We start from the raw sequence: 72089 nt of genomic DNA on the forward strand, positions 1-72089 counted from the left end.
CTAAATAAAATAAACATTAAAAAATAATAATACATAAATAAACAAACAAACAAACTGAGATCTCTTGGGTTTTGTGCCTTGTTCTTGGGCCCCTGGAGAACACGATCTAATTTCTTCCTTGCTTTTGACTGTCGGCACTGGGCATGCACTAATCCTGAAGCTTCCCTGTACCACACCCAGCATTTGGGCACCACTGAGCCCCTCCACTGGGCAGGTTCTAGTTTCTTACATAGAGGGTTGGACAGAAATGGAAGACGAGTCAGTTATGACAACCAGAAAGAACAGTTACTGGACCTTTCCTAGAATCCCAGCTTGTTCAGATATCCAACTATAACAGAGAACCAGAAGTAGCCAACCTGTTTTACCCGTCAGGTCTCAGAGACTAAGAAGCCACGCTAAGGCAGGTCTGCCTTTTGAAAACAGCTGCAGACCTGGTATAAACATGTGCTCTGGCTAAGAGAGACCGTATGCACCTGTCTGTGACTTTATGTGTGGCTGCCCACACGGACTATTTCATTTTGCAGCTTCACCCACTGGAAGGAAGACATCCACCTCACTGCACTCTAAATCTTCAGAAGGTGCTCATTGGTCCACTTTGTGACATGGCGGCTTCCACTGTGGCCCTTTGATGCGGGTGAGGGCATGGCGTGTCACAGGAAGACATGCCAGCCCCCCAAGAAGGGAAATCTCACAGTTGGTCAGACGAAGTAGGGGCTATCACCCTGTCTTGTTCCTGAGCTCTACCAATCTCCCAGTCCCACTTAGCAAAACAAGCATTTCCCTGGTGCATCCCAGCCGTGTCAAAAGATAGAGGCGGCAGTCTGTTTTAGATCAGCCACTTGTGGAATCCTTACCAATTATTGCCTTGTGTTACAGAAGATCCCTTTTCTGTCACTGTATAATAGAGAAAAAAACAATTGAGCTGCCCTGTCTGAAGAGGCCCTGTGTCTTAGACAAAGACCTCGTTCGGTATTCTGGATGAGGCCAGTCCTCAACAAAAGGCAGTTATCATGGAGGAGTTAGGCTCACAGTTTCTGGAGTTAATTAAGGACTGAGTTCAAACACCTGCTCCAATATTGATAGCTGTGTGACATGCAGCCTCAGGTTTATCATCTGTAAACGAGGGTAGTTGACACGCACTTCCTGGTGTTAATGTGACAATGATTTGAGACAATGCATGATGAGCACCTAGTATGGCACACAGAGGCCTTGTCATGATGCTGGCTCGACTTTGTCTTCCGTGATGTCCCTTTGCGATGCCTTCCCCATTTCCTCCTCCTGCCTGCACCCTGGGTCATCCAGGGCTCTTTATCCAGGCTTGCTCCCCAACTCTTCCTCCTCCATATGATTTCCCAAGGGGACTTTATGAAATATACACCCCATCTGAATTTAAAATCCTTCATGACTGATTAAAACAGTCAAGACAAAGTTGAACTGTTTATCAGGGCCCCAAGGCCACTCTCAGTTTGGACCCCGCCCACCTCTCCCACCTCACCTTGTCTATGCCAAGTTCTCACCATGCTAGAACATTTGCTGTTGCCCAGATATGCCATGCTGTTTCACTACAATGCACATCTGCACGAGCTGTCCCCTCTTCTTGTCATGCCTTTCTCCGGCTGCCTCCAACTAGGCTAGCTAACTAGTGTCCAAGATTTGTGCGGTCAGAAGATTCCTGGAAACTCTTACCAACACCAACCCCCATTCTGAATTAGAGATGCTTCACCTGGCTCTATCAAAGTCCTTATCACATTGTATTTACTTGTCTTTGCTATTAAAGTTTGAGTTTGGGGGTGCCTGGGTGGCTCAGTAGGTTAAGCATCCAACTCTTGATTTGGGCTCAGGTCATGATCTCATGGTTGTGAGATCCAGCCCTGTGTCGGGCTCTGCACTGGGTGCCCACACATGCTCTCTCTCTCTAAAAAAAAAAAGACAGAAAGAAAGAAAAGAAGAGAAAAAAGAAAAAAAGTCTGAGTTTCTTGAGGGCAAGACTGCATTTCTGGCACCAAGCACAGAGCTTGGCATAAAAGAGACATTCAGTAAACTTTGATTGTCTGAAACACCTGAAACACCAATGATACATTTTTGAAACCACGTGTACTGGAAGGGATGATGAAACATATAGTCCTTTTTTCCATGTGGCTAAGTGAACCAGTTGGGCATATAGCCCATGACCTTGGCCACAGCAGTTCGCTTGGCACGTCTGGCTGCTCCACCAACAGAATCCCACACTGTGTAGAAAATATTAAAGTTTAGAGCTGGAAACCTACTTGCAACGTCCACGTTTCTTGTGATCTTGGCCAAAATGCTTAACTTTATTTTCGTTGCCTACCAACAGAGTTTATAATACCTGGCTATAGAGATTCAATGAGACAATGCCTATAAAATGAAAAGGTATCATTAAAGTTGTTTCTGCATGGAATTGTGCTTACTTTAAAGAAATGGGGAATAGTGGCACCTGGTCAGCTCAGTTGGTTAAGTGTCTGACTCTTGATTTCAGCTCAGGTCACGATCCCAGGATCAGGGAGGGTGGATCCTGCTTAGGATTCTCTCTCTCCCTCTCTCTTTGCCCCTCCCCTGCTCGTGCGCACTCTGTCTCTCCAAAATACGTAAGTAAACATTTGTTTAATGGAGAATATTCCAATTTCTAAGCAACAGTTAGTCCTTGTCACTAAATATCCAGTTAGTGTCTGGTACCAGATAATGCTGGTCATCATTTGTGTTTTTCTCATGTTTGTACTGCATCTCAAGTGGAGAGGTGGGCATACATTTTACACCCCTCATGACTTTTTTTTTTTAAGTTTATTTATTTTGAGAAAGAGAGAGAGAGAGAGGTGCAGGGAGGGACAGAGAGAGAGATAGAGAGAGAGAATCCCAAGTAGGCTCCATGCCCCGAGGTGAGCCCAACTCGGGCTTGATCTCACAACCCTGGGATCGACCTGAGACGAAATCAGGAGTCGGCTGCTTAACCCACTGAGCCACCCAGCCACCCCCACCCCTCATGACTTTTAAAAGTTACAGAATCCACTGGAGCCTGACTATAGCCCAGCACTGTCCTTAGAGGCCATGCTGTGGGACCAGGTCACAGCAAAACTCCTATAATGAGCTCTTCCCAGCCCAGCCAGCAAAAACAACCCTCGGATAAACTATAACCTGTCCTAACACAGATCTATACTTTCACAGGTCAGCCTCCAGTGAGGTGAGTAATAAAACGAAAAAGCTGAAATTCACTGTGAGAATAAGGGTTGCATTATTTATCTGTTAGGATTACGTACTGGGTTTTAACAATACATATATGAAGCATTGCTAAGCTTCTCCCTGCTTATAATTATTAACAAGTTGCAGAGGGACTCGGGTTAATTTTCATCTGGGACTACCACTCAGTGCACAACTCTCAGAAGGTGAACTAATTCCTAAGGTTGGGTGATGTGGAGCAGGAGTGTCAAAGTGTGCAGGACATAGAGCAATTAATCCTGGAGCAATAAAGCCATAAATTCACCTAAGGGATCTGAATGACCCAGCCCAGGAAGGAAGACGCACAGCCCGATTAGGATTGGCGCATTTCTTTTTTTTCTTTTTTTTTTTTTCTTTTTTTTTTTTTTCAACGTTTATTTTATTTTTGGGACAGAGAGAGACAGAGCATGAACGGGGGAGGGGCAGAGAGAGAGGGAAACACAGAATCGGAAACAGGCTCCAGGCTCTGAGCCATCAGCCCAGAGCCTGACGCGGGGCTCGAACTCACGGACCGAGAGATCGTGACCTGGCTGAAGTCGGACGCTTAACCGACTGCGCCACCCAGGCGCCCCTAGATCGGCGCATTTCTATACTTTGTTGTTACTGATGTGCAATTTGTGGTTAGCATTCCCTAGGTAGCCAGCACCCGGAGCTCAGAATGTAAACCTGAGGCAGAGGAGAAGTCAGAAAGCCTTTGTTCATTGTGCAAATATTTAAGAAGCACTCACTGAAGATCCGGCACAGCAGCGGGTCCATTAAGATAAGTTCCCGGCCTCAAGGAGTGGTAGGTCAGCAAGAGTGTGATAAGGATAGTTCCAAGTGTGCCCAGAGTCCCCGGAGAGTCCAGAGAAAGAAGCCACTCATTCTTCCTGGGAACACTGGAAAGCGTATCTATGCGGATGTGGCTTTGGAGCGAAGTCTTGAGAAGCTCCGCTGGCCAAGAAGTGAGGAAAGGGCATTCCAGGTGAAAAGCAAATGTGTTTGAATCCCTGCTCACCCGAGCCAAAATGGGCCCCTCCAGGGCATGGGCCAGGCAAGCTGGCCGTGATCCTAAGAGTCAAGCGAAACAAGGAGAAGGGAGAGCCAGAGAGGAGGGCCAGCCAAGCCCGTTAGAAAGCTGGGAGGTCATCACCGACAAAGGCCAGGTCAGTTGACAACAGAGTCAAAGGGTCAGAAGCTGGCAGAACAGAGGGAGAGAGGAGATTGAGAAGAGACAGAGCTTCCTGTTTATTGGAGGCAGCCGCGAGGTGGGGTGGTCTGGTTTAAAATGAGGGACTAGGGGTGCCTGGTTGGCTTAGTCCTTTAAGCGTCTGACTTCAGCTCAGGTCATGATCTCGTGGTTCATGAGTTTGAGCCCCGTGTCGGGCTCTTGGCTGTCAGCACAGAGCCAGCTTCGGATTCTCCGTGCCCCTCTCTCTCTCTGCCCCTGCCCTTTCTCTCTCTCTCTCTCTCCCCTTCTCTCTCTCTTTCAAAATAAATAAACTAAAAAAATAAATAAATAAAATAAAAGTTTAAAAAAAAAAAAAAGGGACTAGAACAGACAAGTTTCCAGGCACAGAGGTGGGTGTTTGGGGAACAGCGAGTACTCAGCAGAACAGAAACACAGGTTCCTGGAGACGTGAACAGACAGAAGGACAACCCAAAAAGCGGGGCAGAGCTGATCACAACGGGTGATTCCTGTTAACTGAGGAATATGGCTCCATCGTACAGTCCATGGGAGGACATTCCGGTATCTTAAACTGGGGAGTGACACAGAATTACATTTTAGAAAGATCGCTCTGCCAGCGCTATGGAAGACAAACACCCTGCCTGTCTCAGAACACCCCGGAGGCTTATTTAGAATGAATAGCATCAGTTTAGCTGCGTCCTCTATCTACTAAATTCAAACTCAATGAAGAGACCTAGGAATCTGCCTTTTTTATCTCTCCCTGGTAATTTGGGGGCACATAGAGTCTGTAAGCACTCACTTGGGCAAAACACTGAAAAGGAGACTAGTAAAGACACATGGCAGCCAAGACCCTTTCACACAAAGTAGGCGCACAATACGTACTTATGGGACAGATAGACGAATAAGTAGGATAGAAACAGGTTTTGGAGACTGATGGGCTGGAGAGAGGTCAACTCCAAAGCATAAGGTAGAACCATATGACACATAGTGTCTGCCCTCCATGGTGTAGTAAGTGTTGAATGTGAAAAAAAAAAAAAGATTCACGAGAGCATATTCAACATCTGTGAATTATTTTTGTACAAGGGCAGACCAAGCTCCACACTGCTCAGCCCAGTGGTCCTCACCGTGACTGTGCATTAGGATCACCTCGGGAACTTTTCAAAGTTATAGGAGCCCGGAGCCCACCCTAGGCAGTTAAATCCAAATCTTGGAAAGATGGGGGCCGCCCTGGCATCAGGACATTCCCAAAGCTCCCCAGAAAATTAATGCACAGCCAGGGTTAGGAACTGATGACCCTTAAAAGGGGCAGATAAGTGAGAAAGGAAAAGTGATTTTATTCCTCCTCCCTAATCATCACGAAGGACACAAAATAGTCAAAATGGGAAAACCCGGCAATTTGGGGACTATACAGACCCAAGGCTGATTTCATGGTATGTAATCCGGGAGACCCAGTATAAAATCCTTTGAAGGCAGTGTGTTTTCCTCCGCACCCACAGAGCCAGGCTTTCAAGAAAGCCCTATCTTTCCGTTATCCCGAAATGGAAACCGGGACACAACAGATGGCAGGATAATGGATGGTGTCTGCTCAAGTTAGAGCTGCTTTTATTTGCGAGACATCAAATTCATACTGACTGTGGGGACAGGCTGACGAGATTTATTTCTAATGAAAATGGAGGCGTCGTGGGCTCGGTCTTTGCTTATTACCATACGACACAGTCTCGTCTGTGATCGGGACACACCGGATTGCCGATGATAGAAATTGTTTGCAGGGGCTGCAAGAGGCCGTTCTTCTGCTCAGGGACTAACTGTTGGAGAATCTCCATACGCCCAGCGGAGAAGCCCGAGTTTCACAAGCAGTGACCTTCCCCACCCAGAGTCCCGCTCCTCCGGATCCCTCAGCTAAGTACCAGGGAAACACCATTTATATTTGTAGTTCACTGTTAATTATATCCTTGTACATGTGCTCTCCAAAGAGAAGCCTGAGATTTTGAAAAGAAAAAGTGGTGTGTGAAGCACACTTATTCCTGAAAGAAATCATCTCCGGTGATTTGAAAGTGGCCCCGGCCCATGGCTCCCGAGATCCCGCTTCAGCTCAGCGGTGTCAAACGGGCTGGGAGCCCACCTGCGGCCCCAACTGCTCCTAGCTGCTTCCTGAGGCTGGGGACCGCCAGAAAGGAAGGGCAGAAGGACACGTGGTGGAGGGAAAAACGGGAAAGGCTGAGGGATGAGCAGTCTTCCCCTCACCGGTCAGGACAAGAGCAGAACCAAGCCAGGTGCCCAGCACGCGCCCTAACCTGGGAAGGCCTAATGATGTTTCAGGAAACGTCAGTGATGTGGAACGGGTCTTGGGAAGCCTTTGCTTTGGAACTCCCAATTTACAGATGAGAAAACGAGGCCAGAGGAATAACTGACTTGCCCAAGATCGCAGGATGACTCAGTGGTGGTCCAGGCTTCTGGTCTCCTGATCCCCAGATTCCTCCTCTTTGCCTCACCGGTAGCTCTCAAGCTTGGCTTCACGGGAGCTTTAAAAAAACAGAAAACCAAACCACGCTCCCCCCCCCCCCCCCACCAGAGATCCTGGTTGCAGGATGGGGTGGGGCCAGGACATGGGCATTTTACAGTTCCTCAGGTGATAGGCAGTGCACCCACAGCAGAGGGCCCCTGCACCCCGGTGTAACTTGACTCAGCAATCTGTTCCATTTTGTTCCAGGATGAGCCCAGCCCTGTGCTAGGGGCCCGAGCTGGGAAAAGGCATCAGACTCAGTTCTTGCCCTAAAGATGTTCAGCGTCTGGCAGAAGATCCTACTGTGAGGGGCTCATTCCAGCCACAGAGTTGATAAGAGTAACAATATAAACAGAGATGAGTAATGGCAATGATTAAGTCTTCATGGGAAGGCTGAGGGAGGTGGTATCTGAGTCCACGTTAAAGGATGAATAGGAGTTTGCTGAGAGGACAAGATGTGGAAGGGCTTTCCAGGGAGAGGGAACAGCATGTGCAGAGGCCTGAAGGCATGAGGCGACACAGCCCATGTAGTTGGGTGTATCTAAAGCAGGGTGCCAGGTGGGAGCAGTGGATACAGAGCTAGGGAGCAGGCAGGGGCTGGATCCCAAAGGGCCTTATGATACAAGGCATTCTAAGGCTTGGGGATTACCCCAAAATGATGGGGAAACACTGAGATAGCTCTACGCAGAAGAATGGCAAAGAACAACTTGCATTTTGAGGAAAGCAACCCTAATGGGGGTGTGGGTCATGGATGGGAAGGGAAAGAAGCCAGAGGCAGGACAGCAGTTGAGAGGGAAGGCAGAGCAATGATGAGGGTCTGGGGAGGGGCCGCAAGGACTGAGAGCAGAGGACAGACAAGACCTGAGTGCTCATCTCTGCCCCGACTCACTGCATTTAGAGATGGAATGGATAGGACGAGGCGGTTGATTGGCCGAGGGGTGAGAAGTTCCAATTCCAACCCCACTCCTCCCTATGCCTTTTCTTATACTCAGAACCAAATGGCCCATTCCCCACCACCCTTGATGCTGCTGGCACCTCAGCCTAGGACGCCCATCCCTCCCCCATGTCCAAATGTCCGAAGATCCATCTAAGGATAGATCTCAGACTGGGTCTCAACCCGATGCTGCTCCCTTCAAAAATCTGGCTTCTGAACGAAGGAGTAAAAAGTTCAGCAACTTTCTCTGACGTGTTCCCAGAAATAGGTCTTGGCATGGTGCCTCCTGGGAAGTCTTCCTTCTCGTCTGCGTGGTAAACTACCGTTGCTTCACAAGTCTGCTGAAAGCCGCCTGCTCAGGGAAGATCTTTGGTAAGCTCTGCAGACATGGGTTGGGTCCCACAGCACTTTTGCGTTCCTCTGTCAGAATGCAGAGAACTGTAAAGAGGCTCTTTTGAAAGGCAAGGGCACTGTCTTCTTATTCTGTCTCCTGCCCTAACCCAGCACACGGAGAAACGATACCTGGTGAAAGTTGGCCGAATGAATGCGTGTCAAGGCTGAATTCATGAATCATGGGAATGTTCTGTGATGATGCTGATGACGATGCTTACAGGATGCCGGGACCCCTCTCCCCGCTTACCCTAGGGCACCTCAGATTTGACGCCACGGCGACGGGTGATGCCGGAGGGTGGACTGTTGTACTCGGGAAGTACACGCGTGCATTTTGAACCGGTCTGCAGACTGCGCAGAAGACTTCCCGAACAAAGCTGGGAACCGCACTTTGAGAATGGCTTCTAGGGCGTTCCCTCAGAGGGGCCTGGAGCCATGGCGGGGAGTGAAAGGTAGAGACAAGACTTGCCCTGCCCAGGAAAAGTGAGGCTTATCCTTGTCATCTGGGCAACTCCCCCTGGGGTGAGGCCCTCTCCCCACCTCCTCAGGCAACCAGTATCTTTCAGAAGCACCTCTCCCCTCCAGGAATCTCTCTTAGCTGGGTGTTAGGAAGAAACTTCTGATGAGTGGATACGTTCGTGCACCAGTGGGGGGTGGGGGGTTGCTATCCTAATCCTCCCGCAGGGTTACCTTTGAAAGTGCTGGAAGATTCATAGCAGTTTCGGGGGCTGTGGCAACTTGAAGGGAAAACACGTAGGCCTCAGCGGTGTCCTCCAGCCCCCCTACTGTGAGAGAGCTGGTATATCTGAGAGTCACCCCGGCTCCCCTTAAGCCACACGGCCAGGCAAGAAGTCTGGATTTTGAGCCTGAGCTGGCAGCTGAAGGAAGAGAGCTTGACTCAGCACAGCAGTCAGATCTCTGCTTGAGGGCAGCCTTGCTGAAACTAGAAGGAATAATTGTATCCGGAACAGTCTGTCTGCACGCTTGTTCCCCTGTGGCAGGTATGGTGTTCAAGTTAAGGCTATGTATCCAGGGGCTGAGGGGGACAGAGGAGGGGGTAAGGAGAATCATGGGAAAGAGGGGGAAGGGAAAAGCCCCTCTTGGATGCACATACGTCAGTGGGTCAGTGGGAGATTTACTGAGGTCTCTGCTGATGCCTGGACAGCAAACACCTTCCAAACAAGCTACATTCCTCCCTGGGAACCTGAGAGCGTGTAACCGCATGGCAAAAATCCCCTTAAGGCTTTGGCTCTGCAGGAAGCTCCTGGCTGTTCTCTAGAAGATGCAATTACTGTAGGAGAAGATATACAGGTTGGACAAGGGCAAGCAGGTGGGGCTGGCCCAGCCCGTCATCACTCTCAGGCAGGTTCAGATTTGGAGGGCCTACATTCAGGACTGTCACCCGCTTGAAAATGAGGTCTGGTGGAAAGCCCCAGATAGGAAAGCCTTTCTTCCTCGGAGACCGTCAACTTGAAGTCACCCAGAGGAATTGTGGAGGGGCAGCCCGGCTTGAAACCCTGAAAGCCACGGCAGATATAGGGTGCCGTGAAATCATACTAAGGGCAGGTTAAAAAGAAGTTAGCCAAAATTGAGAACATGATGCCGGCATCCAGAGTGTTTCTATAGCACCCATTGCTCAGATGGGTGGATGTGTTCTTCAGGATGATGCTTGGAAGCCTCCAGAATTCATTCTCTATCCGGCTGCCTGGCCTGATACTATTCTTTTAAGGCCAGCTTCTTTCTGCCCTAGCCCTTAAGTTCAATCTCCAGCATTGCTGGATTGGGTCCTCAATATACACCATTTTAGTTTTCAGTGAAAAATATCAGCCATCTCTTCAGATTGTACTCCTTCCACTCTGATTTTAGAAGGAGGTTCTTACCTCCGTCCCTCCGGATCTAGCTGTAGAATTTCTCTACCTCAGCATGAAGTCCTTGCAGACTCCAGCTCCAAAACATTCTGAGCCCACATTGGGCCTCCCCTGAGGCCTGACACCATGGTAGGATTTGGGGTGCATCTAAGGTCCCGTCCAGCAGTTCCTCCCTTCTCTAGGACATGCTCCATCCTACGCAAAGCCTCCCCCAATGCCTCCTTCTGGATGGATTTGCCATTAACTAAATTCCTATTATGTGGCAGGCACTTTACCAGGAACTGGGAAAACACAGAGTAAGACTAGAGACAGGAAATGGCAAGCCAGAAGGTCCTTTTCCCTGCTGAGAGCAGGGGACTGACCAGAAGGTATGACATTAGCCCTATGAGACAGGATTTACTGGAAGCTCTCAAATTAATTTATATCATCAGATTTTTCTAGGCCTCACTTGCTGCCTTTACTGCAGTTTGTCTTTTATGTGTTGCCACAGTGACAACTAAGCCAAACTATATTGCAATTTTCATCTCAGCACAGGACACATCTTTGAGCCTGGGAAAGAGGGTGCACAACAGGAGGGCCCAGGAGGCAGGAGGGCAGGGTCACTCCATGCCTTCTGCCCATGACTGGCAGTGCCGCCATCTTGGTTGGTTCATCTGTCCAAAGCCTGCAACTGCGGTCTTCATGACCTGCCCTCTCCCTGCAGAAGGGGGTTAGGAATAACACCCATTCCAAAACCAGACTGAAGGTCTTGGCCCACTTTTGAGGGTTTCCAAACCAATGCAGCTCAAGCTATCCTGCAGCTGTGCCTTTAAGAGAACGATGCAGGTAGCTGAGCTCATAGTTTATGAGTTCATCATGCAGAAGGTGTGGTCTCTTCTCCTTGCTTTTTCTTGGGCTGCCAGAGTCTGAAGACTTAGAGGAATTACTACAAAACGGCTCACCTTTGCTTTCCCCCAAGAAACACAAAAACACGGCAGTAAATATCAAAGTCTAAAGAGTCATTATATTTCAAGTGAGAGTACTGAATAGACACATTGCTCCCGTCCGTTACAGTTGTTTCTAGTCCTCAGGTCCTCAGCCCCTGGCTTAGGACACCTATTCTGGGCAGTTCCAGAGACCAACAACATTCATCAGTAGTGTTTGAACTACAGATTGTTATCCACCGCTCTTTACTGTGACTATGTTTGCAATGATGAAGAATTAGACCACCAACGGCTAATCCTCAGAACTTGGTCTTGGACCCAGTTGTAAATATCGCTTCTGCAATACACAGTCATGTGATCCTGGGCAAATTACTTAATTTCTCTGAGTCTCGGTTTCCTCATCTGTAAAATGAAGTTAACAATAGTACTCGCTTCCTACAATCGATGTGACAATCGAATGAGAGAGCGTATATAAACACTGTAGCACATGCGTGGCACATAGCTGGTACCCAACACATGGCCCACTAATGTGCTCTGACTCTGGGATGGGACGGGCATAATATCCCTTTGACAGCCATTATCTACTGACAAGGAAAATCAAGAAAGGAACATTTTTGCTTATTAAAATTCCCCCGGGATACCTTGGTGGCTCAGTTGGTTGAGTATCTGACTCTTGGTTTTTAGCTCAGATCATGATCTGTTTCATGACTTCAAGTCCCACATCTGGTTCTGTGCTGGCAGCACAGAACCTGCTTGGGATTCTCTCTCTGCCCTCTCTCTTTGCCCCTTCCCTGCTCATACTGTCTGTCTCTCTCAAAATAAATAAATAAATTTAAAAAAAGAAAAAAGAAAAAAAATAATTAAAAGGTTCCCACACTTCTTCCTCCTCTATTTTGCCCTTACTTCATTCTGTTGGTTGTCTGCCTGCTGCTCCCACCAAAATGTCAAGCTCCTTGAGGACACCAATTACGAGCCAGTGGTCAGCACAGTCTTTCTACATTCTTAGATAGTCAGTAAATATTTGTGCGTGGATGCATGGATATTTTTTTCAACTTACTAGCTGAATATGACTTCTACTGCTTATGGGTATCAGTACCCAAGAAATATATATAGTCTAAGATTGGAGAGACATGGGTTTAATACTTACTCATTTCCCATACCTGCCACCTATTGTTTTTGAGGCATTAAATCCAAATTCTTTAGATCTTGCTGCTTTGCAGGACTGGGTTAGATTGCATATAGGAATTTTGCAAAGCAAAAAAGATGCATCACACCTATTTGCATCTCAATTTTTATTCCTTTCAAAAGGCTCTCGAAAGCCACATAGTCCCCCCGGCAATAACCATGTGCAAGGCAAAGAAATTAAGAACTTTGGCAGGGAAGACATTAAATTAGTCTCTGGAATGTAGTAAAAGACATATCCAGGGGTGTATTCTTTTTTTGCAATCTCTCTGACCCCCATCACAGACTCCGAGGAGAGCGAGTACTCATGGGGAAGGTTCCTCTTGGATAATGAGAGAAAATACATTAAAATCTTATTACAAATCGCTGCTTGGTACTTTGGATTTGTTATACCATAGGTCAGACCGTGTTTCCGTGCACAGTGGTGTGTAAAAAGCATCACTCCTGACAGCAACAAAAGCCTACGATATAGAGTTTCTAAGGCACAGAATACAGAATCCCTTAGTAATAAAAGGCTGCAAGGCCCCAATAACCCCGCAATTCTCTTTATTCCCTTCCATCGGCATCCCGGGGAAATCTACTGTGCTTCTCCCTTATAGTTTCGTGGTCTCTTAGGAATCATAGTGATAATGAGAGCTTGGGGAAGAGGTTGCGGGGGGGGGGGGGGGGGGGGGGGGCGGGGAGCGGTGGATGAATATGAGCGGGCTATTATAGCCCAGGGTTGTTGTATTAAAAAGAGGAGTTTGGTTGGAAAGGAAGTAAAAGGCCCAGCCTGGCTTGTAAGGACTCTGAGGGAATCAGAATTCCAGATGGAGAATCCAGAGTGGGGCTTTGTTTGTTTGTATTTGTATTTAATTTGTTTTAATTGTTTGTTTGTTTGTTGTTTTAAGACTGGGTACATTTTCTCAGGGCCACGTGTAGATTTACTGCTTGGGGCAGAAAGACTGATGCAAAGATGAGTCTTCCTCTCTCATCAGGAAGGGTATCTGCCTTCAGTAAAGCCCCAGAGCCTATCAACAGGGTTTTGCCTGCCAACTGGACGGGACTGGGGGATTGTCATTCCTATTTTCGGAAGTCATTTCCTTGGGGAAGCCCTGTCCAGCTGACCCCTCTCAGCTTGGTGGCCCAGGGCACCCGAGGAAGCTCTTAACCTCTACCCACCAGAGCATGAGGCACTCACAATGGCCTGGAATTTCCTTCCCGTGTTTCGCCTAAAGTCCCCACAATTAGGTTGTGTCTGACAGGTATTTTCAGTGGGGAGAAGGGGAGGGTTGGAATGCACAGCATCATAAACACCCCCTTAGTAATAACTGATCTCTTACCAAGCCCCTCGCTACCTTCATGCCCCCGTCTTAGGGAAGCCTTCTTGGACATGGTAACCAAATGTATGCTTTCCCCAATCCCAGCCCCCCAGTATTCCCTAGCTCTTGTCCCTGCTTTATTTTTCCCCACAGAACACTCTACCTTTGGACATAACTTACTTTTTATTTATGTGTTTATAGTCTTCTCCCACTAGGTCGTAAGCTCCAGGAAGGCAGGATTTTCGTCCACCTTGTTCACTGTATGCCCAGTACCTAGAGCAGTGGGTGGCACATGGCAGGCACTCAATACGTATTTTTTTTAATCAGGACCTACAGATGGCCAAGTGTATTGCATCGATTACAGCCCCAAGCCAACCCTGCAGGTGAATGTTGGTCTCTGAGGGAACATGAGTGTCCTTTTCATGGAGAGGTAGGGTCACTCTCTGCCTTCAGAGGAGTGCTGCTCTCCCAGAGGGTGTTTTATCGGCCACTGTGTTAGTCTATTAGTGGGAAGAGCCACTCTGCCTGGTTACAAGTCTCAGAATATCAGAATAAGTGGCATTTTCTTCTGTTTCTTAAGTCCAAATTGGGAAAGAAAAAATTAAAAAAAGCCAGATCCAGCTCTCCTCCTTTTCTTACTTTCTCCCGGTTCGACTTGCTTTGGTCAAGAAGTCATTCCTGGGGGCGCCTGGGAGACTCAGTCAGTCATTTAAACATTCAACTTCAGCTCAGGTCATGATCTTGCAGTCCGTGAGTTCAAGCCGGGCATTGGGCTCTGTGTAGACAGTTCAGAGCCTGGATCCTGCTTCTGATTCTCTCTCCCTCTCTCTCTGTCACTCCCCTGTTCACACACACACACTCTCTCTCTCAAAAGTAAATAAACATTAAAAAAAAAGAAGAAGAAGTCAGTCTTGGCCTGAAGCTCGATCTCCTTGGAAAATGGCTGGTACCCCACTTTCTTGTTTTCACTGGGAAAGGTGACTGAAGAAGTCATGGCTCTCAGTTGCATAACAGAAATCCAAACTGGCTAATTTAAGTAGAAAAGATATTTATTGAAGAATGTTAGGTAGTTCACAGACTCTCTGAGAGGGCTAAAGAAACAAGCCTAGAAACAGCTAGAATAACACCCTAAATCACACCACAAAAGTGGTCCCAGGGAGACACCATTTTTGCCACTCCTGTGTTCAGACACTCCAGCTCACCCCCGCCCCCCCCAACATCCCCAGCTAGGGCCATGGACACTGCCCTGGGAATCTCGTCCACACCATCTAGGAAATGGACCAATCAGCTGCCACTCTCACTGAAATGGGTTCACATAGCACCTGCTCCTTACATAATCAAGTTTAGTGGGAGTGTGTCCCACTAAATAAACCAGGCTCATATGCTGGCCCCCTGGCAGCAAGGGAGGCTGGGAAAGCAAGTATCTGATCTTCTCCTGTGGCAAGAAGATGGGGTGTGCACTCCACAAAGAATTAAATGATCAAAAAGGTATGACATATGTCTACCTCATTGATATACTTGGTTCTCTTGGCCAAATGCCCTCTCACTGCACCTCACTGCAACATTAATATCTAAGAGTGAAATCTTATAGTCAGTCCCCTTTTCATATGAGAAGATGAACTTAGGTTAACAGACTTGTCCAAGGTCACACAACTCAATAAATATTATTAAACATTTTAATAAATAAAGATTATTCAAACTCCCATGCCACACTGACTCCACTGGACTTCACTGTCTTTGTCCATTGGTTGCCTCTGCTTTCCTAGTCTTTGTTATCTATATCCTCGTGTATATTTCCTTTTGGTCTCATCTCCCCTGTTACATGGTAAATTCCCGTTCTTCTCCCCTCAACCCACTGAATTAAGCTAGGAGGGACCCCAGAGATCTGACTCAGACGCAGCTGGTTACCCCTGCAACAGCCATTCACCTGTCTTCCCTCGCTAACAGATCGTGGGCTTTGTCCAAGAGACAATGGGCTGGGCTTTGGGAATGAATGGCGATTGGTCTAAGGATAGGCATGTGACCCAGTTCTGGCCAATGGGATGTAAGGAGTAATCGGTCATGGAGCTTCTGGGGCTCCCGCGGCATAGAGAGGTGTGGGAAAGAATAGTGCCTTTCTGCTCCCTTTGTTCTAGCTTGAAACTGAGTCCTGGGAGGACAGGACGGCTGCCACACTAACCACCTCATTGGGAATGCTGGAGTAAGACCATTGAACCTCCGCAAGGTATGTGTGCACATGTTCCTTAGTGCTGCAGTGGGCTGCCTGTGCCTTTGGCTCTCAGTTAACCTGGTCCTTCTCCCCACCTATCCACGAGTTCCAGCAGCAATTCGTCCCGGCCCCCACCTCACCAGCCTGCCGTGTGCATCTCCTTTGGGCTTCCATCACCCCAGATTCCCTGACTGCCTTATCACCTCCCTGCCTCAAGGTACCATCCCTGCGCTCACCTGCTTCCTTCCACTCCTCTCGTGCCCCGCCTCATACTCCACCTTTGGCTGTCTCGAATACTCTCCTCTCAAGGAAACTGGACTTCAAAGTGGACAAAGTTCCCCTCACACCTAGAGGGAGGCGGTGGGATGCACCACACCGTAGCTGCAATAAATGCCACTGAGTTGTATGCTTTAGAATAGCTCATTGAATATATGTAAATTTCACTTAAAAAAAAGTGCCTTTACTCTAAACCTGTTTTGCTCACTCCATTCTTTACTGTTAAACCTGACCCTCCCTTGGAAGAATGCACCATTTCTCCGAATACACCTTATCTCTTGCTTCACTTGCACCTCCCCCTACTCAATAGAAGTCCTCAATATTGGGGCGCTCAGCGAGTTAAGCCGCTGACTTCGGCTCAGGTCATGATCTCTCACTCGGTGAGTTCGAGCCCCACATGGGGCTCTGTGCTGACAGCTCAGAGCCTGGAGCTGCTTCAGATTCTGTGTGTCCTTCTCTCTCTGCCCCCTCTGCCTCTAATGCTCTGTCTCTCTCAAAAATAAATAAACATTAAAAAAAAAAAAAAGTCCTCAATATCAAGTCCATGAAAGGACTGTGAACTCCCTAAAAGTATTTGCAAAACTTTCAACACTGTATGTGCCATTACAAATATTTTAAAGGGGACTGTGATCTCCAAAAATATTAATGTAAAACACATGTAAAAAGGGGGGGGGGAATTGATGTATATTTGTATATATATGCATAGAGTATATCTAGAGTAGTAGTTCACAAGCTTCAGCGTGACCAGAATCACCAAGAGGGCTTATTAAAAACACAGATTTCTGGACCTCCCCTCACAACTTTCTGAAAGTTTGGGGTGGAGTCTGAGAATTTGTATTTCTAACAAGTTCCCCAGTGATTATTTTGCTATTGGTCCAGGGACTAAGGCTGTTGTGAGCTCCATAAAAACTGTTAATATAATTGTCTCCAGGGAGGGGGAACGTTGTTGGCTGAGGGCGCAGATGGAAGGAATTTTCACTGTGTGCCCGTCTGTATCTTTTGAATTACTATGTGAGTATATTACCTGCTCAGAAACAAACAAACTGCTCAGATTAAAAACAAAAAAAGAAAGAAAAAAAAGAAATGAGAACATCACTAACCTCTTTAAATAACAAGAGACTCTTCTAGAAGGTCATCACCCTCTCCCTCTTTCTCCCTTTGCTTCTCATTCATATGCTGTGCGTCCACTCAATGTTACTTTATTCAAATAACCCCTGCTGCTGGGTACCAGAGCATATTTTCACCTTCCAAGAGGAGTCCTACTTGCGTTCAAATAGCTGAAAAGCACACTGACAAATTCAGTTGTCTATCTAAGAAAATAAAACAATAACGAAATACTGTTTTCCACCAATGAAATGAAAAGTTATTAAATATCCGAAATATGTTGGCAAGCATTGGGGAACACAGACTTTTTGCACTACTGGTAGGAGCAAAAATTGGATCATCTCTAGAAGGCAATCTGGCCTTTAAAAATGTGCACAGCCTTTGACCTAATTAATTCCACTTATAGAAATAAATCCTAAGGAAGCAGTGAGAGATGCATAAAAGCATTTATAATTAAGGATGTTCATCTCGGCATGAAAGACCAGAAAAAACCTCAATGTTGAACAGTCAGTGTTTATGAAATATACTGTGCCACATTTATCATGGAATCCAATATAACAATAAAAAATCATATTATAAAAAGATGCCTAACGACATGGAAATGTGTTCATGTTGTATTATCAGGTGACAGAATATAAATCCAGTGACAAAACAGCACTGCGGTATGTTTGGAAAATTATGAATACACAAAGTATTTAATAGCGGTTATCTCTGAGTACAATGATTATAGGTGGATTTTTATTTTCATTGTGCTCATCAATATTTTCAAACTTTCCACACGGATTGTATATTGCTTTCATTTAAAAAAAAAAATGGGGGAGGGGTCTTAAGTTGACATTAATTATACTTCCTAGTACGAGAACCATCATAACCGGTCAGATACGAGGCCTCTGAAGGAGAGTCCTCGGGAAATGCGGTCAACTGCCCGTCCTGAGACACCGCTCCCTTGGGCTGCGCAAGAGCTTTTCACTCCAGTTTCCATTTCTGCTGCTGCTGGTTATCAGGGCAGCACCCAAGGGAGGCACCACAGTGGTGCCCAGCCCATGGCCAAGGCCTCAGCAGAGCCTGCAGTATATGAGTCCACCCAAACCAGCGGCTGAGGGCAAAACATGGGTGCGGGTTCTAAGACAGGAGAGTGTGTCCCAACCTGCATCCTGGAATGCTGGGTGGTTTGTGGTTAACCACACGCCCTGAAGAGCCGGCAGGCTTGAGGCCAAGTGAGAATGGAGTGTGGGAGTGAGTCATGGGAGTGAGAAAAAAAGAAGTGTAGTAATTAAGACTGAGACTTAAGTCGAAACAGTGTAGGAGTCGATACAGGTGGGGATACAGGCTGACTTAGGCTAACTTTGAAGAACCAGTTTTTCCACCAGGGAACTGGATTTTTATAGGTTTTGTAGCCTCCCCCCACCATGCTTACACAGAGCCATTGTTTAAAACAACACCACAAAGGAGCCCCTGGGTGGCTCAGTGGGTTAAGCATCCGACTTCAGCTCAGGTCATCTCAGCCTGTGAGTTCGAGCCCTGCGTTGGACTCTGCTGACAACTCAGAGCCTGGAGCCTGTTTCAAATTCTGTGTCTGCCTCTGTCTGCCCCTCCCCTGCTCACGCTCTGTCTCTTTCTGTCTCAAAAATAAACATTAAAAAAATTTTAAAACAACACCAACAAAATTGTGATTCTGAGAAAATGCCCAATCTGAAGAACTTACATATGATTCAGGCCTCAAGGGGACTTCTTAATATTTGCAAAGCCCCTAACGTTTTTCTTCACAGCCATTGTCCAAGGTAGACTGGCCATGGCACGGGCCCTAGACTTTAAAAAAAGAAAACAGCTGAGGAATTAAAGTCAAGTTTCTACAACTCGGCCATGTTGAAAAGTGACACTACAAGATCTCTCGTGTTGGTTAGTTTACGCCTCAGGTAGTTTCCAGTTCCAACCTCTGTGAACTTCCATGTGCTGATTTTTTTTTTTTTTTTTTGCAAAGATTAAAGCTGTGATTCAGTAGAAGGAGCACAGGATTTGGAAGAACTACTACCCACCCAACTCTGCAACCGTCCAAACACCATGCAAGTTTGAGTACTAGCCCCGCACTTGAGAGAGTCGATTAACCTGTTTGAGCGGTAGTTTCCTTGTACGTAAAGTATGTACATTTCCTCCAACAGAAATTTATTGAGCACCTACTCTACCTCAGAGGCTGTGCTAGACACTGGGGACCCGGCCGTGAGCCAGTTCCCACCGCCATAGGGATTAAATCGTTTTATGGCCACAGTCTGTCTCTCCACTCGTCAAGCTAAAAATGCTTTTTACATTTTTGGATTAGTGACATAATTAAAAGAAGGCTATTTTGTGACTTGTAAAAAATTATATAAAATTGCAGTTTCAGTGCCCACCGACCAAATTTCATTAGAACAGGATCCCATTCATGAGCTGATGTAGTGTCTGCCGCTGCCTCCATGCCCCAGGGGCAGAGTTGAGCAGTAGTAACGGAGATTATATAACCCACAAATCTGCAAATATTTACTATCTGGCTCTTTACAGGAAAAAAAAAAATGTGCTCGGGGCGCCTGGGTGGCTCAGGCGGTTGAGTGTCCAACATCAGCTCGGGTCACGATCTCACAGTCCGCGAGTTCGAGCCCTACGTTGGGCTCTGTGCTGACAGCCAGAGCCTGGAGCCTGCTTCAAATTCTGTGTCTCCCTCTCTCTCTCTCTGCCCCTCCCAAGCTTGCCCTCTGTCTCCCTCTTTTTCTTCCTCAAAAATAAACATGAAACAAAATTTAAAAAAATTTTTAAAAATGTGCTTACCCTTGGACCAAGGTAACTATAGACTCAGAAAACCTCTATGAAATTAAAAGAGGCGAGGAATTTGTTTAAAAGGTGGATATTGAAATGCTCCATTGCTTTACCTGGCATTTTGTAGCATCAGCTCCCAAAGCTTAGTGTTCCCAGGGCTCAATGGGCTGTGGGTCCCTACCCAGCGAAAGAAGCAGGTGGCTCGGGAACTTCAGTGGCTCCTGCCTCCACCTACACGATGCAGGCCCTCTAGCCCCTCCCAAGTCCCCCTGGCATTCCAGTCTTGGAGGGAGACTCCTGGGTTCTCAGACTGCCCTCTGGGAATACGTGGGTATTCTTGCCCGGGGCGCTGTTTCCATGACACCAAAGGAGCAGGGACCATCATGGAGCTCCCCTTTCTGCTATCCTCACATGCAAGAGAGATGCTTTGCTGTACCAGAGCATAAGGACAATGCCCCTCCTCCATTCAGTGTCCCTGCAAGTGAACTTGAAAACCAGAGCACACAGCTACTGCTTCCATCTCCCTGAGATCGTGAGAAAATGGCCCCTTCAGCCCCTGCCTGCTGCCCGTCCCCCTGGCCTGGGAGAGGAGGCCAGAGTTCGGCACTGCCCTGCATCTGTGCAAATCTCTCCTCCTTCCCCTCCCCCAGTGTTGACTTTCCCCTCCCTTCCCTCATGAAAACCACCTGGTGCCCGTATTGACTGCTGAAGGGGTGTGCTTTGGTTTTATAATCGGCTGAATAATCTCTATGGTATGCAGATGGCGTTTCCTAATCCACCTCCCAGTCAGCCACCCACCCCCTGGTCTTTCTCCTGCCACACCTCTGTCACACACGAGTCAGGGAAGTCAGCCCCTGCCTCCTCGGACAGGCCCCAGGCAGGTCTGTTAACGCATCAGCGCCATGCCAGTATCTAGGCCCAGTATGCCACTGGTGCCAACACGGCAGGAGCCTCTGGTTCCCTGTTGGGGCACGCTGGCCTCCCTAACCATCAGGTTGGGGCCCTGACCTCCTGCCTGGCTGTAGTCTGCCCCTGCGGCATGGGCTGACCCCTGTCCCTGAATTCCCGCCCACTTGGGCTCTGCCAGCGACATCCTGCTGTGAAGGCTCCTCCGGTGTCCCCGGGTCTGTGAACCTCCTTTGGCAAAGGCCCTGCTCCACCCATCAGGACTCACGCACCATTTCTCAACCTTGCCTGAGCTCCTCGGGCCCAGTGCATCTTGCATGCATGACTGGGTCCGCACCCTTAACTGTCCCCTGCCCTCCCGTGCCTGGACTTCCCATCCCCAATTCTTAAGGAGCATCTTCAGCTCCCTTCTTTAGCCCAGAAATTCACCAGCTTGTGTAAGATAGGGGTTCTGGCATGGAACAACCCTTCTGTTCCATTAGTTAATTCCAGCCTTTTCCAGGCTGGCTTCCTTCCCTCACCCTGAAGGACCCGTGCCATCAACGTCCCAGCATGGCTCAGGGCCCAAACCCATTTAACTATGGTGGCAGCCGGGGTCATGGCTTGCTTCCAAGCTCTAGCAGAGCAGAACAAAAGGTGGGGAGACAGGTGGAAAAGGCAACTATCCACACACATCACACCGTCTCTGGGTGGGCTCAGAAACTGGGGTGGGCCGAGCTTAATGGGAAAAGGCAGCCAGCGACTCAGGAGACAGAGCAGACCCGCGCCCCTCAGCAGGGGCTCTTGGAGGAAAGGCACCACCTACATTTGTTTCTGTACCTTTAAGGAGGCAAGAAAGCAGAGACAAAGGGACAGAGGAGAGTGTGCACACAGGACTCTCAAGCGATTCGCCAAATCCCCCTGGCTTCCCTGCCCTATTTCCAAGTGTGTGGATAGATCCAGTTTCTCTGTTGTTCCTCAGTCCCTCCTAATCCAGGATATGATTATATGAAGCAGATTAAAGGTGTCTTTGACCAATGTAGGGCCCGCTGGACCTCTGGAACTGGTTTTGTGAGTCCGCGTTCATTTTAATTCCATTAGCAAACTTGGACTTGCTGGTGCTGACTACTGATTCTTGATGACAAAGTGAAAACGGATGCAAAGTTTTACAGCGAGTTTGTAACCTGTAAGGGGACTCTGTGTCCCTCCAGCAAGGCCCTTAAAAAGCAAGCTCTCAGAGGCTGGTGAGCAGAGAATGTTTCAGGAAAATTCTTTCATGGGGTGGGAAGTTGGATGGGGGACTTCCAGGGTCCCTTCTAACTCAAAGTTTCTATGTCTCTAAGGTTACTGGATGCCAACGTGCGGGGCCAGAAAGACCATCTAACAAAAGCGGTTTAAAAGAGACTTGACAACGGTGTTTTACCCAGAGCAAAGTGTGCCCAAACATTTCAAACCAGAGCTGTCGACAAAGAATGTGTTTGCAAACCAGACAGAATTTAAAATAAACTTCAGCCGGCAAATGATAAACCTTCCCTAAAAAGGTAATCAGATAGTGAGTGAACGAACTTTGGAAGTGGTGTTAGAAAAGATTTCTACACCATCCAACATGCTCTCACACTTTCACCTCCCAATGGATCTGTGCCCTTGTTTGGGGGGCAGGGGGGTCAAAAAATTGGAAAAGTTAGGATTGTTGAGTCCTACTCAGCGGGCAGCTGTGGGAAAGCAGCAAGCAATGGAATATGCCCTGACAGCTTGGAAAAGAAAAGCCAAACAGGCTAAATCCTGAGGATTGTGGTGTGGGAAGAAAGGCATAGAAGGTGGGCAAGGGGAGGTCCCAGGGCCGTGCGAGCAGGCGTGGCAGGACACGTCAGTCCAGCGGCTGGTACCCAGGGCTGGTGGGCAGGGAGTCGCTTACCCTTCTCTTCTCTCACTGACGCCATGCTAGATCTTCAAGGCACCATATTTGGAAAAGTCCTCCCTCCTTCCTCTGAGGCTCATACCATTCGTCTGCACTAACTTCAACCTTTTTGGCCTGGGGAGGGGAGGAAAATTTGGCTTTGACTAAATATATTTTTTTAATATTTTCACTGTGAAATAAATGGTCCTTACAAAAAAAGTGTGCCTGACATATATGTACAGTTCAAAGAATACAAATAAAGCTGGGCACCCACACAATACCACCCAACTCAAGGAATTCGAATATGGCCGATACCTTGACACCCTTTGTGTACTCGCTCCTTCCCAATTGGCTCTCCACCCCCACCCACTCCGGGCAAGCCACTGACCCCACACATGTGTTGTTCACTCCCTTGCTTTTCTTCCCAGTTTTAATCCATTTATAATGGATCCCTAACCACTATATTACTATATTACCACTATACTACTTAATGGTGCCTTTTGAAGTTCATATGATGAATCTATACTAATTTTTAAAAAATTAAAAATTTTTTTAATGTTTATATTTATGAGAGAGAGACAGAGAGACAGAGAGACAGAGAGCGAGGAGGGGAGGGGCAGAGAGAGAAGGAGACACAATCTGAAGCAGGCTCCAGGCTCTCAGCTGTCAGCTCAGGGCCCACCGCAGGGCTCGAACTCACAAACCACGAGATCATGACCTGAGCCGAAGTTGGACACTCAACCGACTGAGCCACCCATGCGCCTCTGAATACTCAGTAATTATAGTCTTTCTGCTCTTTATGTTCCGCGGTATTTTTGAAATTCGTCCATGCTGATATATGTAGCAAGAGTTTATTCATTGTGTCTGCTACATAGGATTCCATTGTCTGATCACAGCACAGTTACTTCTCTATTCTATTGTTCATGGACATCTGGGTTGTTACCTTTTTTGGTTATTATAAACAAAGCTGTTAGGAGCATTCTTGTACATGGCTCCTATGGAACATGTGTAAGAATTCCCGAGGGCACAGCTACTCAGGGCATGATCCGCAGACCCGCTGCTGGCGCCCAGACTGCCATTGCCTTACGGTGAGTTAAGGGACTTGCACCAGAACATGAAACAACTACATTTCTAAGTGCACTGTGTGGCTGGACTGGCACTTTTTCCACAGCAGAACTCCGTTGCGGAGGAGCAGTTGAGTAACATTCTGGCACAAGCGCCTCGTTTCTTTTTACCTCTGGTGCCTTGCTGAGCACGAGGTGCCCTTTTCCCTTATTTCTTCACCTTCATCTACCGACTTCTGGGCCACCTCTCCCCAGCCAGTGAGGACTCTGGCTCCTCATTCAGTCTCCATGTTTTGCTCAACAAAAATCTGTTGAATGGATGGATGAATGGATAGATGGATGGATGAAAGAATGGTTTGCCCTTCCCCACCCACACCTCTACCTCGGGAGCTTCCATGTTCTTCCACGAACCTCATCTCCCCAGTTGACTTGTCCGGGGTGGAGGAGGGGCAAGCCCTGACATACAAGATGGGAGAATCAAAGACTTTTCTGGAATTTTTCATCCTGGAACCAGTAAAGGAAGTCGCTCTGTCTCCAATGGGAAACCTACGATCCATCAGCAACCCTCTTCACCAGCTTGGGAGGAAGCAGGTCTGCCATGACAGAGGATTGAATCAAGGAGCAGAGAAACAGAGTAGAAACAAGAATAGGAGCTAGAACCTGGCAGCTCCTTGGTCCCTGATTCGACCGTGCGGAGCCTGGCTGCGTGCCTCCTGCCCTTTCCACAAGGTTACTCGGCCTCATTCTTGGCTTCTCCATTTTGCCTGAGCAGATTGGAACTGTGTTTCCATGTCTGGAAAGAAAATAAATACTCCACACTTCAGCCCTCATAAGCCGCAGAAAGCTGGAATCAAGATGGACCTTTGGACTGCAAAGCTGGCTTTTACGGATATTTCTGAAGAATGGCTGTCCTCTGGATTTGTGTTGGTACAAACACCAGACCAGAACCGAAACCAAACCAAGCAAAAAATTACAGGCAAATGGGAGATCGGAAGTCACCGTATTGTAGGAAGGGGTCACTCCAGTCTTTCTCAACACCACTCAGTGGTTTGCGTGCGGTAAGGTCATGACCTCACGTGTCTCAACATTGATCTCACACCAGGCCTGCCAGGCCCTCTTTACCAGGGGTTTTCCTCTGTGGTACAGCATTCGAATTACCACGTGACACCACCAGGAAGGCTATCTTCCCCCCATCCAAATAGAACCCACACGCATGTGGAGGGGAACACAGCTAAATAGCAAACGTCCAGGAAGCAAGTTTGACAGCAGCTCGGACAGTCGGGGATGCGTCGATAAAAGGAGACGAGAGGAAGCACTGAGCAAAGGGCTCTAAGAAATAGCAGGAGTCTCCTGAGAAACATTCGATCCAGCAATAATTGCTTTAAAAGCCAGAGGGGCTTCTAAATTATTTTACCGCAGAAATTGAAAGCTCTTTGCAGGCATTTCATCTTCGTTCAACCCGAAGGTGGACATGAAACACAATTAAGTCACAATCGTGGTGTCAGGAGTGGATGGAACAGATCGGGCGGCCCCACCCCTCACTCCTAGATGAGCACCTCGAGTGTTCTTGGGTCACCTGGTCATGGTCGGTTCTGGGATCTGCCCAACCTGGGCATGCCCCTGCGGTAGATGATCTTGGCGCTCCTCCAAGACTCTCTCAGGTCTCTTTTGATGGGTTCTGCACCCTCCCTTCAATGTTTTCTCTCTCTTTACACGGCTGCTTCCAGGCTATGGAAACCCCTTTTCCCCATGACTGGAAGAGCTGAAAGTGGCTGGCCATTTAACCCCCCGATCCCATGGCCCTTAGCCAATAAATGAGGGTGGGGGAGTGTGAAAGCCCCTTTTCTTGACTCAGACTGGAACAGCTCTATCTCTCCCACTGCTTGTGGGGAGCAGGTATTTGAGAACTTGGAAAAGTAAACAGTAGCAGGTGGACGGGGTGGGGAAAGACAGGGATTCAAAATACCACTGTCCTGGTGGTGAGTTTGCCATTATTTTTCCCTCTGATAGCTCCCTGCCTGCACTCAAAGCAGCTCAAAATCCAGAAAAGGACAGTGGGTCACAGACGGTGAGTGCTCCGGGGTGGGGACCGGGGGACACTCTAGTTCTGGCTCAAAGCAGAAAAGGGAATCCTAACGGTCAGAGAGAGGGGGCCAAGTGTACTATTTCACTGTTTTCTCTCTGTTCCTTTCTGCTTCTCTATGTCCCAGCCTCCAAGCAGTCCCATGACTGCTTGGTATATAGGGCAAGGTGTATAGTAACTGGTATACAGAACCAGGGCCTGGGATATAGTACCAAGGTCAAGGAGTACTAGCGATGAACACTGATGCACGAATGATATTTACTGAATGATATTTTTTGGCTCAGGATTGGCCGTCTCAGGTGTGGATGAATGATGTGGAAGCCAGATGATGGGGTTAGAAAAGAAGGCTGTACTTCTGTGAGTCTTAGTTACCTACTCCCACTTGAGAGCATCACACATCATTCTCATTCCTCCTCCTTCTCTCTCCCGTCTTTTCCTCCCTCAGTCAAAAGAAGAGATGAGTGTGTATCCGGGAGGATGTGTTTTGCAGGAGTTGAAAACGAGTAGGACTCATTACCTCCCTCTCGGCTTCAAGCCCAGACTGAGAACCCTATTAAATAAGTCAAATAATCTGTAAGTTAACAAAAGCTGTGGGTAGAAAGAGCACTGACCTTGGAATCAGAAGGCCTGGATTCAAACCACTGTTATGTCTCTTGTTAATTCAATGGCAGTGAGCAAACATCTTCTACTCTGTGGCCTTCAGTCTGTTCTTAAATTGCGTCTCAATTAGGGGTAATAATACCTGCTGGAAGATTCATATGCTGACATCTGTGAAGACACCTGGTACATATTAGGTGTAAATATTGTGGGACTTGGTATTAACTTTTATCTCCTAGCGACTCAAGATTTAAGCTAGACGAAGGGAAGAAAACTCAAAACATGTCAAAAGTAGAATTTCAAAGCTGGAGTTGATGTGACCTCTCACCTGTGTGAGGATGAAACCGGGGTCCAGAGGGGTTAAGTAATTTATCTAAAGCCACCTAAGTTAGTTACAAAGCTGGGGCTAGAATCTGGTCTTCACCAGCTGGTTCTCCGTGTTTTCCTGCTACCGCGTGTGCCATTATGTTTGGTGAGTGAGTTAGGCCTGGCAGCCTCCTTCATGCCAGACTGGCAGTTCTCACAAAGGTGAATTAGGCTGAGAGCAACTGAGATGACAATATGTCATACAGCCCCAGCCGGCATGCCATACAAGTTAAAGGGATTTCAGGATCCAAGGGGAAAGAGAGGCCCTCTAATGAGCCCTACAGGATATTTGGCGAGGAAGGAAAGATAACATATACCTGGTGTAATGGATTTACTATGCGACCCAGGCTCCTTAGGGTACAAGGAGAAAACAACTTTGTTCTTTCTCACCATTACCTTTTAACCCCAATCCGGGGATCCCTCTCCCCAGCCCCAAGTGACAGCTCAAGTGGGCCTATGCGCTTCCCAGCCACTTTCACAGTTAAGTAATTGTATCATTTTCAGATCTGGAAAAGGCACCGTCAGATCGAAACCAAGACATCTATCTCACGTCCAGTTTAAAGTACATCCCATCTCCGGGCGCCTGGGTGGCTCAGTCGGTGGAGCGTCCGACTTCGGCTCAAGTCATGATCTCGCGGTTTGTGAGTTCGAGCCCCACGTCGGGCTCTGTGCTGACAGCTCGGAGCCTGGAGCCTGCTTCGGATTCTGTGTCTCCCTCTGGCTCTGCCCCTCCCCTGCTCATGCTCTGTGTCTCTCTGTCTTTCAATAATAAATAAACGTTAAAAAAAAAATTTTAAGTACATCCCATCTCCAGCTCCATCCCGAACCTCCAACTGCAGACAAGAGATAGAAGTAATTCAATGGTCGCTCTGCATTCTTTCTGCACTTGTCTCTCCCTCTGCTTCCCCCTGACCATATATCCAAGGTAAGGATGCCCAGGCTTATCCTGGGTAGTGGTGAGAGAGCTTGTGGTGGGAGAAACAGTAAGTGGGCCAAAAGGTCTTATTCAGCTGGTGCCGTTGTAATCTGCCCTTGGTGAGCTCTGTGTGGTCAGTGCCCAAACACTGGGTCTTCCTCAAAGAAAGTGCTTTTGTGGGTTTGCTCTCTAGTTCCTCCTCATTCCTCCAAAGTCACACTGATAGAATCCTCTTCTGCTGGGGCCACCTTCTTCTTATAGGTCATCTTCTTGGGCCAAAACTTTCAGGGCAACTCAAGCCAGATCTCCCCTTCCACTGGTGTCTGCCATATGCAGGAATTGTAAGCTGCCCCCAAGAACTTTCTCAAGGTCTCTCCAGTAGCAGCACGTGGCCACATCTCAACTGAGCTGCAGGAGAGGGACAATGGGAGATGTCAATTTCCCCTTACGGTTGCACCGTCTTCCATGTTAATGTTTTTCAAACTCCCATCACTTGGCTTGAGTCACACGGGAGGGGAGGAGAAGCACATAGCACCCTGCCCACTGGGCCAACTGTTTTCATCCATTTCTCTGTCACTTTCTCCTTTTCTTGAATGTGGGCTGAAAAAGGATGATAGGCTAGGGTTTTTGAAGATATCTTTTAGTAAGCCTTAGCATGTCTCTTTAGGATACGTGATACTGATCGTTCACCTGGGGACCTCTCTAAGACCTGGAGCATCTCTATGTTCTGTCACACCAGACTTTTACATCATGGAATACGTGTCACTTGTGGGGATATAAAATATATCTGAAATTCTGATTCATCTGCCTCCTCTTTTGTTACTCATTGGAAAGGTAGGAATGAATCACTGTGGACCATTTTAGTTGGTTCAGTTAGCAAAAGCTTTGATGTCCTTCATGAGCCGATCCTCTCTGATCATAAAAGTTCTGGTCATAACAGGACGAAGACCATAGGCAGCATCTATTGGAAATCTGTGCCCTTCTACCTGAGCACAGAAGTAAAGGACCTTGCCCACAGAAGGAAGGCCCGGAGGGCCCGTGTGCCACCAGTGACCCCACACTCGTGTCCTTACTCCCAGACACACACCAGCCCGAATGCAGATGCCCTTCTTGATTTGCTTTAGTCAGGAAAGGAGGAATTAACTTTCGAAGACATGAAGACACCTTTCACAATCTGAAGACAAGAAAGGATGGAGGGAGGAGGGGGGAGGGAGAGAGGAAAGGAACCAAAGATGGAACAGGGACATAGAGAAATTGGCATCATGAGGGAAATAAACCTCAGGAAGGGTAATGGGACCCCTTTTTTCTCCTCAAATCTTTCCCCGAAAACTCCAGCTTCACTTAATTTTTCATCTGTTTCAGAAACACTTACAATTCTCACTTAAGATCAAAAAGGGTATTATTAATAATGCATCCTACTTATATCATGCTTTCTACTTTTCAAAGTGTTTTGTGGCTTTCAATTCTCATAAGCAGCCTGTGGGGTAGATAGGGCAGGCACTCTCGTGATTGAAGTTAGCTAAGGTTCAGAGAGGTTCAGTGAATTATCCAAGGTCACACAGCCAGGTAGTAACAGAACCCAGGCTAGGAGTCAGAAACTCTTATGCCTCTTCCTGCTCTTTTCTCTCTACTTCCTTGGATCACCTCTCAGGAAATGCCAAAGACAGTTTCAATGGTGTAAATTAAAATGTAAAGTCAGTCAAGTGGCTATAGAGTTCCCTCAGCATTAGTGTAGAGGACAGCTGTCAAAATGACAGTCCTGGGACATCTTGGACACTTTATTACCTAGACACCCAACTCTTCAAGAGACAGGTAGAAGCCTATAGAACTTTGAGTCTAAACTTTTCATGGGAATAATGAAATCAATTAGTGTATCAACTAACATTTTCTGAATAGAATAGAAAATGCCACACTGCATCACACAGGAAGATGAAGCCTTGTTTTGCAAAATTTTTATTACTCTGTCTGTGTGTGTGTGTGATGTGGAAGGTTTATTTTTTTAACCATGGGTCACTGTCAAAAATATTTGGAAATTCTGCTTTACGGAATAAGTTCTAGCCAAACTTCTCGCTGTCACAGTTAAATGCTTTTACATTCCCCACAGATGTAAAATAACGAAAAAAATACTTTGGTTTTTTTTTTTTAATGCAATAAACAAAATTGGGGGCTATTTTAATAAAAATCCAATTAAGCAGAATGCTCAGGGAATTTACTGTCCTGGTTAATTGAATCTTTGAATCTCTGCATTAATGAGGACAGGTTGAAAACCCTGTCAAGACGCAGAATCACAGAACTTTGTAGGTGGATGAGCCCTTGGAAATTGGTTTTCACCAGCCCCCTCATTCCCCTGCTGGTGGCCCAGAAGGAGGGAACCACTTGCCCTGGGCCCTGCAGACGGGAGAGGGTGAAGACCAGACCCGGGCCCACGAATCACCAGCTCAAAGCTCCTGTGAGTTTGAGCTGAATCTCAGTGAAATCGTCCATAACCCTTGGGGTTCCTTCTTAATATAAAACCCCGTCTCTCAGTTTGTTGTTGCCATTGTCTCTTCTCATAGGTCAGTGCAGTTGATTTACAGAATTTAGAGCAAATACCAAAGATCTGCTGTAGCATCAAAAGGCTGGGGTGGCCGAGCCTCTCTCTTTCTCCAATTTATTAGAGTTCATTTTTCTTTGTTTGCTCTGATCTTGTTTCTTCACAGGCACGATTAGTATTCCAGACACAGGATGAGAACTTTTTTTTTTATAGTATATTTTTTATATTGCTTGAGCCTGAAAGAGGCTGTTTGCATTCTTGAAACTCTCTAAACCACCCTATGACCCCAGTTGGCCACTGTCCCTGCATATGAACACGTGCCGTTCTCTGTGCACATATCTCTCCGTGCATATCTACCAGCACCTACTTTGTGGCAGGCACTAGACCAGTCACCAGGGATGCAGTAGGGAACAAAATGGAAAAATTCTTGCTCCCACAAAGTTTATATTCCAATGGTGACAAATAGACAAACAATAAACAAATACTCCAGTAAGTGGTGTGTCAGACAGTGTTAGGTATGAAGGCAGAAGGGAGAAAGCAAGATGTAGGAAAATAGGGATTGCTGGGGGTGGATCATTACTATTCCATAGGCACTGGTCCGGAAAGGTCTTGCTAATCAAGATACAGAGACCTGAAGGAAGTAAGAGAGTGAGGCAGGTCAGAAGGGAGGTGCTGGCAAAGAAAAAAAAAACAGTAAGGGAACAGCATTTTAAGTATCAGACTTACAAATACTTTCCATCAAGTACCAATGTCTGACTTGGATTTTTGTTTTTAATTTTTTTTTAATGTTTATTTTTGAGAGAGAGAGAGAGAGACAGACAGAGCATGAGCAGGGGAGGGGCAGAGAGAGAGGGCCACACAGAATCCAAAGCTGGCTACAGGCTCTGAGCTATCAGCACGGAGCCCGATGTGGGAGGCTTGAACTGATGGATCACAAGATTATGACCTGAGCCGATGTCGAACACTTAACTGACTAAGCCACCCAGGTGTCCCCAGTATCTGACTTGTTAAATCCTCCTCACCAGTGACACAGTCCTAAAAGTTATTCGTTGTCGATTTAGGGATAAGACAAGTTGCATTGATTCATTCCATTCACAAGCGTAAATGCCAAATGCAGAGATTCTGTAATGAAAGATATAGATGGTCCCTAAGCCCCTCAGGAGTAGTGACCAATCAAAAAATCACTATCCACAATGGTCAGGGCTATGATGGTAGTAAGAGCACTGCAGAGGAAAGAAAGCATGAAAAATCTTCCAGAATAGGAGGAAGGGAGAGTTTCAAGCAGAGGAAGTAACAGGCTTGTGTAAAGGTACAGGGGCAGGAGAGTGGATGCTACATTCCAGGGCTCCCAAATTGGTATGACTGGAAGGTGAGTCTCAGGAAATGAGGACAGAATTGGGAGTAAATGTGGATGCCACTGTGCTCTCTGGAACACCATCAAAAATCTTTCCTGGTTGCAGCCCCCAAAAAGCAGGCTGAGTTGGGGAAAGTAGTGGAGTGAGTGGGAAGGCTCTGGACAGGTAGATGGGGCCACACTATAAAGTCGCAAATTTAAATATTTGAAGCAGAAGAATGATTTGATCAGATATGCCTTTTATGAAGATCCTTTGGTACACAGAGGATGAAAAGGAAGGAGAGACTGGGAGCAGGAGAATCAGTGAAGAGGCTGAAGGGGCCCACAGGTCCAGAGTAATGCAGGCAAGAAAGACAGATGGTCCCCTAAGAGGCTGACAGAAGACACGGAAAGAGTGGGATGGAACTGCCGCCATGTCAAGGACAGGATGGACACAAACTGGTGACAGATGCGATAACGGGGCATGAGAAACAAGTTTAAGGGAAAAGGGAGTGATTCTCTCATAGAAGACAGAGGTGGGAAAGAAAAACTATGTCCTGAAGGATGTTTGGAATTTCTCAAATGACACCATTGTCATAGAAACAAGGACTGTTACTTTCACAGATAATGGCTTTAATGTGTAATTGTAGAACTGGACGGTTAATTCGGGTGAGTCAATTCCAACCACAGAATATCACAAAATGCAACATAAAATATAAATACATGTGGTTAACCCTTCAAAAGCCATATCAGGATTTACAGATCCAAACGAATATTACCTTCCTTGGAGGCTACACATTATTCCCACAGTGCTGCACCTGCTGAGAACTGCCTTGGACTTCTTTCGAGGACCTCCCTTCGTGACCGTATCCCCAGAGCTGGAAAATTCTCAGCCTTTTAGGGAAAATCTAATTTTTAGAAAAGAAGCTTATTTGTGGGGCGCCTGGATGGCTCAGTCGGTTAAGTGTCTGACTTCGGCCCAGGTCATGATCTCATGGTTCGTGAGTTTGAGCCCCGCGTCAGGCTCTGTGCTGACAGCTTGGAGCCTGGAGCCTGCTTCGGATTCTGTGTCTCCCTCTCTCTCTGTCCCTCCCCAGCTCATGCTTGCACTCTGTCTCTGTCAAAAATAAATAAACTTAATAAAAAAAATTTTTTTAAAAAGGAAGCTTATTTGCTACCAAAGACCAGCGGTTGCCTGGGACAGGGTAGATGGGGCCATAGGGCAGGAGAGATGAAATACAAAGGGACACAAGGGAACTTTTGGGGGTGATGGATGTATTCACATGTTGACTGTGGTGATGGTTTCATGAATATATACCTCAAAACTCATCACAATGTACACTTAAATATGTGCAGTTTATTGTATGTCAGTTACATCCCAATAAAGCTATTTTAAAAGTTCTTTATTGCAAAGAGTAATGCCTGAGACTCATGATGCTGAGGAATCCCATCCTTTTTTAATTTTTTTTAATGAAGATTTAAGAGAATACTCTTCTTATGCATCCCCCGGGGTGACTTGAAGACAATTTCCGTGCAAGTTGGGTTTTTTTTTTTTTAATGTTTATTTACTTATTTTGAGAGAGCGAGAAAGAGACCACGAACACGAGCACGCATGTGAGCAGGGAGGGGCAGAGAGAGAGAATTCCAAGCAGGGCTCCATGTTGTCAGCACAGAGCCTGACAGGGGGCTTGATCCCACGAACCATGAGTTCGTGACCTGAGCGGCAACCAAGAGTTGGACGCTTCACTGACTGAGCCACTCAGGTGCCCCTGGGTTGGTTTTTGTTAAAAAACAAAGCTACAGAAAGCACAGAAACTAATGACCTCTTCCCGGTGTAGGATAACCTTCGTGTAAGCATATACATCTTAGAACATATGTTTTAAAATTTTGCAGACATGTCCTGTAATCTAAACTGGAATCCAATGACTTGGTATCTTCTCGTTCTTCCACTCACTCTCATGAGGGACAGCTCTCTGCAAATATATTGTTCCTTTTGCTTAGGTCATCCAGAGAAAGGGTCGGATAAGAACAAGTATCATTGCTTCCGCTAGATGGGATTTGGATTTCAGATATCCACGGCCAGACTTACAGAGCTGGGATTCCAGAAAAGTTTCCTGACTGTCCCCCACTTGCACCTCATTCCCAACTAACATTGTCTGCTGACCAGTTTGCCGATATCTGGAAGTCTACCCTTAGAGGATTCTTTCCTTTGGGTTAACCATTCTATTCTCCCAGAATCCCATTTGAAAACAGAATCCTGGAGGACAGGCCTGGATCGTGTGCCAAAAGGGAGAGCCTGGAGTCAGCTGGTGGTGCTGTGAGGACAGTGGCCTCCAAGGGTGGAGGCCACCAATAAAAGGATGGGGAGGGGGGTCCAGAAAGGAGAGACAAGGTGCCACAGAGGGCTTCATCTATTCCTCTATTTTCTTAGTCATTTATTTATTCCAAAAGCATATATTGAGTACCAACATCCCCACCTTAGTTTTACTTCTGGACTTAGCGTCAAGTACCAAGATATAAACAGGAAGTTTAGCAAAGCTGATAAGCAAGTTAAGCTGGTCTCTAACATAAGGCAGCAAGAGAGCTGGCCCGTCCATCAGGAGGTGGTCCCCCAGTCCCTCAGAGGCCAGGTGCTTACATCACACCTTGAGAGGCAGTTTAGAATTAAATGAAACAGAATATTGACAAATGAAATTTTAAGAGAAGCATAAAAACTATGAATGCAAAGCAGGTGGGGATACTATTAAAATAGTTCATCTAAAAAAAGTCTAATTCCATCTAGGGCCCAAACCCTATTGGGTTTCACGCTCATTTGGGTTCACAGTTTGTCTGTAGGCTCTTTGACTTTGTGGGACCAACCCTGGAAGGGAAGAGAGTGTCCCCTGCCATCTTTATAGTCAACCACACTGACCCATCATGCAAAGCTAAGCCCAAGAATGGAGTGGTTTGGGGACCAGGAAGAAAATGCTGAACGCGGAGCTGTCTGGGGCTAAAAAAAGGCTGGACGTGATTTAGAAGGAGAGTTAGTAAGCCCTCCTTTTGATTTGTCTCCCTTCAGACAAATGAAGTTAGAACCGCAGTGAGGTCATCCATAAAATTCCCAAACGATTTGGCCTGTCCCGTGGGCCAGGCCCTCACTTAGGTCAGTCCAGGGGACATAACAGAGAATGAAGCAAGGCCCAAGTGGGGAAGCTTGTGTCTCACTCAGCTGTAATGCAGGGCAGTGGTCTGAGAAACAAAATCCATCCTCAAAGCTCATTCTTGAGTCTGGCCAAGGGACAACTGCCCAGGGGATTCCACTGTTGAGGGGATCATTGAAATTAGAGCCCCCAAAGGGGATTATGCTAGACAAGTTTCATGGTTCCTACCCAGCCTCAGCCCTGCCAATAGAAACTGCCCTCTGACAAAGGGCTGGGCCCAGCACCCTGGGTGTTCAGACCCTCTGATCCCGCCCGCTTTCCACCCCCCCCCCCCCCACCATTGTTCACTGGCATGAGGAGGCTGTGCCTGGCCAGTGACCCAGGACCCAAGGCCCTGTGTGAACAGATGGCTGGGCCGCTCCATCGCTCCCGGCAACGTCAGCGGTGGGCGAGGCGGCCTCGCTCAGTTGGGTATTGCCCTAAGAGTTTCATTTTCCACCTAGTGCTGTCTTCACCCCTGCTCTGTTGAATGTCCCCTTCTCCTAGCGGTTTAGAGGAGGCCAAAGAGGTTGTGAGTGGCCAGAGTCAAGAAGGAGTGACCCAGGAGAGAAACAACGAGGAAGCCAATGGCGGGACAGAAAAGCAGACACACAGGGCAACTGAGTCACACGGAGGAAGAGCCTGGAATACGTGTCACTGAGGCCCACCACAGGTCTGCTGAGCCAGACAGGATCCAGACCACCCTCCAACCCCTTCTCTGTGAGTTCTGGCCCCGGGGGGCTCTTGTCTTGCATCTCTGTGCAATTTTCCTCATTGCTCTGTGTGGGGCGATACCAAACTCACCCCCAACTGAGCCTACTTGAGTGAGCTCAAGGTTTCTCTTCCTGGCTAACAAATGAGCCAAACTGCCGACAGTTTTGCAAGAGGTCGCCAGCCCCTACTGAGCACAAAAGCCTGGAAGCATGATGTGGTCCCAGGGAGACCCTTCAGGCCCTTTGCCCTTCGGGAGCAAACAGGGTGAATCTGCAGGCTGTTTGCCAGCTGGGCACTGAATTTTGTTTGCCCGCAAATCATTCCGCCAAAATTTAGAGGCAGCAATGTGGTGCGGTAGAAATCAAACTAGAGCAGGGGTCAGGAAATCTATGCCGCCCTTAATCAGCTACATGAGGCTGGCCGGATGATTCGAGTCCCTGCCCCAGTTTTGTCATTAGAAATGCAGGACGAATACTACTTGCCCTGCCGCCTGGACGAATTTTTGTAAAGATCCCATAAAAATAGGCGTCAGAAGGCTCGGGGGAGCAGATACACGCGCTACACTACTTTATAAACCGTAAATGAGAATGGGGAGTGGGCGGAGGACCATGCACGCCAACCAGCCGAGGAGTGGCCGCCACTCCCCTCTGTCAGGCTCGATGGACCTCGCACTAAACAAGCCAAAAGATGAGTGTCTGTCTCTCCCAAAAATGAAAACCGTGGCTTCCTGCCTACACCCAAAGGCACAGTTAATTCTGCAAGGGACATTAGCAGAATTAGAATTTGTCCTCCTCCACTGCCTCTCTGTTCATTTTCCCTCCCTCCCTCCCTCCCTCCCTCTCTCTGTCTCCACTACCAGCTGCAGATAACCACACAACCCAGCTGAAAGTGGCTTAAACAATAGAAAATTCTCATATGACTTACAGCTTCAAGATTTGTTAATTTAGTGGCACATTAGTTGGCTTCTGTCCTCGGTCTGATTGCCACAGGGTGGCAAAAGGGCTGCTTCAACACCTCACAGCACGTTCTCCCCCAACCACATCCAAAAGCAGGAGGGAAGATATTTCTTAAATGTCTCCACGGGCATTTCTGTCATTAAGGGCAGAAAACTTGTCCGGGAATGCTCCCCTCCTCACACTCAACACAGAACAAGCTGCAAAGGGGCTGAGACAGGTTTTCAGCATCATTAGTGGGAGCGAGCACCGCCAGCAAGAAAAAAGTAGGGGGTGGGGTTGCAAGGCAGCAGCAGAGAGGAGACATCTGTAGGGTTGGCGAGAGAGTTTGGGTGCTGAGAGTGGAGTTAATTCTTGCTAAATGAATCAGAAGAATTTGTTCCAGAGTATTGATTGGCCAACAAAATTGTTGTGAAGCCTGAAGAACCAGATTCTGGGTTGAGTGTTCAGGAAAGAATCCCACAGTCACCCTGCTGCCTCGTCTGTGCTCGGAAAGCAGCAGGCTCCAGAACCACACTGCCACGGCCATGATCAGGAAGCCGCCAGCACTGCTTCCGGCTCCTTGACTATGCCACGTCTGCTGTGGTCCACACCAGCTCCACGGATGGCCCATGCTGCCTCTTGACACCCACAAGACCGGAGACTAGGCGCTGAGATCTCTGCTCTGGCTGTTACAGAAAAACCAAACACATCCCAACCAAATTTGCCTGCAGGATCTTGGCTCCATCTCATTTCAGAGGCTCAAGATTCCTAGACAAGCATTCACTAGGCAGAATCAACTCACAGCAGAAATCCTAGCTGCAAGAGAGTCTGGGAAGTGTCATTGTTAGCTCTTACTCACCTGTGATGTAGGGAGGCACACCAGAGGAAGGAAGGAAGACACTGACTTCCAACCCCACCTGAGCAGCCACAGCCACCCTGTGTGTCTGCCACACTCTTCTTCAGGCTATAGCTTTAACTTTAATTGGCTCAGTCCGTACATTCAAGGTGGGAGCCAGGGGGGTGTCGATCCCTGAGTCCATAGGAACAGCACATGACAATCAGCATACCTCCTTCTCCTGGCCACAGTAATTGACTCAAGCAGACACACGCATTAGGGCTGTTCAAGCTAATCAAACCTTGGGACTTTGGCCCAAGCTCCTAGAAAGGAGGCTTATTCTTTCCAGCTGAGCATGAACCTAAAAAATCTGAAGCTGCTACCCCCAGAAAAGCCTGTCTGAGAATATGGAGCCAACAGAGATAAGTCAAAGCCAAGAGACAGAGAGAGGCTGGGATCTGATGACATTTTGAACCCCTGGATTCAGCCACTCCTGAAACCTTCTGGGCTTTTCAGGTACATGAGCCAATATCTTCTCAAGTTTATTTTAATTGTCATTGGGGGGGGGGGGGGGGGAGGGGGAACACACAGGAATGTTTCCAAGACCACTCTGATCATTCCCCTGAACATGCAGGAGGCGGCCACTGGTTCATTGAGATTAGTACCCCAGCTCCTTAAGAGTTAACCACTCACACTGAAGTGAGAAAGTCCAGAGACAATGGAGAGATGTGAGCAGCTGGAGGAGCTAGGGCTACAGCACGGACAGCTGCCACCTTCTCTTTTCTTCACTGACATAAAAACCACTCCTGTCTCTGAATCCCCGGTGGGCTGGGGATGTATTAGTTTTGCTCTGAAAGGTTACAGGGGTCTTAATATTTTCCTGGGGCATCCCATTTAGAAGTAATAATATCAGGGGCACCTGGCTGGCTCAGTCAGAAAAGCATGTGACTCTTGATCTCAGGGTAGTGAGTTTGAGCCCCACGTTGGGTGTAGAGATTACTTAAAAAAAAAAAAAAAGTCTTAAAAAATATTAGAAATGCATTATTATATTTTCAAATATATATTTAAATTTTTGCATTTTGGATGAATTAACATATTCTTTTTAATCAAACAAATTAATAAGAACGTATACCTTCATTTTCCTGTCTAATATCAAAGATGTTGCACAAATGAGCTGATCAACACACTCGAGTTGATTTATTTTTTAAACCGTTGCGTAAATGAAAAGAGACAAGGGGCCCCAGGAATCTAATGGTCCTCAGCCTTGAGTGCACAACAGGGCAAGGAGACCCCCAGGGAGTCAGTGCACGGGGACCCTGTGATGTGTCATCGGATCCCCTTTTGGGAATGGAAAGCTGACTCCGCCAGATGCTACAAAAGTTGTCAGCTGATAGGCCTCAGCTGTCCACCTCCTTTGAGGATTATATTGGTTGAAGATTACTGCCTCACTCAAGGTCACGCGCTCCTTCCAAGGGCAGCCCTATCCAATGACTGACCACTGCAGGAGAGAAAGGCCACGCCCCCCCCACCCCCCACCATCCTGGGACAGGTCAGGGACTGCCTTCATCGAAGTCCCACCTCCCGTTCAGGCCACTCCGCTCCCTCCCCCTGGTGTTGACCCCAGTGGCATTCCCCGGTAAACTCCCTGCTCTCTATCTACCCCTCCATCTCAGATTCTGCCTCCCAGGAGACCCCTGGCAGCACCAGAGTCTAGGACAGCAGTTGCTGGACTTGTGGATTCAACCAGGTGTAACAGAAAACCAACATCCATACTTTTCCACAGCATCCATTCCTGCTGCCCCCACCCCCACCCCATCTTCTTGTGCAAATAAAATTATCCTTCATGGTCCAGCTTCATGGCCCACCTTCTCCGTGAACCCCCCCTCCCAGCCCCCCACACAGTGGTGGCCTGTCCCTGTCCTGAGCTCCCACAGCATTTTGTGTGTGCCTCTTTCAGGATGCATCATCTGCCTGGGTTTTCAAAGTTTTGCATTTCTGGTTTCTGCCACTGGGTCTTTGAGTCAGTGAGGTACCTCCTCTGAGCCAACTTTCTGATCTATAAAATGGAATAATACTCCAGAGGATAAAATAAAGCCACCTGCCCCTACCCCGGTATCTGCCGTTTGGAAAAAATTCAATATGCCCATTTCTTCTCTCCTTCGTCCTAAATGGGCCACTCTTCTCAGGGACAATGGAGTGTTTTCTCTTTTTCTGCTCTTTCAGGGAGAAGGGGGAGAAAGTAAGCAGCAGGAGCCCCCTGGAGAGTATCTGACCTCCCCACACACTGCCATCCACAGAGGCTTGGCTATTTGCAAACAGAGGCAGCGGCAGCATTTGTGGCTTTGAAGAGACAAAGGATTCACACAGGTACTCCTATGTGGTCACACTGCAGTCAGCTTGCCCTAGAACATCTAAATCTCTGTCTATTTTTAGGATCAGAGTTAATTTTCTGGCTTGGTGTAAGCACCCAGGATGGGGGAGGAAGTTAAAAGTGGATGGTATTTCACTCCTAGCTATACATCCAAAGGAATTGAAAGCAGGGACTCAGAGACTTGCACACCAACTGCTCATTGCAGGATTATTCACAATAGCCAAAAAGTGGAAACAACCCAGGTGTCCACCAACAGATGACTGGATAAACAAAACATGGTGTATGTGTACAATGGAACGTTATACAGTCTTAAAAGGGAATGAAGTTCTGATACATGCTATGCCATCGATGAACCCGGAAAGCATTAAGCGAAGTGAAATGAGCCAGATACAAATAGACAACTATTGTATGATTCCACTTATTATGAAATCTCTAGAACAGGCAAATTCATAGAGACAGAGAGTATGTTAGAGGCTACCGGGGCTGGGAGGAGGGGAAGGTGGGGAGCTGCTGTTTAATGATTACAGAGTTTCTGTTTGGGGTGAAGAAAAGATTTTGGAAATAGGGATTTCCTATTGCACAGTGTTGTGAATGTAATCACTGCCCCTAAATTTACACTTAAAATTTGCACTTCATTGGGGTGCCTGGGTGGCTCAGTCGGTTAAGTGTCCAGCTCTTGATTTTGGCTCAGGTCATGATCTTAACGTTGTGAGGTCAAGACCCACATCGGGCTCTGCGCTGACAGCATGGAGCCTGCTTGGGATTCTCTGTCTCCCTCTCTCTTGGCTCCTCTCTCTCTCTCTCTCTAAAAAATAAATAAACTTTTTTAAAATTGCCCTTTATTTCTTTATTATTTAAAACAAAATTTTTTAATGTTTATTAATTTTGAGAGAGAGAGACAGAGTGCAAGCAGGGGAAGGGCAGAGAGGGAGACACAGAATCCGAAGCAGGCTCCAGGCTCTGACCTGTCAGCACAGAGCCCGGACGCAGGGCTCGAACTCATGAGCCGTGAGATCATGACCTGAGCGGAAATTGGACACTCAACCGACTGAGCCACGAAGGCACCCCTTTTCTTTCTTTAAGTAGATTCCATGCCCAATGTGATGCTCAAACTCATGACCCCAAGATCAAGAGTTGGATGCTCTGCCGACTGAGCCACCCCCAAAATTGCACATTTTATGCTATATTTTACAATTTTTAAAATTAATGTTGTAATATATCCAAACCATTGAATTATACTTTAAATGAATGACTTATATAATATGTGAATTATATCTCAATAAAACATCAAAAAATAAATGATGTTTACTATAATTGTTCATTCTGGGGCAAATTCAAAGAGCTGTAGAAAACTCAAGGACGAAAACAAAACACAAAAAATCCAATCCATAACTGACTAAGAGATGCGACATTTTCAAAATCCCTCTGGATTTTATTTTCCCCGGCACCCAGGCCAGCCTGAAGGGCTGCAGTCACCGGCAGTTTCTGGGGAAACTTCTGGATTTGTTGCAGACAGTGCTCTCCCAGGATTTTAGTCATTCCATCAGGCAGCTGAAGACCAACCCCCCACCCCCTGCCCCGCCCCACCCCACCACCAACATAGAACAGGTCTTGAACAGGTGCTCTTGGTGTTAATGTTTCTCATGCCTTTGCAGCAAAGAGGACTAATCCTTGGAAAGGCAGGCTGTGTTCTGGTATGGGCGGGGGTGGGACAGAGACCTCAAGAAGCTAGCACCTGCTGGGCCGGCTCTAGAGCACTTGCAGTGAGATGTGAGAACCCGCAGGTTTTATGCTTCCATATCCCTTCTCTCATTTTCACACCAGCATCTATACCCCTATGACTACACACATAACCATATACTTCAGGTCCCGGGGCAGGAACTTCTGCCAGAGTGTTGGTAGAGTGAACTCGATTTATTATTTTATTTTATTTTGTTTTTATTTTTTAGAAATTTTGTAAAATGTTTCTTTGTTTTTGAAAGAGACAGAGACAGAGCACAAGTGGGGGAGAGACAGAGAGGGAGACACGGAATCTGAAGCCGGCTCCAGGCTCTGAGCTGTCCCCACAGAAGCTGATGTGGGGCTTGAAGTCATGAACCACGAGATCATGATCTGAGCCAACCGACTGAGCCACGCAGGTGCCCCATAAGAGTGAACAATGTAATGTAAATATTTAGTTAGGGAAGCCGATTTGCATCATACAGGAGTCATGAGCCCACTTGCCTATAAAGGGAAGTTAGGAAAGATAGGTGAACCAAGCAAGCTTTATCCAATAAGGTGAAATCTCTTAATATTCATTTCACTGCTGGCAACTACCTCAATATTTAGATTTCCTGAATATGCAAGCCCAGGCACAACTTCATGCCTTTATTCAGGCTGTTGCCTCTGGACCTGGCTTGTGAGTGAATTTCTACCACAGTCCTTTAAGGTTAATACACTAACCCCATTTCTGCAAACGGTGTATCATGCAAGATGGGTCCTTGTTACCTGGGTCCAAGGCAAATTCCATGACGTCACAGGCATGAGCTAAGAAATATGCTATATCAGGGAAAGGGCGGATGAATCAAGCAAGGATCTACAAAATACGTGAAGACAGCCATCCCTTGGATCCACCCATTCTCCCAAATAGCACAAGCCTAAAAACACACTTGACAGTGGTGCCAGGTGGTCTGGATTTGCCAGCTGTTTCTAGGAGTTGTCCGAGAATGCCAACTGCCCAGATCTTGGGATCCCTCGGATATTAGAGACCCTCCTGTCAGGGAAAGTATGACTGAACCCACGGGCTAAGTTGAGATGCCGTGCCTCCCTGGGGAGGTAGTGGGAACCTCCCGCCTGGTCCCCGCAGGCTCACTGTCCAAGCAGTCTACAATAAGAACCCACTTTAGACAATTCTGATCATCATGCCACATGAGGAAACTGAGGCCCAGACAGTTTAAGGCACACGGGCAAGATCACACAGCTGGTAGATGGTGGAGCCCACATTCTAAATCGGGCTTTTTTGCAGCACACCACATCTCATGAACATCCTTATTATCCAATCCATGGTCCTCACTGGCGATGTGTAGGAGCTCACTTCCTCCTGGAGCAGCCCATGGGGTCAGCCCACCCATCGGTATCACTATTTCAGGATTATGGTGGAGATGGGGTAGAATCCTGCTCTTCTGGGTTCTCTGGGATGATTGGAGCTAAGAGGAAGCCTTGGACACAGCAATAGCACCAGTTCACTCTGTGCTGCCTGTCTCTGAGATTTCTAGATGGCAGGGTCACTTGTCTTCTTCCTTTTAAGTTTGATTTCCCAGTTTCCACTGCCAGAGGCACACCCTGAAAAAAATCTATACCAACTCAGGTAAATACAGATACCATTAACACCCCATCCCCTTCTTTCTCCTGGGACAACAGAAATATTGGCTCAACCTAGAAAATAGTAAAGTCCTGCAAAGTGTGTGTGTGTGTGTGTGTGTGTGTGTGTGTGTGTGTGTGGAACCCTACACCCTACATGGGGTTCTGGGAGGGTTTAAATAAAAATGTCCTTACCTTTCATGGAATTCTATGCAGTTTGGTAACAGCCAACCTACATAAGCCAAAGACTATCATAAACTGTGTGATTCTAATAGAAGGCAAATATAACACAGAGCAATTTACACCCTGTAGTTGCTGTGACTTCAAAGTCTCAGAGAACTTAATATAGGGGAATCCCAAAGGTAATTGAGATCTGTCTTGTGTACAACCTGTCTTTAGTTGGCCCAGCTTGGGACCTCAGGATGTATTTATGTCCGTTACCTTTCCTTCTCCCTGTCTGAGCCCAAGTCTTTTACTGTCCCATTTGGCCATAGTACTGGCCTTGAGCCTATTCAGAAGTCTTTGAGCCTTGCCCCTAAGGATTCATGTGTCTCACTGACCGGCCCCCACAAGGGAGACATTCTTTGGGTTCTCTTGTTTGCTGGAATTGTTTTGCCATGTCTGAGAAGTAGCTGAAGTGACAGTGTCCCCTGTCCACTGACTCTGTCTGCTCTCACAGCTGTGGCAATGTGAGCGCCTGATGTAAATGCAGTAATTGCCGTGGGAGAAATCCCTGGTTGGAGAGAACAGGTTGTGAGATGAGAATGACATTCCAAATCGTGCAGAAGGCATTTGGAGATCCAGCCTGAGAAATTCTGGAGGACATGCAAATCTCTACCAGCTACAGAAGATGCGAGAACACATGGCCTAAGAGCGTCCAGATGACTTCGGAGTCATTTCGAGCATGTACTCTGACCCCCCCCCAGAAAGCAGCTGGCCAGAGAAGGACCCAATGGGGGACCAACTAGTGACCTTGTGGTCCTCAACCTTACTGCCTTAATAATGGGTGAATAACTATCAAAATATTTATAAAGGCAATTATTTTTCTCCAGTGTGCTTGCTTGCTTGATTTACAAGTCCAGGGACAAGGCTTGGCTGTCTGGGATGACAGAGAGCTAAGATTCCATTCTTTAATCATCCTTATTTTTAGTCATGGGGACAAGGGAGTTGAATTACTATGCTATCATCCCCTTGAGCTGAAATCCATCTGTTCCTAAGAATCTGAATGGAAAGTGTAGGCCTGTTGTTTTTTGGTTTTTGTTTATAACCTCTATTCTTGGAGTATTGGTATTCTCCAAAAAGTACTTTTAAAAAAAATCCGGATTTGCTAACCTGTATATAACCTTACTGTTTTTCTCTCTTTATCTTTCTCTTCTCTGTCGTCATCACCGCTCCCCAAGTCCCCTAAGATCCGCCCCCGTCAAACACCTACTGCACAGGGAATGTTGTTCTGAAAGTCACCGTTCCTTTTGTAGATAACTGCACAGAACAGCAAGGAGGCACTTGGGCGAGGCGGCGTATTTTGCTCGTCATGGAATTTGGAGAGCAAGCTCACGCTGGGAATTCAGCAGTCAGCAAAGGTGCCCGTCCTTTTTATGGAGACCTGTCAGTCTTCGGGTGAATGTCAGAGTACTCTCCCCAGCCGCCCTGCAGTTTGCATTTGATGGTTCTGACCTTTCCAATAGGGTGTGTTACTGTGGCAAGTTTCCCATTGGTTCAATGAGCCTCGTTCAGAATCGAATGAGTAATTACGTCTTTTCTGGCTTCCCACTCCATCTAATTAGTGTACTTTACCTAACCAGAGCCAGCGGGAGCTGCCTCAAACTCTCTGCATCTCTCCCTCCCTCCCTCCTGGATCTACGAAGCTTGTTTGACTAGATAGGAAATTTTATTTGCTAAAAGTAGCCCTGACAGTGTTTACAAGCTCAGGATTCCTCATCCCTCTTCCTGCCTTTTCCCTCACTCCACCCCCAGTCTTTCTTCTTCCTTGTCAGTTTATGCGAGAATAGCACCTTGATCTTTGATCATCCTTTTTATCTTTTCAGTTAGTGTCACCGCTTTGGGCTCATCCCAGAAAGGCTTTAGGGATAGGATGGTGGGCGAGTGGAAGACCCTAGAGGGCAGTGAGCGAGCACAGGTAGAAGCCTGAGGACATTTCTGAGGGAGGATATCCTGTCTGAGCTGCCACAGCCCAGGTGAGCCTTCCTTGAGGTGGAAGTGACCAAGGTCTGGCTCTTGGGCTGAGCAGGCTTGATGCAGGTTACTCCGAAGCTGGGGGAAGCGTGAGCCTAAAACCTTGCTGTCTGCCAACCTATGCCTTCCCACTAGATCAGTGCTTCTTAAAAAGTTTCAGCAACAGGGGCGCCTGGGTGGCGCAGTCGGTTAAGCGTCCGACTTCAGCCAGGTCACGATCTCGCGGTCCGTGAGTTCCAGCCCCGCGTCAGGCTCTGGGCTGATGGCTCAGAGCCTGGAGCCTGTTTCCGATTCTGTGTCTCCCTCTCTCTCTGCCCCTCCCCCGTTCATGCTCTGTCTCTCTCTGTCCCAAAAATAAATAAATGTTGAAAAAAAAAAATTAAAAAAAAAAAAAGTTTCAGCAACAGAATCTTCACCTGAAAACAAATTTAGGCAGAATCCACTGTTATTAAAGCCAACAGAAGCTGAGCAGCCGGCCGGCCGCAGGGGCTAAGCTTCCTCTTTGGTGTCCCTTTTCCCCACCCTCTGTTCTTGCAACACCCCCAGCAGACATCCTGGGAACAGTGTTTGGGAACCTCTGCACCTCTCTAGACCCTGCAGGCTCCTTTCGGCAGGACACTGTAATCTAAGCCTTCCCCACCTCCACTCTCCCTTCCCCCACAACCAGACAGGACAGATGCTCCCAAGTAAGTAAGTTGAAATTCAAGTAAGAGAAATTCCTAGGGGCTGTTTACTTGGTGTTCCATGCCTAACAGGTTTTAGTGTGCCCTCTGGCTGAATCATCGCTCTTGTGTGTGAGGGGGTGGGGGTAGGGGGGCAGACGGTGCCAGGAAGCTTGGGCAGCATTGGGTGGCAGTGCCACCATGTCCCAGACACGTGGTGTCTGATACCTGCCCACCTGCTTGATTCTTCCCACATCTCTCCCTCTGGCAGACAGATTCCTGGCTCTGTCGCGTGGGGTTTCCTCATGCCTGCTCACCCCTTCTATATCGAGTCTGCATCAAAGTAGACAGCAGGGATTTGGGGTGGGGAGAGAAGATATGGAAATGTTCATACCCGAGAAAGTCCTGGGTTTTTTTTTTTTTTTTTTTTTTTTTAACTACCGTGCAGCACTTAGCAAGCGTCCAGCAGAGCAGATGGTAGACTCCTCCTTGACATCTCCTGGGAGCAGTGGGAAGTGTGCTGGACCTGGAGTCGGAGCCGGGCTCTGCTTCCAGCTCTGCCAGGAACCGTTCCAGTGGCCCTAAGCAAATGTCTTGACTCGCTAAACTTGGCCTTGGATAAAATTTAAAGGCAGTCTCTACGGTCTCTTCTAGCCCTACCCTTGTGCTTAACAGGCCACTGGTGGTTACTGCCTGGCAAGACCTTAGGCTCCCCTCTAAGGAAGGGGGCCCACAAGGCTCTTTTGGTGACATTACTCTGGGAAGTGTCCTGCAGGTTGAATGAAATCGGTCTTGCAACTGTGTCTACCAGGAACCAGCTAGAACAGAACGGATGCCCAAAGCAATCCACACACTGGACCAGGCTAGCTGGCAGGGAGGGGGCAGGCGGCCCTCCTGACTGATGGTGACCAGAGCATCAGACTTTCTTGCGTCAGGAGGACCAGTGTGAGGTTCGTACGGACAACATGCTAGAGCAACCGCAGTAAGAGCGCCCCTAAACAAGGCCTGGCCGTTGTTCTCCTTCAGAGGAACCCCACAGGCCAGCTCCAGGAGCCCGGGGACAAAGCACAGCTCTACACTATCGACATGACTTTCCAGGACTCCTCACTTCCTCTCACAGGCTTACGGTTCACATTCATCACTTGAGGAGAGCCAGGCCCATCTTGTCCTTGGAACACAAAAGCACCTAGAGGCGATTATTCCATTCTATTCTGTAAGTGCATCACGGTCACGATGGGGAAGTCCTGGGGAGTAAATCGCCCGACACCTTGAATTCGGATTGGGCATGAGTGCTCCTTCCTAATTCAATATGTAGGTTAACTCCTTGTGGGTCGATGGAGCAAACATTTCTTCAAAATCCGGACCCTGAGTAGTTCATTTATTACTAACTAGTAAGGTGACCTTGGGAAAGGTGCTTGACCTCTGCCTTGGTCTCCCCAGCATCTGAGGATATTATTCAGTCTACCTGCCTCTGAGGGCTGTCGTAGAAAGAAATCAAATGTGATCATGTACGTGAACCTACTTAAGTATACACGGTGTGCTGTATAAACAGTTGTCCTTAATACCCAGACACTGAAGGACGTGAGACAGCAGAATGTGGAAATTAAGAGCATTGGCTCTGGAGTTAGTCTTGACTGGGTTCAGATCACGGCTCTGGCACTTCCTACAAGGCCTACTTAGCCTCTGTGTGCCTCAGTTTTCGCATCCGTGAAATGGGAATGATGATAATAGCACCTGCTTCACAGGGCTAACTAAGTTAGTGCATGTCAAGTACTTAGAACAGTGCATAACCTATAGTAAATGCTCAATTAATGTCTTTTGTTATTACGAACAACACATTCCTCTGGCCAGAAGCACATTTGGTGGGCACTGGGGAAAGCCTGCCTAGGCCTTGGGAAGGAAAGCCTGCCGGGTCCAGTACAACTCCTCCCTCAGAGCAAGCATGTGGCCTTCTATTCTGCACTGCTACTGTGCAGACTCATGCAACTCCTTCCGGCCCAAGAGCCTCAGTTGTCCCCTGCCCAGAAAAGCAAGACAACCATAATGACCTGTCCCACAATCATCTGGATTGCTCCATTTGTGGTATCCGGGAAGAACCCTTGGTCTGTGATTTCCCAGGCACGCGCCCTACCGCAGCGGAGAGCATTAACACACACACATCACAGCCTCGCAAAGAGGAACAACTCAGGGCCTGGAGAACTCCACTGGGAAGGAGCAGAGAATTATTGTTGCTGTCAAGACCTTTAAAGAAGTACTTCCTCAACCTTTCCTTTGCCTGTACTTTTCCTGGTTCTAGAAAACTCCCTGATTCTAGAAAACTGAACTCCCTCCTTGAGTTCAGAATGAGGTAGAAAAGTTAAAAGGAGTTTTATTCCAGAACGTAGTCTGTTCTTCTCAGCAAAGCCCTTTATCGGGAGCAGCAGTCACTGACCCCATTGGTGGGCCTGGGACTCGGGAGGGCGGGCACCCAGCCTGCTGTGACCTCATGCTGCCATTTCCCAGGAAGCCACAAATTCTGGGGGCCTGGCCCAGGCTGACGACTCTGCGTGGCAAAGGGCCGGGTCTTTGCCACGGATTGCTCTGCTGTTTCTGCGGTGGTGATGATTCAGGCTGCCAGAAAGGATCATCCAGGGAAACCCAGAAGGTCCCCTCCGGAGCAGGAGGACTGACCCGGGAGAAGGTGACCATGGCACTTTGAGAGACTCTTTTGTATTTGGTTAGCTGCTGCTTGGGTTTCCACACTCAGCTGCGGTGTCGGTCAGTGACATGTCATGTCCAGCCAGAATGACAGCTCTCTGGCGCCGGCTTTGGATTTCTTAACCCCCAGATGTGAGCCAAGAATGGCATGCAACAGTGACCAGGTCTTGGTATTTGCTCAGATGGCACAAGACCTTTGTCCTGGAGTCAGATCTCTAGCCAAACCTTGAACTCTGCTGTCCCGGCTTCAACAGTCCCTTCGTAACTTGAGTCCTCACAATTGTTCCATGGGATCAGAGGTAAGAAATGCACGTCCATCCTCAAGCTTCACCAAGGACGCCAGCGTGCAGTCCCAGAGAGGCTGTGGGTTAGAAGAGAAGACGCCCGAGAGTCTTGCGTTGACTTGTCAGGCCGTCATATGACTGATGTCATTTTCCCCTCGGAGAGAATTACTCTCTTGATACGCAAGTAAGGAGAACAGGCATTGAGGTTTTCTCTATGGGGACCAAAAAAGGGTTGCACATGTTATCTTTTCAACCTCAAAAACACTTTTTTTTGAAATGTAAGAGGTTTTCTGAAGTGAAGTCTACATGAGGTATGATACTACTATTAAGAATCCTATTATACTGCTAAGACCCCCGGAATCACAAGAGCATAATTCATTCTGTGCTTCAACCAGAATAAAACCAAAACAACCTGCTAAGCAGTGTATAAGTTCCTCACTAAAACACACATCTGGTCACTGATAAGATGGTTCAACAGTGGTGGTCAGAGCCCAATATAGACCTTTAGAGACCACAAGTACAGAACCAATTAAGGAAACTCACCCCAAATAAAAATAACATCGAATTGCATTTTCTTAAGTATAAGGGAAGGAGAACAAAGATCTGACTTTCCCCATGATAAATATTTCATCAGCAAACGATCTTCACCTCTCCCGCCTTTCTACCCCCTACTTCACGCCTCCAATCCCCTCCCTCCACCAAATTTGCAACCCAGCCTAGGGGAGTGGGGGTGGGTAGGGGTTGCATTTGAGTGATGTCATTGCCTCAGGGGAGAGAGAGAGCCTTCCTAACACTGCAAAAGGGGTCTGAAGCAGACCACAGCAGTTGGGGGTTTGCTGGGGGAGGGATGAGAATTCTCTGGGGGAGCCAGGCAAGATGCTGTAATCTCAAGAGGAAGAGGCGACAAAGTCCAGCTCAGGAAGGCCCGTGGAAGGACGATGAGGCTGTTGGAGCCTATGAGAGAATGATATCGGAGTCACATCAGAGGGCGGACATAGAGTCAAGCAGAAAATGATCTTGACTCACCTGGGGAAACTAAGGACAAAACCAATAACTCAGTTTCTACAGAGAAGTACACATGTTCTTGGGAAAGAAGACTGTTCACAGAGAACAAGGCTGTGGTAGAAGACACAAGACTCAAAGCCAGGGCTGGGAGAGTAGAGAGGAGCAGGAAACTAGAAAGATTTGGAGATAACTCAGCAATATTTTTGGTTAACACAACCTGAGCCTTCTAACCACCAAATCCCAGGTTCTTAGAGGTACTACACCCTGACATTCGTCTTCACTTAGCTGTGCATCAAGAGCTTGGATGTGTAGACGGCCACAGCCGTCCCTTGTGGGACGGGCGTCGCAAGAGCCAAAGAGGGGAGAGGCTATGAATCCCAAGCACCCCCTTTAGAAAACCCATTTCTCCTCAACGTTGGATGATTCTGGAAAGGATGATCTACCACACAGAGGGGACAATGAAGTGTTATTGTTAATTTCTCTCTAAATAAGTTTCTTTAGCTCTTAAAAAAAACCAAAAAGTGGTTCTCAAAGCAGGGGTCCCTGGACCAGAAACATCAACATCACCTGGACCTTGTTAGAAATGCAAATGCTCTGACCCCAGACCCAAGGCAGCAGAAACTTTGGGGTGGCAACCTGTGTTGTAACAAGCCCTTCCAGTGACAGTCAGGCCGACGCAGGCTCATCTGAGAACCATCACTTTAGCAAAATGGCAGGTCCACTGAACTATGAAAACATCGAATATTTCACCCTTTTGCTGTTTATTGATTGATGTTTGGCTTTTGTATTTAAAAGTTCTTTGCAGGGCACGTGGGGGACTCCGTCAATGAAGCAGCTGACTCTTGATTTCAGCTCAGGTCATGAGCTCACAGTTTGTGGGATCCAGCCCTGCGTCATCGGGCTCTGTGCTGACAGCATGAAGCCTCCTTGGGATTCTGTCTCTCCCTCCCTCCCTCCCTCCCTCCCTCTCTCTCTCTCTCTCTCTTTCTGCCTCTCCCCCGCTCTCTCTCTTTCTCTAAATAAATAAAGAAACATTTTTAAAAGTTCTTTGCAAAAACGTACAGGGTTTCTATGACACGTGGCTCAATGTTTCTGGGGATATCATGCACATTCATGAGTCTCCTACTTTAACTTTGGGGGTGAGGAGGCCAAAAGGCAGGGCCAGGATGTAATTTGATCAACCTTTCCTCTTAGGCTGGGGGAAGTGCAGCACAGTGAACAAAGAGATGCAGGGGACAGGGCTCTGCCACATTCGGCTCCCTCTCTCCAAACAGAGCCGCCTGAAGGAGTGAGGCAACTGAGAAGTGTCCTTCAGACCTGCACCAGCTCACCCTTCCCTTTGGGAATAACAGCCCCGAGGGCAGCACGTAATGGCCCCGAGGTTGCTCAGACGCTTCCCCATTTCCTTGTCATTTTCAAGGTCAATTGTTCTAGCAGTTCTCAACACTGATTCCCTGTAGCGCTCCAGGGAAAATGGCATTTTATAGCCCTGGAGACTCAGCTACAGTCAGTCACTGTTAGGCGCTGCCCCCTCGGTCCCCCAAGCCACACATCCCCTGCGATCCTCTCTTCTGGGTTCCAGACCTGCCAAGACAGCGGTGATTCCCGCCTGGCTCACATCCTCAAACAAGATAAGGGAGGCCAAAGACAGGTATCTGTCGGGGGGAGGAGGGGGGCAAGATCTATGTGATCCCTGCAACCTCTGGCAAGTGGAGAGGAGAAGGCAACTGGGGCTTTTGCATAATGCCTGCAGACAGCTAACCAAGGAGAAGGGGATGTTATGTAAGTGGAGCACGTGGATTGGAGCACTGCTATTCACCTGTTGCTAATTAGTGCACTCTGTGAGGAAAAAAAAAAAAATCCACCCGCTGGTGCAAACTCACCTAGCTATCAGAGTGGAGACATAAAGTTGCAATCCAGAAGGGTTTAGTTCAGCTCAACAAAAACAGTTTTTGAACCACATACCCTGTTAGGCGCTGGGGATCCTGAAATAAATAAATCAGGGTCCCTGTGCACAAGTAGCTTGAGGTCCTGAAGAGGGATACAGTCCTTTACAGTCCGTATGATACATAAAATGAAACTATCATCTGTGTACAAAATTCCTGCAGAAGTGCTTTGAAAGCTGAGGCAGGCAGACCCAGTAGTTTCTTCCAGAAGGGCATTCCGGGCAGAGAGTACAGTGTGTGCAAAAGCTGGGGATTGAGGCTTGGGTCCTCTAATCCTGAAACAGTAGCATTTATTTATTATTGAGAGACAGAGAGAGCGCGCAGAAGCATGGGAGGGGCCGAGAGAGGAGGAGACGAGGAATCCGAAAGAGGCTCCAGGCTCTGAGCTGTCAGCACAGAGCCCGATGCAGGGCTCAAACTCATGACCCGTGAGATCATGACCTGAGCCGAAGTCGGATGCTTAACTGACTGAGCCACCCAGGCACCCCCTGAAACAGTAACATTAAGCTAAGGCCCAGATGCCACGAGTAGAGTCAAGAAGGCTGCCTCCTTCTTGCAGGGCCAACATCCGAGCAGGAAAACCAGAGTGACGATAAAAACGGGTCAGGACTGAATGGACAGGGAAGGGCCGGGGGGAAGGTAGCCAGGGAGGTGGCTCTGACAATCAGCTAGCATTGCCACCTTTCTGGGCCAGTGGGGAGGCTGCTCAGGAGAGCCAGCCTCACTGAGATGGCCCCGGGGAAACTGCTGCCATGCAAATACGGCTGTGTGCAGACCCTAACGCCCCCGACCATAGTAAGGGGCTGCTCTACTTGAAGAAGGAGTAGAAGCTGGAGCCCAGGAACATTTTTAAGACATGGCCTGCTGTGTCTGGGAGGGCATAACTGGGGATCAAAGGGAGAATCCAGGAGGGCAGAACAGAAATCTGCCCATTTGCACCCAAGAGGAAGACAACTACTTACTGGACATCTTTACCTTGAACCCCCATGGACTTTGAGTAAACCTAATGTGTCCAAAAGTGATCTGGGATGACCACTCCTCCTCTCCAATTCACACCCAGAAACCCCTTGAGACCTCTCCCTCACCTCCTCTCTCTAAGCAAATTATTTACTAAATCACTCTAGAATCTGTTTAGTTCCTACTCATTTCCTGTAGCTGCTGTCACAAATTACTACAAACTTAGTAGCTTGAGACAACACACACTTGTTATCTTACAGTTCCCGGAGGTCACAAGTCTAAAGTGAGTGTCACGGGGCTAACATTGAGGTGTCAGCCCAGCTGCGTTCCTTCCGGAGGCTGTAAGGGGAATCCATCCCCGTGGTGTGTTCCAGCTTCTAGAGGCCGCGGCATTCCTTGGCCCTCGGCTCCTTCCTCCATTGTGAAGGCCAGCGGTGCAGTTTCTTCCCATCTCCGTCTGACATTGACCTTCTTCCATCTTTTAAGGATTCTTTTGATTACGTTGGGCCCGCCCAGATAATCCAGGTTAATCTCCCCATCTCAAGATCCTTAGTTTAATCACATCTGCAAAGTCCCTTTTGCCTTTAAGGTGACACAGTCACAGCTTCCAGGATGAGGGAATGAACTCTTTTTTTTCTGCCAGTTGGACAGTTATTCCACCGACTACACACCTCTTCCTCAACACCCCTGTCACCAGCCCCTCTCATCTGGAGCCGCCAAAAGTTGTCAATGCATAGACGAATCATGAAGTAGTCAATGACGGGGAGAGGAAAAGAGGGAGAGAAGGAGGAGGAAAGAAAGAGAAACAGAAGGAAGGGAAGGGCACCTCTTCCCATGGCCCCCTGGCGGGAAAGGACACCTTCATTCCGTCTCTCACCAAACCTCCCTGACACCAATGTTCCCCTCTCGAAACCATTCTTGGCCGTATGATTCCATTTTGCCCTTGCTCTTTGCCACCAAGCTTTTCCTGGATATCTACTTTGTCTGGAAGGTTCTCTCTGTACCATCCTAACAGTCATCCTCACTGCACCCCAACCCCCACACACAGCACCTGGCTGGGTGGTAGCACTTCGGTCCCAGTGGCTCTGTCTTCTCCCCAGAAGCCTTTTCAGACTTCCAGGTTTAGGTCAGAGAGGGATCCAGGGGACACGTGGAGCCCTGCTCTCATCTGCCCCAGCCTTACTTCATGGCTTGTAACTGCCTGTCCGCTCATCTGTCTTCTCCTCTGAGCTTTGTATGCCTTGAGAGCATCTTGTTCTGTGTTGTCCCCACATACGTTGTAAGACTCAATAAATATTTCTGAATCAGATTTTTAAAAATAAAAAAGTAACACGCCCTTTGATTAAAAAGTCTTTGGGTACCAAGAGCTCACGTACAGCCCTAGCAGCTCCCTTTGTTTGTGGGGACACATTCCCAGGCCCCCAGTGGATGCCCCAAACTGCAGATAATACTGAAACCTATGTATGCTGTGCTTTTCCCTACACACTCATATCTATGATAAAGTTTAATTTATAAATTAGGCACGGTAAGAGATTAGCAACAGCTAACACTAAAATGGAACAATGATAACAATATACTAGAATAAAAGTTATGTAAATGTGGCCTCTCAAAATATCTTACACTGTACTCACTCTTCTCTTCCTGTGATGATGTGAGATGATAAAATGCCTGCATAACGAGATGAAGCAAGGTGAATGATGTAGGCGTTGTGACGCATACTGTGAGGCAAATACTGCTTCTGTCCCTACGTCCAGAAAGAGGATCATCTGCTCTCAGACGGAGGTACCTGTTGTCTCTCCGGTACCTGTTGTCGACTCAGATGGAAGGTGTGGTGGATAAGTGAGTAGAGGGACACTTTCCTGTGGACACGGAGGGGCCAGTAAACAGTTCAGCGCTTGTCGGTCAGTCTCAGATCAGGAAGGCAACTAGGGACAAGGCCCTGGCAAAGAGGCCCGGGAGGTTTTCCAAAGCCAGGATCCAGAAAAGAGGTTTCCCCTCCTGGGTCACATAGGCAGGGCTGGACCCTGCCGTCTGTAATTTCATCACTAGCCAGAGCTGGATTCCTGCGACGTAGTCAGAATTCCAGGACGGCACCCGTGAGGACTGTCAGCTGGACTGTCAGTCTTATGCTAGACCAGGGGTGCACTCCTGGGGGCCCACCGCCCTCCCACGCCTACCTCACCTCTCCCCATACTGGAGGCCCCTCTGCATAACTGTCACCTTCAATTTGTACTCCTGCATGCCAGGCCCACTCAAGGGGGGCAGATATTTGGGGTGCTTAGGAGGCTCAGTTGGTTAAGTGTCCGACTCTTGATTTCGGCTCAGGTCATGATCTCACGGATCGTGAGCTCGAGCCCCGCATCGGGCTCCCCGCTGACAGTGTAGAACCTGCTTGGGATTCTCTCTCTCCCTCTCTGTCTGCCTCTCCCTGCTCACCCTCTCTCTCTCTCTCTCTCAAAATAAATAAACTTTTTTTTTTTTAATGTGGGTAGGGGTGCCTGGGTGGCTTAGTCGGTTAAGCATCTGACTTCGGCTCAGGTCATGATCTCCCGGTTTGAGTTCGAGCCCTGCATCAGGCTCAGAACCTGGAGGCTGCTTCAGATTTTGTGTCTCCCCCTCTCTCTATCCCTCCCCGACTCACACTCTGTCTCTTGCTCCCTCTCAAAAATAAATAAACATTAAAAAAATTTTTTTTAAAAAGGTGGGCAGACATTTAAGAGAGTACCACCAAACTTCTAGCAACTTCAACAGCTGATGAGGAAAAATCATTAACAATGACCCTTTTCCATCTGCTTTTAATAAATGAAAGACTTACAAAATCATAGTCTCCTTCACAAGTTAGTGTGGCTGAGACAAATTATGTCAAAAGTACTTGTCAACTCAGTTATGGACCAGAGGATAAACAAGTATCTCTTTCTCTCTTTCTTTTTTTTTTTAACTTTCTTAAAATAAATATTATTAGAACTTTTCACAGCCCAAACTCAGCTTTTCACTTCCATTACATATGGAAATTTTTGCTTTGGTGTATTTATCACAGCTGTGTGATATACCATCACATGTCTAGCCCACCAGGCATTCATCCATTTTTCTCTTGGTGGACATTTAGGTTGGCTGGGGTCTTTTCCTCTTTCAAATAAGTCTGCAATATATTCTTCTACAAGACTCCTCATGCCCACACAGGAGAGTCTTTTGTGTGGACTTGATGGGTGAGCACGTCCTCATCTTTACTAAGTAAGTACTGTAATTACTAAACTATTACCAAAATGGCCACATCTATTCACCCTTCCACCAACCGCATGTATTCCTGTCGCTCCATATCTTCCCCAGTACTTCGCAAATGTTCTGGAGTTTCACTGATGTCACAGCATAAGATGGAATGTGGTTTGCTGTAATTTACATTTCCCTGACTACTGCTAAGGTCAAGTATGTTTTCATGCATTTATTGGCCTTTTAGATTTCTTCTGTGAACTACCTGTTCATATCTTTCACCTGATTTTCTATTGACTTGTATCAGTCTATAGTTTGGTTTTCATACCCATTCTGGATACCAGTCTTTTGTCATTTACAGTCTGTTCAAGTCCTCCAAGAAGCAGATGCCAAGAGGGAATTAGAAGTGCAAGATGGGGCACCTGGGTGGCTCAGTCAGTTAAGCATCCAAGTCTTGACTTCAGCTCAGGTCATGATCTCAAGGTTTGTGAGATGGATCCCCACACTGGGCTCTGCAGGGACAGCACAGAGCCTCCTTGGGATTCCTTCTCTCTGTCTCTCTGTCTCTCTGTCTCTCTGTCTCTCTCTCTCTCTCTCTCTCTCTCTCTCTCTCTTTGCCCTTCCCCCACGTGGGCTCTCTAAATAAGTAAAAAAAAACATAAAAAAATAAAAGTGAAAGACAATTATTGGGGCTAATGTTTCTGAAGGGCAATGGGGTGTGGGATGGGAGTGGTTGGGGAGAGGCTTCAGATACCAACGCAGATCTTGATATCTGGAAAGGGGGAGAGAGAAGAAGGGAGGATTGGGTAGGAAGAGACTCCCATGTAGGGCAGCTCTGAGAAAGTCACTGCCTGGATAATGAGCCCTAGAAGAGAGTTTGCCTTTTAGATGAGCCCAACGGGCAGGAATGGCTCAGCTCTGGTTCTCCAGCCGTGCTCAGTCTTTAGTGGGGATCAAGCCAGGGAGAGCACAGGCTCAACTTGAACATCCGTGGTGCATCTCAAGGGTACAGTAGCTACAGGCTGCCCTCCAGACACACACCTGGCAGGTGCCTCTCCCGTGAAGGGAGGCTGAGCAGCACACTCCTACAGCTGCCACACCGCCAAGACCTTCTAGTTTGTGCTCGTCTATTTTTCATTTTTCCCTTACGGCATCTTTTGATGAGAAACTTTCCATTTTAATGCCATCAAACTTACTACTACTTTTCTTCGTGGCTTATTCTTTTTGTGTTTTCAGATATTATTGCCTGCTCTGTGATCTTGAAAGTTCTCTGTATTTGCTCCTAGAAGTCCTAAAGTTCTGCTTTTCAAACTTTTCCAGAACCTGGAATTTGATGGGTTCTTGTTGGTTTTGTTTTCCTGTATGGATTACCAGATTCCCAGGGCCATTGACTGAATGGTTCGTTCTTTCTCCATGGATCTGTGTGTCACCTCTGTCACATATCAGTCTTCACAGGTATGGGACCTGTCTGGGGTTGTCTCTTCTGTTCCATTAGTCTGTTCGTCTCTTTCTGGGCCAGCACCACGCTGCCTTAACTTAGGGAGTCTTAGGATAAGGCAAATCACTCATCTTGTTTTCTTCAAAATGTATAACTATTTTGGCCCTTTGCTTTTTCACAGCAAGGTTAGAATCATCTTGTCTAGTTACACACACACACACACACACACACACACACACACACACACACACACATCCTGCCTGGATTTGGTTTGGTGTCACATAGTGTTTATTAGGTATTTATTAGTTTATTTGGTGTCACATAGAGATTAATTTAGGAAGAACTGAAATGGGGGCATCCGGGTGGCTCAGTCAGTTAAGTGTCTGACTCTTAGTTTCAGCTCAGGTCATGATCTCACAACTAGAGTTCGAGCCCCGCATTGGGCTCCACGCTGGCAGTGCAGAGCCTGCTTGGGATTCTCTCCCTCTCTCTCTCTACCCCTCCCCTGCTCATGCTCTCTCTCTCTCTCTCTCTCAAAAATAAACATTAAAAAAAAAAAGGAATTGAAATGATGGTGAATCCTTGTATCGTAAACACCTTATCTATCAAAGAATACCTGAATAAGTGAAGTTTTATCATTTTCCCCATAAAGATCATGCATATATATAATTAGATTTCTGCTCCCTTATAGCTTTTGTTTCTTTTTTAGATGTTAGCTTTATTTTTTTTAATGTTTATTTATTTATTTTTGAGAAAGAGACAGCACAAGCAGGAGGGGGGTGGGGAGAGACACAGAATCCAAAGCAGGCTCAAGTTCTAAGCTGTCAGCACAGAGCCCGACATGGGGCTCAAACTCACAAACTGTGAGATCATGACCCGAGCCGAAGTCGGACACTTAACCGAATGAGTCACCCAGGTGCCCCTCAATGTTAGCTTTAAACACTTGTGTTTTCTAACGGTGATTGGTCATAAAAATGCACACTGGTTTTTGTATAATGATCTTCTATTGTGCAAACTTGATGCATCTCTTTTAAGTTGTATGAGGCTCTTTTTTACACTTCTCTAGAAAATCTGGATCCTCTGGACCCAAGGAAAGTCCATCAGCAGGCTCTTACCCTCGGTTCACCTAAGCAGTCCAAGAAGGGGGGCAATGCCCCTCTGCTGACTTCCCTGGTGAAACAGCAACGCCCCCTTCTGGAGACCTGCCAGCAAGACAGCACTCTCCCGCCAGACTGCTGTTGTGCTTGTTTAGATCAAACAAGGATCTAGACAGAGTGGCCTAGCTGGAAGTCAGCTTTCCTATTACAAAACTGATCCCCAGGCTAAAGGCTCCGAGCCAGCCGGGTTAGACAAGGGACTGCCTGCATGACCTGATTACGGGATGTCGTTTCCTGATTGGCCACATCCACTCTGTCCTTCTACTCTCCCTACTTGACAGGGCCTTGGGGACATCAGAAAGCAGGCCAGAAGGAGGAGGCAGCACTGCATGGAGAAAGGGAATTAGAGTGAAGCCTGCCCCTCGCCCAGCCCACCCCTGCTCAGCTCTCAAGCGGTTCCCAAACCGGGTTCCACCTCCAGTGTCCATCTGGCCTGACTGCTGGAGGGCAGTTGAGCGGTCTCCAGAGACCTAGGTGAGGCCAGGAAGATGAGCTCTGTGGACCATTGGCTTCAAGGTCATCCAAAGTAGATACTGGAGACAGACAGGACAAAAAGGTGATGCCCATTTAGTGGACACAGGCCTCTCATCAGCCCTCAGCTATCTCCACAAAACAGTCCTGAGGTGAGGTAACTTTTCCAGAGATCCCATCATCTCCTCTCTCATTTCTCCATGGCCTACTTGAGTATATAGGGTCTGAATGGGAAGGCCTAGGTTTTATTCCCATATGCATCAAAGCTATGAGTCAGTGGGACGTAGTGAAAAATGACTGTGCTTTGAGTCAGACATACCTGAGTTGGAATCCCCGGGTTGTCTCAAGTATGGTATAGTCAACTTTTCTGAGCTTTGATTTCTCCCTCTGCCTAAGGAAGGAGAAAATACTTCCTTTGTGGGGTGGTTGAGATGATTAAATTAAACCATTTACGTCACACCAGAGTTGATGCCTGATAAAAGTGTTTGAGTTCTTGGATGATTTGGGAGGAAATCACTAGATTACTTCTCTAGTTTAATGGAATGTTGGGTACTTGCCAATCTCACCTCTTTTCCAGTGAACCAGGAAGTGTGAGTCCCATTGAAATGAGCAGCCACAACATCCAATGTTGTATGCTCAGGATGGAGTTCATGTATGTATGTTAACCCATTTCATCCCCGGGGTAACTCTGTGAGGTGGATAGACAGATATTATGGCCATGATGCAAATGAAGAAACCAAGGTTCCAAGAATCAACACGACTTCCTGAAGTCAGAGGCAAGCTACAGAAGAGCTGTGATAAGAAGCTGCATCCTTTGGGGTGCCTGGGTGGCTCAGTAGGTTGAGCATCCAACTTTGGCTCAGGTCATGTCTCAAGGTCCGTGAGTTTGAGCCCCACGTCAGGCTCTGTGCTGACAGCTCAGGGCCTGGAGGCTGTTTCAGATTCTCTGTCTCCCCTTCTCTCTGCACCTCCCCTGCTCATGCTTGCTCATTCTCTCTCTCTCTCTCTCTCTCTCTCACACACACACACACACACACACACACACACACATTTAAAAAAAAAAGATATTTTTTAAAAAGCTGCATCCTTTTGTGGAAGCTTGTGCTGACCTTGGCCCCACTGGGTCATTTCCCTTCTCCTTTCCTGGCAACCTAGTTCCAGACCTCAGGTAACCCCATGGTTTTTAGCTAAGCTCCAGGGCAGTCCTGACTTTTTCAGATGACAAATTAAGTATTTCAATTGCCAGGAGCAATAGTTCACAGACTCACAGGACCCTTCCAGGAACTGCTATTCTGAATAAAGTCACCTAGCTGGAAAGTGCAATCAGATAAAGGTAGAGAGAGGAAAGAAAGGTTAATGGGAAGAAAAGAGGAGCAAAAGAGGCTATGTACAGGAATCAACAAATCATTAAACAAAAAATGATTGTTTTTATATACTGACTATTATAATTTCTGTGCATTTGTATAATTTCTGTGTATGCATTTGTATGGTTTCTTCCACTCATTTTTAAGATTCTGGAGGTGAAAAGTGTGTGTGTGTGTGTGTGTGTGTGTGTGTGTGTGTGTCCATCTGTGTCTGTATTTAATCTTCTACAGCACCTGGCCTGGTATCTAACACATAAACAACTACCCTATAGAAGGAAGGAATTGGTGGCCCATCTTTCCAGAAACGCCTTCTCCTCTGGCTTTCAGTTATGTCTGACATTCACACCATGACAGTCCCCACCTCTTGGAGGGCTATTCCCTTTGACCAGGTTAGCTGGGTCCTCCCCACTGTCCACAGAGCAGAGCAGAATGCCACGGGAAGGAACCTGCGATGACTTACATCAAGGGAACAGCTGATACATGGGACACTGTCAGTCCTGTGAGACCCAAACAGGATGCGCTCCTGGGACATGTGGCATGGACAGCTGTCCTTGGAGGGGCCCTTGGAGGGGTCCTGAGAAGGCAAACATGGCTCGACTTGGGTCTGATCCCACGCTGCAGCCTGCGCCGCAAGGCACAGCACCGAGTGGCTCCCGTATGAATCAAACTGACCATCCCAGTCTCATCCATTAAAACTGGTCTCCGTTAAAATTGGGCTGGACAACTACAGACCTCTGCAGAGCGCGAAAGGCTCTAGGGCAAGGGATGCCCAGAGCCTCCGTCCATCAGGACACGTCAAGAGGCGTGTTTCTTGTTTCTTGTTTGCCTGTTCTGTTCACTGTTTTCATCACTGGTTTATTCACTCATTTATTCACTCCTTCATTAGACATAGTATCCCTGCTTTGTTGCAAAATGGATTTAAGGTGAAACCGAGTAATCCCAAAGATGCCATTTTTCAGTTAATTCAATTGCATCAGTAATTCAATAATTTGAATATCTGCAATAATTTGTAATCGCATCAACTGCATTCAGTAATTTAATTTAGCAAATAATTAGTAAATGCCAGCCCTAATAAAGGTGAGACAACATCAGTAAAAAGACAAAGATGGGCCCCACCCAATTGTACCTTCTAGTCTGGGTACAGACGAGTGGGTGTGGGCAAGTAAACAGACAATTACAATTGTGCGCCAGTTGTCTTTCTGGTGATCGTGGCTGAATATTCTCCCTTACTATCAGTCAGTCCCTAAACACTGCAAAAATTAGTTTCCATAGCTGTTTATACTTTATGTACTCTAATGATATCTCCCAGATTGTCATATCATTCCTCAACAACCAAAAATTGCTCCCCAGATTAAGGCCGATGAGGCAACAGGCCCCTGTCCCCCACCCCCAGGCTTTGTTGTCTAAAAGCCTGCTGCTCCCACCTAGACAGTGGCCTTGGGACATTGCTCCCTCCTTCACAAATGGAAGAACTTAACAAACAGGCCTGAGAATGAATGTTAAAGCAATCAGTAGACCATTTAAATGCAACTTGCAAGCTTCCGTTCCAGACCTAGGTCTTTGTTTCACTTCCCTCCACCCTGAGTGCAAGCCAGGGCTTCTCGGGTCACTGAGGACCTGCTGGCCATCCAAGTACTCCTCTGGCTGTTTGCTCAGAGAGAGACCCTCGTTCTCTTCACCTTCCTTGTTTCATGAAAGAGCTGATCCCACACTGAGTCCTGTCCAGAGGACCCTGGGAAATTCAGATAACCTCTCAGAGCCAGGGTTTCCTTCTGGGGAAATAGGGATTCTGCTGTCTGCCCTGCCTTCCTCCTCTGGCCTCAGAGCCTTGTGACGTGGACAGCCCATGGAAAGAGAGGGAGAAGGCCTGCTCACTCACCCGCCTGCTGCCAGTCGCCTGGTTCCCTTTGTTCTGTGTTCACCCGCATCCCTGAGGCTTTGCTGTGCTCGAGATAAGTCGGATCACTCTACAGAGAGAGGTCCACGGCCGAGTTTTACTTATTGTTTTCACTTGCTTTTGTTCTGTGTTAACTGGCCCTGGTACTTTTTCCTCCCGCTTGCTTCAAGCATTCTAGATACTTTAAAGGGAATATTTGGTACCTCAAACCTACGTTACAACCTGAAGAAACAAAGCTCTGTGTGAGGAACACAGGAATGAAACTAATCTCAGGTGCTGGGCTTGGGACTGACATCCCACAATTCTCCAGCTACAGGTGACCTTTGAGACGACCCAGGCCAATCCCTGCATTTGACTGATAAGAAATGGAAGCCTGGCCACTGGGTCCACGTCACCCCACAAGTTAGTGAAAAACCAAGACCCGGGAGCAACTATTTTCCACCTCCCCAGAGTCTGAAGGTAATAGCCAGTATTTGTACCCTGAGCTTCGAATTTTTGATTAATGTGTTTGAATTTATGCTCTCATTTCATCTCTTCCAGATGGCACATTTGGCCCGGGAAAGATAAATGACTTCCTTGTGGTCATTTACAAAGTTAGTGTCTGGGTTGTGAGTAGTGTCTTGGTCCTGGAATCCTCGGGCCTGAGGTTCCCAACACCTGGTTTTAATAGCAAATAGAACATTCGGGGGACCTTAGCAAGAGCAGAGCTCTCCACTACAGAAGCCTGGTGATTTACGAGGCAGCCCGGCCATGTCAGATGGTACTACTGTTATACATCTTAGCTTGAAGTAAGGAAGGGTCTCTCTGGTCTGGGCTGAGGGCCAACCGTCTCCAGGCAAGCAGCATCAGTGACACCTAAGGAATTATGCAAATTCCTTAACATCATCCCTGACCAACTAGATCAGAAACCCCGAGAGTGGGACCCACAGTCTGTGTGGGGCCTTGGGAGGATTCTGTACATTCTCAAGTTTGAGGGCATCCACTCTAAGAGCAGTGTTCTCAAGGTTTGGTCCTAGGAATCTAGCCTCAGGATCCCCAGAGGAAGCTTCTGAAACAGGTGATTTGGAGAAGCAATAAAAGAAACAGTTTACTCCTTCCAGCCAGCATTTCCCAAACTGGCCTAACCTTATTTATTTATTTATTTATTTATTTATTTAGAGAGAGTGCGCACGCATACGAGAGCCAGGGAGGGGCAGAGAGAGAGGAGGAGAGAGAGAATCCCAAGAAGGATCAGCACTCTCAGCTCGGATTCTGAGACACCCAGGCACCCCCCACCCCAAATTGGCCTAACCTTAATTATTGCTGTGGACCTCTTGAGAAGACCGCTGTCCCAGGGGATTAAGGATCAGTGTGGGAGAGAGGACTTGACACAGCCAGGCTCAGATTCAAATGCAACCCCTTGGCGGGGTGTGGCCCACTCGTCCAAACTCACTTGAGAATTACTGCTCTGGGGCTCCAACAACCGCTGGTTTACTTACAATATCCACCCACCCCAACGCTATCAGCATCTACGAGGGATACACTTGCTGGTCCTACATTCAGCAAATAAGTATTATTCAAAAATTATTAATTTTTTAAGCCCTAGAGAGTACAAAAAAAATTTTTTTTTACTTTTATTAAAAAAACTTTTTTTAATCTTTGTTTATTTTTGAGAGAGAGACAGAGTGTGAACAGGGGAGGAGGAGAGAGAGAGGGAGACACAGAATCCGATGCGGGCTCCAGGCTCTGAGCTGTCAGCAGACAGCCGGACGCGGGGCTTAAACTCACAAATCACGGGATCATGACCTGAGCCAAAGTCAGACGCTCAACCAACTAAGCCACCCAGGCGCTCCCCACCCGCCAATTTTTTTAATACAAATTTCTGCCTCTGATCATTTTTTAGGGTTAACTGTGGATGGATCAGACATAGAGCAGCCCATGGAGACCTCCAAAACGCAAAGCATTCAGTCAGAGTGGAGAAGAGTGTCAGCAAACTAATGAAGAAGAGGGAGACTAAATGGGAGAAAGAGACAAGAAAATGGAGTTGAGCAGAGAAGCTGAGATTTCATAGAGAACTAACGAAGGAAGATTCTGGCCCATGAAATTCATGGTGGTTAAACGTGTGGGCTTTTGAGGCTGCTTAGTCAAGGCACCAATTCTGTCGCTTTCTCCCAGGCAATTGACTCAATAATTTGAGCCTTGGTCTCCCCATCTGTAAATAGGCTAATAGTACCTCTCTTGAAGGGTCATGAGTAGCCAGTGCAGTGAGGTAGTTGATACTTTACCAGGCTTCATCAGCGGCTGTAGTCATACTGACAAGAAACACTACATCTGTGGGAACTATTTGGATTCTAAGCATCTCCTCTGGTTAGAAATCACTCCAATATAATACCTAATTAATCACCTCTCAATCAAGAGAAATGCTGTACCCTTGTAGACCATCCCTGTGATTGCAAAGCCTGTTCAAGACTTACTTTAAAACCAGACACCACACACCAATAAACAATGTGTATGCAGCTCTTCTTATCACCACTGATGAACAGAGACGGGCAGATCAGTAAGGAACCTGCTCCAGGGATGGTGGGGCCCAGCAGCCCTCATGGGCATGAAGGGTGCCTGTGTCTCTGTCTTGGCTCAGTTTAAACTCAGCGGGACTTAATCCCAGGTGCACCTTCTGCTCGCAGCCCTCAGCTGAGCTGAGCTGAGCTGAGCAAGTTCCTTGCCATTCTAAGGCTGTTTCTCTTTTCCCCACCTCACCTCACTACTCCAGGCAAAACAAGTTAAATTGATTAGGGAAGAGACAGGATTGACAAGAATTCTATTTTCTCTGGGAAGCCTCCCGGAAAGGGACAGACCAGCGCTCTGAGCTAGAGCAGGTATAACAGACTATTAATTGGTTAATGAGTTACTCTCCACTGGTGGTTCTCAGACTTGAGTAAGCATCAGGATTCCCTGGTGGGCTTGTTCTCACACACCCTGCTGGGACCACCTCAGAATTTCGAATTCAATATGTCTGTGGGGCCTGAACCTGTGCCTTTCTAATGAGTTTCCAGGTGATGCTGATGCTGTTTCCCAACCATACTTTGAAGACCACTACTCTACAGTTTGGAGAAACTATGACTTATCAGAAGCTATACTCTATCACAGAAAAATCAAATTGAAAGATACTTTTCCTCAATGGCTAGTTGTAATGAAGGCTAGAAGAAAGCATAAAATAATATCACCAAACAGGCATCACATCATCTTGATTATAGTACTGGTCCCAATCACCAGTGTGCAAGATTCAGTTTATTGCTAATGAGCATGATGATTTCATAATTTTGTGGCGTTTTTTAAAGTTTATTTATTTTGAGAGAGAGACCATGCATACGAGCAGGGGAGGTCAGGGGCAGAGAGAGAGGGAGAGAAGATCCCAAGCAGGCTCCACACCATCAGCATTGAGTCCCATGCAGGGCTCAAACCCACAGACTGTGAGATCATGACCTGAACTGAAACCATGACTGAGTCACCCAGGTGCCCATCATAATTTTGTTTTTACTTAATGGAGAACTTGGTATCCAGTGTAATATGAGGGTACTTGAATGATCCATTGGCCCAAAAGCATCTCCTGCTTTCTGAGAAATTTCCAACATCAGAATCACAAAGTCAGGGATGAGATGACTAGAACTACACAGGGAACTCAACAGAGAACCGAGAGGACCCTTGGTCTTCTCTCAGAATGAATGTTCTCTCAACATTCATTGAGTTCGTTTGTTAACACTTGGGAGCTGAGATAGACACAAAGAAGTTCTGTAGGTAGAACCATGGCTAAAACCAGCTCCAAGGAAAATGAGATGGGGGCAGAGGGCAGCCTGAAGACAGGTGTGAGAGTGGCTGCCCCAGGAAAGAGACACTGAAATGTAGTTACAGGGAGGTATTGGGGTACCTGCTTTGTGTACCGCCATCTTGATCATCTAGGCAGACGCCAGACACAAAAGAGAGGAGGGAAGATGTGAGCAAAACAGCTCCTGATCGCTCCAAAAGGGAAATCAGCAGGCACATTAATGACTTGGCTCCTGACCAGCTATGCAGGTCCCGTTTAAGTCACAAGAGCCTCGTCTCTCCCTCGTGTATTGTCCCAGTTCTCGTCCAGCACTCAGGAAGGCAGGCTTCCTGTAAAGGTCATTCCACAAGAAGGTGGGTCACTTATTTCTGGGAGGATGTGGTACAGGTCCATGGAGGGAGAAGACAGACAGCTCAACCTCGGATAGAAATATGTACCCTGAAATTGGAGCTGCCTTTTGCTAATTCCCGTGGAGACTGGTGTCAGGTAACTGAGGACAAGGTTGTAAACACAGGGTGCAGGTTCAGAGGTCCTCACGTCATGGGTGCCAGCCAAGAATGGAATGATCAAGAACAAAATCAAATCCAAACCTTGACGGTCTCCTTCGGCATCTGCAAGCAGTCTGCCACCAGAAAGGGGCCCCCTGGGGAAGAGTTCTGCGTGGAACTGGATACTCTGAAAGGCTCCCAGTCTCAGTGACTGAAGACAGCCTCACCCCATTTCAGGAGCAGAGAGCTTTGCTCCCCGGTCACAGTGAACTGCGTCAAATGCTCAAGGAGCACCCTCTTTGATCAGCCTTGCCTACCTGGTCCCCTGAACACCCTCAGGGGCTCTCCTTTGTTTGTACTCACAATACTGTCCTTGTCTGGATGTGTCTCTCTTCTCTCCCTACTCATTTTTCTAAAATCCTATTCATTTTTCAAGGATTAACTGGAAGACACTTCCTCCCTGAAGCTTCCCAGGTCATCCCTGCCCATGGAGATCTCTCCTTCCTGTGAATTATTCATCTTGCCTGTCTCTGCCATTCATTTGGCTTTTTAAATGACCTCTACTCCCTTCCAGGTTAGTGGACTTGACTCTTAGACATGTCTACTCAGATGATTTTACTTTTTCTGACATTTCCCCGAGCAAATAGCACAGTTTTGTGTGCACAGTAGACACTCAAATACTTATTGTTTGACTGCTCTTATGGATTATGGACAAACTTCTTTAAAAAAAAAAATTATTGGACCTGGATTATATCTTCTCAGAAGTACATATTCCAGCCTTCTGAAACTTATAACATAGAAAGAAGGTCTTCCTAAGTACAGGAGAATGGAACAGGGCATATCTGTTCATACAGGGAAAAAACAGAAAATAGAAACCATTGATAATCCCACCATCCAGAGTCAACCAGGGTTTAAGTGTTAAGATATGGCCTTCCAAACATTTATATAGGTAGATAATTTTTTTAATATATTAAAAAAAATTTTTTAATCTTTATTTACTTTTGAGAGAGAGAGAGAGAGAGAGAGAGAGAGAGAAGGGGAGGAACAGAGAGAGGGAGACACAGAATCCAAAGCAGGCTCCAGGCTCTGAGCTGTCAGCATAGAGCCCAACGTGGGGCTCGAATTCACGGACTGCAAGATCATGACCTGAGCTGAAGTCGGACGCTTAACCGACTGAGCCACCCAAGTGCCCCAATAATTTTTTTAATAACAGCTTTATTGAGATATAATTCACATATCATACAATTGGATAGCCATATGGAAAGAGAGAAAATTTAATCCATTTCTCACACTAAACACCAGAATATTTCTAAATGAGTCAAAGATCTAAATGTAAAAATGAAATATAAATCAAAGGAAAAAATGGGTGAAGTATTTTATAAACTAGGAGAGGCAAAATCTAGAAAGATGAATAAATTTGGCTCCATGGTAACATAAAAACATCTTAAGTAAAATCAAAAGGCAAGTGAAAAATTGGAAGAAATAATTGGTAAAATAAATCACAGAATAAGGGCTAATATCCTTAATAGAACTTCAGAGAAGAAAAAGCCAGATGGCCTGATAGAAAAATGGGCAAAAGATATGAATAGGCATTTCACAGAAAGTGGAAAGCAAATGAAAATATGTTCACCATTGCACATAACAAAAGAACTGTAAATTTAACCTATTCATTATCTTTCATTACCTTTCAGACCAGCAAAAGTCCAAACATTTGACAGTATATTCTATTGGTGAGTATCTGGGGAAACAGTCACTCTCCAACATTGTTGATGGGAATTCAAAATTATACAATCTCTGTGGAGAAGAGTTTTGTAATGTCCAGCAAACATGCATGAGCCTTTTCCCTTTGACCCAGAAATCATAGTTCTAGGAGCCTACCCCAAATATAACTACCAAAATTGTGAAATGACGTATGTTCACAGTTATTCACTGCAGCACTATCTGTAATAGCAAAGACAGAACAATTCGAACGCCCATCAGTAGGGGACCCGTTGACTACATCCCGAAATATGCACACAAGAAGTGCTCCTCCACTGTAAAAAGGAATAAGGATGGCCTCCAGAAATACACGATCAGAAGGGTAAGAAAAGTGTGCTGTCTGTTTGGTTAGAAAAGAAGGAGGATTGCAAGTATGTGTTCACATAAACAACAACAGAGGGATAAAGCCAAAACTCATGAAAGACCGTGATCTCTAAGGAAGCAAAATGATGGCAATTTGAACGAGGGGGAAGGCAGACATGGAAGCTAAACTTCTCTGCTTGTATATTTTTTATAACTTTGACTTTTAGCCACGTAGATATTTTGCAGTATTAGAAAACCAAATCATCTTTAGAAAAGGCAACGCCTATCCATCAAACACAAACTGAGGCAAATGAAACCAACAGTGTATCAAGTAGATTTCATAATCACATGGAGAAGCATTTTAAGTGACTTTAAAACCCAGGCTTTTGGCTGAAGAACCCCAGTGGGATAGAACCTATGGCCACAAAGACATCTTAAACCTTATTTCTCAGTCTTCCTAGTTATTCCACAGGACAAATGACCCAGTTTCACCAACAAATAACACGAATAAAAATGAAAAGGAAGACATTCTCTTCCAGACTAGAAAACACTTAAGACACCTACAGCCAAATGCAACTGTGAACAGAGAGTTTTGAAATAATCAAAGCAAACTGAACTCTAGTATTAGGTGAGATTAAGAATTATTATCAGTTTTATTGAGTGTGATAATAATAAAGTGGTTGTGGGTTTTTTAACCCTTTTTCAGAGATTTGTTTTCTCCCTTATGTCTATAGATTTTTTTCTAAAGTGTGGCTTCAAGTAAGTTTCCCAGGAACTAAGTGGTGCCATCTAGAGCTCCAGGGAGACATTCCTAGGACACTGAGTCATATGTCAAACACCTAAGTCAACGGTAAACTTTTCAGAAGGTGCAAGTGAGAACTGGAGCCTAAAAGGGAATGACCTTAAAACATATATTCTGTTGGATCAAGTTGATTAAAGTGGAAACAACTTTTTGGCATGTGTAAATCAAACCACTCAAGGCAGAGAACACAGACTCTAGAACCAGGCTGCAGGTTCCAACTCCAGTTCTGTCACTTCCTCCTCTGTGGCCTTGGGGCCAGTTACTTAACCTCCCTGTTCCTCAGTTTCCCTATCTACATAAGGGGGGGTGATAATAATACCTACCTCATAAGGTGGTTGTAAGGACTAATTAAGTTATGTACACAGGAAGTGCTTAGAACAGTAACTGGTACATATGAAGCACAATATGTTACTAAATACAATAAACCGTTTTTTATTTATTTCCTTTTTGGAATAAATTTGCCAGCCATATATTGCTCCTTTTAGTTTTCTAGGGAGATTATTGTTTCTAGAATTATTTTTGCATCTTGTTTTGTTTGTTTGTTTGTTTGTTTTGAAAAAGAGAGAGAGCAAGCAGAGGGGGGGCAAAGAGAGAGGGAGAGAGAGACTCTTAAGCAGGCTTCACACCCAGCACAGAGCCTGACTCGGGGCTCTATCCCACAAACGGGGCCGAAATCAAGAGTTAGATGCTTAATTGACTGAGCCACTTAGCCACCCCATTTTTTCATCTTTAAATTTTTTTGAGATTTTATTTATTTATTTATTAAAAAAAATTTTTTTTAACATTCATTCATTTTTGAGAGACAGAGACAGAATGTGAGTGGGGGAGGGGTAGAGAGGGAGGAAGAGAGGGAGAGGGAGACACAGAATCCGAAGCAGGCTCCAGACTCTGAGCTGTCACCACAGAACCTAATGCAGGGCTTGAACTCACGAACCACGAGATCATAACCTCAGCTGAAGTTGGACACTTAACCAACCTCCCATTTTTGCATCATTAAATAGTGAGCATGTTAGAAGGGAAATATAACACAACAGATCATTACATCTTCCCCCTAGCACCCTTCCTGCAAAGATGCGTCCTCTTCCGGTGACCCCCTCTTCCGGTGACCTCTTCCGGTGACCCCTGGGGTCTGAGGAGTGGGGGATCACAGGCAGACCGGACCAAGTGCCAAACAATCTCAGGACTACTTCCTCTCCAGGAAGTATCCCTGCATCCCTACATTCCCTGCAGGAAGTATTCCTGCATCCCGTGGCCCAGGTTAGGTGCCCTCCTTGGCCTTTTTGCCTCCAGTGGGTAACCACTACTCCATGGCACACTCATCACATTACACTGAAATTCCATCTTCTTCATCTCCCTGCAGGATGGCACTTGACCATGAGAGAGCTTTGCCTTGCTCTCCTTTGTCATCCCTAGGACAGTGCCTGTCACACAGGAGCTGTCTGAGGACCACTTGTTAAACTGAACTGAGTTGCAGTATCACCCAGTGGAGACAGGACCTAGCGCCTGAGCAGGAAGGTGGAGATGGAAGGAGGGCGTCAGAAGGGAAAGGGGGCCACAGGCAAACTGCCAGTCCGCATCTCTACTTGGGGCCCGCCTTGCCCATCAAAATTTAAATCCCACCTCTTTAAAAATAGGCCTGCCTCATCTGACTCTTGATTTCAGCTCATGTCATGATCTCAAGGTTCGTGGGATTAAGCCCTGCATCAGGCTCTGTGCTGACAGTGCAGAAACTGCTTGGGATTCTCTCTCCCTCTCTCTGTCCCTCCCCCACTCATGCGGTTTCTCTCTCTCTCTCAAAATAAATTTAAAAACATTTTTTAAAATCTTTAAAAAATATGCTTGCCTAATCACTCTTAGTGTATGTTCATTGCTTCTCTGCACAATCATTCACTGAAGACCCCCCTCAAATACAATCCTGCCCCCAAAAAACTTTGGATGGGAAAAAGAGGTAAGTCTCATCAAAGGATACAATCAACAGAATGAAAAGGCAACTGATGAAACGGGGGAAAACATTTACAAATCATATACCTAATAAGGGATTAATATTCAGAATATATAAAGAACTTCCACAATTCAACAACAATGACAGGAGAAAATAAATAATCCAATTTTAAAATGGGCAAAGGACTTGAATAGACATTTCTACAAGACACACAAATGCGGGCTCTGTGCTGACAGCTCAGAGGCTGGAGCCTGCTTCAGATTCTGTGTCTCCTTCTCTCTCTGCCCGTCCCCCACTTGTGCTTTCTGTCTTTCAAAAATAAATAAATAAATGTAAAAAAAATTTTTAATTAAAAAAGAAAAAGACACACGAATGGCCAAAAAGCATCTGAAAAAATGCTCAACATCACTAATCATTAGGAAAATGCAAATCAGAACCACAGTTAAATATCAACTCATACCCATCAAGATGGCCACTATCAAAAAGAAAAAAAAAACAACCTCACAAAGAACCACAAGTGTTGGCCAGGATATGGAGAAACAGGAACACTTGTGCTCTGTTGATGAGGATGTAAAAGAGTGTCGCCACTGTGGAAAACCGCATGGAAGTTCCTCAAAAAATTATAAGTAGAACTATCATCTTAACCAGGCACAGGACTGAACATTTGTGTCCCCCCAATATTCATATGTTGAAATTCTAACCCCATGTGATGGCATTTGGAGCTGGGGCCTCTGGGAGACGATTAGATCATGAGGGTAGAACCCCGATGAATGAGATAAGTGCTCTTATTAAA

General features: G+C 46.9%; 1 long non-coding RNA gene across 3 annotated transcripts; it reads left to right on the top strand.

The window, feature by feature from the left end:
* The first annotated feature begins 14934 nt into the window (after positions 1-14934).
* Positions 14935-27419, top strand: LOC121044359 (uncharacterized). 3 transcript variants are annotated; one of them, XR_005797261.1, is made up of 5 exons: positions 15181-15724; positions 19071-19226; positions 21805-22005; positions 22105-22302; positions 27273-27419. It is a non-coding gene; the product is annotated as an uncharacterized LOC121044359 (long non-coding RNA). The 3 variants fall into 3 exon arrangements; XR_005797262.1 differs by lacking the exon at positions 27273-27419 and having other exon boundaries at positions 14935-15724; positions 22105-22284; XR_005797263.1 differs by lacking the exon at positions 21805-22005 and having other exon boundaries at positions 15192-15724.
* Positions 27420-72089: the final 44670 nt, after the last annotated feature.

This window comes from Herpailurus yagouaroundi, unplaced genomic scaffold, assembly GCF_014898765.1.
Source record: "Herpailurus yagouaroundi ecotype Mexico unplaced genomic scaffold, PumYag 188, whole genome shotgun sequence".
Lineage (NCBI taxonomy): Eukaryota > Metazoa > Chordata > Mammalia > Carnivora > Felidae > Herpailurus > Herpailurus yagouaroundi.